Source organism: Rhinatrema bivittatum, chromosome 6 (genome assembly GCF_901001135.1).
Source record: "Rhinatrema bivittatum chromosome 6, aRhiBiv1.1, whole genome shotgun sequence".
Taxonomy (NCBI): Eukaryota; Metazoa; Chordata; class Amphibia; order Gymnophiona; family Rhinatrematidae; genus Rhinatrema; species Rhinatrema bivittatum.
This window is the reverse complement of record NC_042620.1, coordinates 220,426,633-220,482,300: the sequence shown is the minus strand read 5'-3', so window position 1 is coordinate 220,482,300 and position 55,668 is coordinate 220,426,633. Positions and strand designations below refer to the sequence as shown.

The 55,668-nt window shown below is 44.4% G+C and overlaps 1 long non-coding RNA gene across 1 annotated transcript; it reads right to left on the bottom strand.

Moving 5' to 3' along the window:
* Positions 1–34,072: 34,072 nt before the first annotated feature.
* Positions 34,073–52,363, bottom strand: LOC115093266. Its single transcript, XR_003857258.1, has 4 exons — positions 52,257–52,363; positions 51,264–51,384; positions 36,580–36,686; positions 34,073–34,190 (listed from the first exon to the last, which is right to left on the bottom strand). It is a non-coding gene; the product is annotated as an uncharacterized LOC115093266 (long non-coding RNA).
* Positions 52,364–55,668: the final 3,305 nt, after the last annotated feature.

The window sequence follows — 55,668 nt, the reverse complement described above, 5'->3', positions numbered from 1 at the left end:
AGGGGGATCAGAGACTTCTCTGGGGCTGATTGAACAATGGAATGCAGATTTGCATACAAATTTTGGGAATCTGGAATAGTAGGCTATCTGGAAACACTCTCGCAGAATCACTATATGCTGTAAGGGACAAGAACAAGAACAACTCCCTCAAATTCCCCCCTCCCCCCCTCCCCCACGGGGTTTATCTTGGAGTCGCACAGATATCACATCTTTGCAGTGGGCCCAAATCAATAAAATACAACGCAAAACCGAAGTTGGGTGACCACCAATATCCAGACTGGCCAAACCAGCATTCATGTGAGCTTGCAGTCATTCATTTAGAAGCAAACTCCAAGCTCGGTGCAGTAGAGATTGTATATTTTCATGCCAAATCTTTAAAAATACCCGACGATGCAGTGGAGATGATCTGGAGGCTAGGTTCTCCATCTCCAGCAGTCTGTGAAAAGCATTTCTCCTCATCCAATATGAAGGAGCATCTGAGGAGCGCCATTGAAGGAGGATCAACTTTTTCCCAATCTGACAGGCCTTTTGAAGGAACAGGCGATGCTCCATCCCCCTAATTACAGAAGAGGATATATAGCCGAACAAAAGAGCTGATGGAGAGACTGGAACCTGAATCCCAGCAAATCTTCCAAGTATTTTATGATGCGGGCCCAAAAGATGCGAATGCGAAGGCAGCCCCAAAAAGTATGCGAAAGAGTACAGTTAGGAGCCATACATTTCTTACACTGATCTGTGAGCTTTAACTTGGCCTTAAACAAGATATGTGGGGATAGGTATGCTCTCCACAAGAATTTGTATTGCATCTCTCATAAGTACATATTGCTGGAGACCTGTGGAATCAATTTAAAGCTACTTTGAAGCAGCCCTGGAGACACCACAAACACCACATCCCGATTCCATCTCTCCGCCAGCTGCTCACATGAATCACAGACAGTCTGGCTCTTTAGCCCCCTATATACCCCTCCCAGTGTCACTTTTGTGGATTTCTCCAACTGCAGCATTTTATTCACTGCCTCAAAGACCGTTGGCACCCTATTGTTTATCGGTAAGGAGTGCACATAGTGTTGCAACTGTAGGTAGGGGAAAGTCTGATTGGGTTGAAGCTTATAAATATCATTAAGTTGGGATAATGAAAGAAGCATCCCTTCCCCATCCAGTAATTGCCCCAATTGTGTGGTGTCCTGAGATGCCCAATTGCGGAAAGCCCTGGTATGGGAGCCCGGCAAAAATTGCGCATTCCCCTGTAAGGGAAGTAAGTATGCACATTGGGAGGGGATACCCAAGATTTTGCACAGCCTTTTCCAAGCTACCCGAATGGGCTCCAGTAAGATATGTTGCCGCAGAGTTTCTGGAAGGTGGGAGGACTGCGCCTGCAGAATAAGTCTAAAGGCGTTACCAGGGTTCGGTCAGCATGTATATGTGTGTAAGTAGAAGAGCCCAACAACCAACCCCATGCAATACGAAGGTTACTGGCCAAATTATAAAGGGCGAAGTTGGGGACTCCCATACCACCCCTTCCCCATCTCTCTCGAAGTCGCCCCAAGGTGATGCACGGTTGTTTGCCCCACCATAAAAATTTGCGGAGAAGCGTGTCCAATACCCCTATATCCTTCCGTTTGAGAAGGAGTGGCAGGTTTTGAAGCATATACAGCCATTTTGGGAACAAAATCATTTTAAACATATTGATTCGGCCTCCCAAAGAAAGCGCTAGGTCCTTCCATGCCTGAAGCCTTTCCCTTGTATGCACCAATAAGGGAGATATATTGAGGGCATATAAAACCTCCAAATTTGTAGATATCAAGATCCCCAGATATCGAATATGTTTGGTCGCCCAGCAAAGGGGAAAAGTCCCCTGCCACTGGTACTGAGCTGTAGGGGGGAAACTAACAGCCTTTGATTTAGCCCAGTTAATCTTGAGGCCGGAAAAAATCCCAAAAGTTTGGAAAAGCTGCAAGGAGGGAGGGAGCAAGTGCTCTGGGGCGGTGAGAAATAGTAAGATATCATCCGCCAAGGTGGCATACTTAAAAACCGCATCCTGAAGCCGTATACCTCTAATTTCCGGAGCAGCCTGGATACTGTGCAGCAAGGGTTCCAGAGTCAGAAGAAATAATAGGGGGGACAAAGAGAAGAACTGCATTTTAAGCTGGCCTGCAAGCTGTACCCGCACGCCCACCTTTTTTTTTCTTCTAAATTTAGCAACTCCGGGGATGATGGTTGGAGGGGCTGTGGACAAGTAGGATTGTATCTTCATATGTGGTGGGAGTATCTGAGAATACAGATCTTTTGGGCAGCAGTTGCAGGCTGCATATCAGCTATATGTTCTCAGTCCTTAGAACCAGACCCAGTACTGTTTTTACTGGGCCATTGGCCAAATCGTCTCATTATACGAGGTTACAGGAAACTAGTGGGACATCTCCTACATGTGGCTCTCTTGACAGTGGCTCATATGTGGAAGCCGACTCCTTCACTTCATTTCTGGAGAAGCAAGGTCACGGAAATCGCTTGGATGGAGAAGCTCACATACCAGCTGAAAGATAAAATGGCTATGTATAATAAGGACTGGGAACCGTATTGGGCATGGAGAGAGCGGGAGGTGGGCTCCTCTGGGTTATCTTTCGGGGCCATATAGTCTTTGTTTTGTGACGAGTGTCCTCTTTGTATTTTGTAAATGACTTTTTGTTCTGTGTGGTTTAAAAATAGTTATAAACCCCCCCCCCCCCACACACACAAGATATAAATACTGCAGTAAATAAAGCATATTTGTGTTTATTTATATCTTATTTTATAGGATGGTAGTGTAAAACTTCTGCCTGCACCAGTAAATGAGGGTAAACTACACATGTAAAGTGAAATACAATTATTATTAAACATAGGATGGAAAGTCAGAATAAACTGTTTTCCAATACAATATTCAGACAATAATTCATGATATTTAGGTCCTTCTCTATTCCTGTACTTAAGAAGATCCATGCAAAACTAATAGAGCTTACTTTCCTGAATGAGTGTCCATGCATTTATGGACATCTCCACTTAAAAAAACAAACAAACAAACAAACCCTGACAGGATCCTCATGGGTCCCCTGACATGTTCTAAAAATGTACTATCTTTAGAAACTAAACACAGATGCTAACAATGGAACTTGGAAACTGTGACTATATCAAAATAATGATTATGGTATAGATTAGTGGAAGAGGTTCTTTATTGTTATTTCAGCCTATAACGATCAATGGAAAAGATCAATTTTACAATTTAAACACTGTAAGAAAAAAGCATCAAGTCCTATCTTCTGAAATACTCCTAAATTCATCTGAATTTAACAATCTGCCTTTCATTGGTTTCTATAGTGTGTCTGCTGACATCTTTTTGTACAGTGTCTGAAACTTTTAATAGCCATATGGATGTGGCCTCTGTGAGCGTCCTATTCCATGTGGTCTGGCTGACCATTGGGAATCTTCATAGCCAGGTGGTTGGTTCATGCTTTGTCCGTAGTCTGCTCTTGGAAACAGTCCAAATTTCTGTAGAAAAGGGAAAGGCATGAAATTTAATTTGATCTACTAAAAAGTCAACTTTTCCTCACTATCTCTGATGATGAATGATGATTGCATGACCTTTTCTGTCAAGTTTAATTTTAACTATATATATCAGTCAATGCATAATTTCATAATCCTATGCATCAGATGAATACAAATGTTCCTGAAATATATGGAAAACTCCACAGACTTATCAGCTTCACATTTGTTTCCTGTTGTATTTACAGAAACAAAGGGCATGGATTTTTAAATGGGAATCTACTCTCAAACACTGAGAGGCCAAAGTACTAACGTGACATATTTAGCAAAAGGGGGGATTCATGCAAAAAATAGTATAAGATGCTCAAACACCAAAATTTAGGTGTTTTGCACTATTTTTTGCATGAAGTCCCCTTTTACAAAAAATTTTGCAAAAATGGGTTTTGCAATAGTAAATTTTCAAATGTAGACTGCTATGAATGAAAGTTTAAAACCCATGTGAATGAGCTGCCGCGACACAAACTCATGCAAAGCAGCACATTCACGTGGGATTTTGTGAAAATGGAGCATGCAAAAAAAGGATTTGCAGGCCTATTTTCATAAAAAAGAAAACTACACCTTAATAAGGTATAGTAAGCTGCCAGTTCAGCCTGTGGGGATAAAGGGGCCATGCGGCACATGTGATGCCAGCCCCTTCTACCCCCGTGTATCAAAGATTCCATGGTACTTCATGTGATGCCCCATGGCTGAGTCATAAGCCCTTCGTAGGCTGTAAATGCTTAAAAAAATTGTCTTTTAGGACACCCCCTTAAAAACCTGCCCTCTTACCTCTCAAAATAAACTCAAACTGCTATTTGGGCTGTTTTCCCACAGCCCTCATCGAAGCACAGGCCTTCTGTAGTCAGAAGCAATCCTGACTTTCTCCTGTCCCACCTGTACCAGCTTTCAGAATGGTGCCAGCTGACTCAAATGGCAATTTGAATTTATTTTGGGGGACAAGGGGGCAGAGCTTCCTACAGGGCAATTTTAAAAATATTTATGGTCTGAGAGGGGCAATTGATTTGGGAAGGGAAGGCACATGGAGTACTAGATAATTTTTTTATATTGGGGGGGGAGATGGGGAATGGCCTCATATGGGCCATTAAATGCTTCAAACTGGTACACAGATCCCCGATCAGCCTGTGTATTGCTATGGCTGGTAATGCATGATGTTCCTGGCCATGGCAACATGAAACATTTCTCACGAAAGGAAAGGCAGCTTGCAGTTCATTAGTATCTATAGTTAACTTTTACAAAATGGATGGGTAATAAATCAAAATAAATAACCCACGGAAAATACTATTCTACATAAATTGCACTAAATAGTTTTTATGAGGGATGTGCATTTGTTTGAAATGACACAAAATTTTGTGTTTTTTCTTGTTTTACTGTGCAGTGTGCACTATTCGAAAATAGTGCACATTATATGCAAATGGTACATATATTTTTCAAATAGCGCAGATTCTTTCCAAAATATAAAAAACATTAAGAAATGAGAAAACACTAATGAAAAAGAAATGTGGCCCACACACAACATGAAATTACATTTTTTGGGTATTGATAATTATTCATGTTTGTGTGAAGGAAACACTTTCTATTCATTTATTTAACTGAGTAATTGTTTTAGTTGAATTGTCTATACATTACTAAAAGTCACTATTAAAATGAAACTGTTTTGCCTGTACTGCTCTCTGACTTCCAAGACATACTTGCTTAGGCCTGGATTTTCCAATATCGCATAGTTAACACATGGCTAACGCATGCGTTAGTAAAAGGGGCGATTCCATGTAAATGAAGTACTTTCTGCATAGCTGCGAATATTTTACGATCTGTGATGTTTTCGCGAATCGTGAATACGTTTCCATGATTCGCGCTGCAATCGCACTTTGCGAAAAGAAAACACCGCGGTTCATGATGTTTTCGCAGTCAGAGAAAATTTTTTTTAAAAATACCATGTACCGCGGTAATGTGACATGTATAAAAGGTCACTTCCTGCCCCTCCTCCTTTGAGGGTTTGGAAGGAGTTTTGTAGTGGAGGTAGGTTTTTGGCTTAGGAGGTGTTGGTGGTTTAGATATATTGATTACTGAGTGCGGAGTCGTGTCTTCTGTGTTTTCATCTGTTTCCCTTAACCTGTGTCGTTTGTCATATCTGTTGGAGTGAAAGGTGGTTTGTTACTTGTTTGTCCTCTGTGTGGAGGAGGAGGAGGAGGAGGAGGAGTGTGGTGGTGGTGGTGGTAAGGAGGAGGAGAGTGGTGGTGGTGATGATGATGAGGAGGAGTGTGGTGATGAGGAGGAGGAGTATGGTGGTGGTGGTGAGGAGGAGTGTGGTGGAGGATGGAGCGTGACAGGAGTGGGAGGAGAGGACAGAAGAGGGGAGTTGAGAATAGAGGGAGGAGGAGGGAGGAAGAGGGACCTAGTAGTAGGGGTATGAGGAGTAGGAGCAGGGACAGGGCTAGTGGGAGAGATAGGCAGGAGGGGTGGGGGTGGAGGAAAGGAGGTAGGGTTAGGCAGCCAGGCCAGAGGGGAAGGGAGCCGGAAGTGCAGGATGAGGTGGGGGGAGAAAGGGAGTGGGGAATCAGGTGGGTCGGAGAGTGAGAGTAGGGAGGAGACCCCTCCGGAAGTGGCACCCCAATCAGGCAGCCAGGCAAGGGTGAGGCAGCATGCTATCCGCTTCAGCCCGGAGGACAACGATCGGCTCATTGAAGGAGTCCTCTGCCATTATGCCCATCTGTTTGGCAACCTCTCAGTGAAGACCTCTAAGGCAGCCAAGGCATAGCTATGGGCCAGCATTACAGAGGACATCAGGCGTCAGAGTGGGATCCAGCGCACCGGGGAGCAAGTGGCCCACTGTTATAGGGATATCAAGGCCCAGCTGAAGGTCAAGATAGCAGAGAGGAACGAGTACCTGTGTGAGACGGGAGGAACAGCCCCTTGCCCAATCCGCTTCACGGACATGGAGAGGCGTCTAATGCAGTGGCTGGGACCAGATGTGTTTGAGGGGTTGGATCCATGTCTTGACACATCCTACCTTGAAGATGGTAAGTTGGCCTGTACCCTCCACCAAGTACTTTGCTGTCCTGTTCAAGGTTCATACACAATGCTTAGAACTGTTTTGTGTTTAAGTTCCCCGTGTGCTCTCCTGACCAGTCTTGACCCTCCCCCTATCCTCCAGGCCACAGGCTGAGACTAACAGTGTGAGGTGTAACCCAAATGCTTAGAACTGTTTTTTGTTTAAGTTCCCCATGTCCTCTCCTGACCAGTCTTGCTCTCCCCCTCCACCCCCCAGGCCACAGGCCATTAGGTACAGAGAAACAACATAACTTTCAGGCCGATACAGTAAGGATGCGGTAGAAAGAGTGCGGCAGTGCCGGGTGCACCCGCGTTTGCCGCACGCACAGTTCGGATCACATACCGCTCGATACAGTATTTAAATGGCATGCAAATGCAAGCCGCATCCAAAGCGCAATCCCAGTGCCATCTTGCAGCTTGTGACGTCACCCCTGACCCTTGAGCGCCCAAATTGAACGTACAGGTGGTGCATGAACGCACGCTGTAGTCACGCCTGTACATTCAATTTGGGCGCTCAAGGGTCAGGGGTGACATCACAAGCTGCAAGATGCCACTGGGGAGGAAGTGAGCAGCGGAACGGAGGGAGGCAGGCAGGCAGGCGAGCCGGAGTTGCCCCGCATGCAGGAAAGGTAGGGGAGCCGCTGCCCCGCCCCCCCCCGCGCCCCCCCCCCCCCCCCCCGGCCTGGGCTCCGCCGCTCTGGCAATCTTCCAGTTGCCTGCCGGTGCAATATTTTTGGCATGATGAGCTCGCACTGCCTGTACGTCCCATTTGGTGCCTTGAGCGCCCAAATTGGAAGTACAGGCGTGCGTTCATGCATCTTCGCCGGCAGGGGCTGCTGGAAGCCACCTCGTGGAGAGCGCCCGATCCGTCCCGAGCAGCTGAAGCGGAAGAAGGAATGCTGAAAGAGAAAGTGAAGGGACATTTTTGAGTCAATGTCCCTGTCCCTGTCAGCGCGGGCCCGTATGGGAGACTGGCACCCATGGACGTGGCCAGGGCAGGTGAGCAGGGGCTGGGGGAAAGTACAGGCGTGCGTTCATGCATCTTCGCCGGCAGGGGCTGCTGGAAGCTGCCTCGTGGAGAGCGCCCGATCCGTCCCGAGCTGCTGAAGCGGGAGAAGGAATGCTGAAAGAGAAAGTGAAGGGACATTTTTGAGTCAATGTCCCTGTCCCTGTCAGCGCGGGCCCGTATGGGAGACCGGCACCCATGGACGTGGCCAGGGCAGGTGAGCAGGGGCTGGGGGAAAGTTTGCCTGTGAAATTTCACGGGCAAACTTTACCGCCTACCCTCTAACGCAGGGGTAAGGGTAGGCGGTAATTTAGCAGGTTAAAGACGCGGCTAAACTGCAGGTTAAAAAAGCGATAATCGGGGCGCACGTTACTGTATGGAAGGGAATAGCTAATCGGAGCGTTTACATATCATATACATGCCGCAGGCGGAAAGGGTTACCCGTTGATTTAAAGAAGCGGTAAGGATGGGTTAAAAGGGATAGTGAATCGCGGGTTGGACTTACGTGGCCAAATTGCAGCTACAAAGCGGGTTAGAAACGGGGTAATCGTGGCCGCGCTTTACTGTATTGGCCTGTTTGTAAGCAGCATGACATGTTGGTCAATGAAAATGTGTCCCTGTGTCATGCTACTGGAATGCAACAAAATGCTGTGGTACTGATACTGTCTATCCTTTTTCCCCTTGTTTCCACAGAGCACTCTGGTCCCAGGCAGGAGAGTCCAGGAGACAGGTGAGAAGGCCCAGGCACCAGCTGTGATCCACTTGGGTCAAGGCGGCCACTGATGTTTACCAGGCCCTTCTATATGGATGCCATGACGCAGTGGTCAGAGGAGGAAGATGAGGAAGAAGTGGGCCCCATGACAGCACCCGAAGGCAGCCCCCTCAACTTGTCAGCTGCCCTCGGCAGTCTGGAGTGGGAGGGCTTCACCATGCTCCGCAGGCAAGCAGCCCACTCAGTCTGGAAATAGGTCCTCCCATGACGCTCACCCAGCTAACCCCAGTAATGTCACCACACAGCCCTGCACTTGTGGCACCAATACCACATCCACATCCACATCCACCAGCACCAGAACCCCCACCACCAGCACCAGCACCACCAGCCCCACCCTTCCTACCGCCCCAGGACCCTATGACTGGCACACAGGCAGAGCAATTGCAGATGGAACTGCATGGCATAAGGAGATCCCTAACACAGCTAACCCGCCACCTCCAGCTCCACACGGCAGCATCCACCCAGACATCCACCAGCATGACTACAGTGATTGGCACACTTAACACCATAATGCCACAAATCCTGCAGCGGATGCCGGACCAGCAGTCAACTTCCTCAACAACATCTACACCCCAAAGCAGTCCCTCAGGGTCCCGAGGCCGCAGGGGACGTCCCCCCAAGACGATGCCACCTCCCACAGGACCTGCACGACGTGGCAAAGGGCCCTGAGGGGAATACAAGAAAGCCTAAACTGGCCAGGTCAGAATCTCATAACCACCACTGGGGTGGCCATCCCGCAGAGTTGCTGTGCCGTCGAGATGGAAGTGACAACATCATCACCTGCTCCACGCAGAGTTGCCGTGCCATTGAGATGGAAGTAACAGCATCATCACCTGCTTCACACAGAGTTGCCGTGCCATCGAGATGGAAGTAACAGCATCATTGCCTGCTCCACGCAGAGTTGGCGTTACGTCAAGATGGAAGAAGATGCATGATCCAAAGCAGATGAGGCACCACCTCCCACCCTCCTGGTCAGCTGGGCCATCTGCATCCGCTGCGCCACTCTGCTGTGTGCCATCTGCATCCGCTGCACCACTCAGCTGTGTGCTGTGGGGTGCCTTCTGTGCTCCAGGGCTCCAACTGCCACTTGGGATGTCTCATCCTGGGCCTCCTGCTGCCATGCTGCTGCTGTCTCATCCTGGGCCTCCTCCTGCTGCCATGCCGCTACTGTCTCGTCCTGGGCCTTGACCGCTGTTGCCATGCCACTGCTGTCTCATCCTGGGCCTCCTACTGCTGCCATGCTGCTGCTGTCTCGTCCTGGTCCTTCACCGCTGTTGCCATGCTGCTGCTGTCTCATCCTGGGCCTCCTCCTGCTGCCATGCTGCTGCTGTCTTGTCCTGGGCCTCCTCCTGCTGCCACACTGCTGCTGTCTCGTCCTGGTCTTTCACCGCAGTTGCCACACCCTTGATGTGTTCCCCTGCTGCCTACATGCTGAACTGTATGCTACCTTGTCTGCTGCCTGGACTTTCACTCTGCTGGCGGCCTCTCAGGTTCTCCCCTTTCAGTGCACTCTTTCAACATGGACCGCCTGGGGCCCGGACTTTCACTCTGCTGGCAGGCCTCTCAGGCTCTCCCCTTTCAGTGTACTCTTTCAACATGGACTGCCTGGGGCCCAGACATTCACTCTGCTGGCCGGCCTCTCAGGCTCTCCCCTTTCAGTGCACTCTTTCAACATGGACCGCCTAGGCCCTATGCATGTCTATACATTGTATACTGTCCAGCAGTAATCTTTGTATTGCAATATCTGAGCTATTGGGGTGCCACTTCCTGTTTCTCTGTTCCTAGCTAATCATGCTTTGCCAGTACAGATAACACCCACTACCTGCATATGTGTGTGCAGTATTCTTTTTATGTGGAAGTTACATCCAATGATATGTGATGTTGCACAGAATTAGCCTATTTGAGAGCAATTAGTTATCTAGTACTTGCAGATAATGGCTACCTATGAACGTCTAATATATGGTTAAACTGCTGATCTAATAAATCACAATACCCTGCACAATGTTGTCAGGAATAAATATCCTGTTTACGCCCATCACACCTAGCATGCTGCATCACACCCCTTAGGTAGCACGTTGGACCAATGCAGAGCTTCCTAAATGCCCCCTGTCTGAGATTCAGTACAGCAACGTCTGCACCTGCCCTTGACATACCTTACAGTTAGGTTCATGTACAAGGAGGTGCTAAGGAGGACCCTGCAGTGTAAACATAATGGGAGAACATGACATGTTCCTCACAGTAGAAAAGGTTCTGTCCCTCAATACAATCAATGCACAGTCAGGGAGCGTTCTGATGTATGCATGTTGTTAAGATCTGTGAGGAAAGGGGAAGGGGTGGGCAGCAGTCTATTCTAATTGCAGTGCTCATTTCAGCCACTGTTGGTGGTGAGGACTCTAAACAGGTATTTCTTAGCAGTGTTCAGTATTACAGCTATCTCAGCCTGGCAAACGCCACGTATGTGAGCCAAACCTATGCTAGGGTACAAACCGAGTTTGCTTCCTATATTGGTCTCTCACATGTGCTGGTAAACGGAAGATGCCTTCCACCAACACTAGGTGACTGACAGGCAGATTACCAACTTCTGTTGCCATGCAGGACATCCATTACAGTGGTGGATCATACATACGCTCAATGTCCTGGTGCTATTGGCATACAATAGTGTGTAGCCATTCTCATCTGTACAAGCTAAGCATGTACCCTGTGCATACTGACATATCACTGTACATACACCACATGCCAGCTTGTACATGGATTCCTTGTGTGGCAGGGAAGGATTCCTATAGTTACTGTCTTAACCTTAAGCTTGTGGGCCACTGAAAGGTGATGCATGGGAATGATTATGTAGCTATCTGCATGCCGTTTATTAACACAGTTGCACAGACTGTCAGCGGACAGGTTATAAGGCTGTTGCTAGTCGTAAGGTGAGGTTAATATAATAAAGCTAATGTGTCATACCCATTTACATGGTGCAACCTGTATAAGGAATGTTCAACAGGCCTTAAGAGTGTCTGTCTGGTGTCCATGTGCATACAGAAGTGGTGACTGCTGGTGTGCAGTCAGTGTTAACTACCAGTATATTAACTGGATGGCCAGACCACACATAATGTTATGTTATCAGACACACAGCCATTCCTCCAGAAAAGGCCAAATGTTGCAAGATTTGGTCACCATCTGTTGTGACATGCAACCCTCCGGTGGCGTCTCCCAGCTGTGGTGTGTGCATGCACCCTTTGTAATGTGGGCCACGTCCAACATGTGAACACTGTCTGAAGGGCAACAATGTGTAGTACACAGTCCTACATTCTCTCCAAAAATATTACATCGCCAGATATTGATATACGAGCCACTATCTACGGTTAATGACATTGTTGATAGTGCATGTTATTTGGAAATCCAGTACAGTCCACTGACAAGTATCTGTCTGTGTTGTTAAATATTAGGTATACATTAATTACTATTAACACAACATACAGTTACATGCTGCAGAACCCCAATGGACTTTCCTCCCTACAGGTCTGCTGTTCAAAAGGTTACAGGTAACGAATGTTGCTCACACATCATTATCAGCGGAATATTAGTGTTTGCACACGCTGTATGACCTGTGACACCATCAAATAATATACCCACTTCACCCCTGTTCTTCTACATACTCCATCTTGAAGCTCCTGTTCCTGCAAGACTTTCTTGAGGGACATCATGTGAATGGGATGCGTACCCTCCCAACTGAGGGATATGGATGCATCTATCTGAGTTGGAAAGAGATGTAGGGCCATATCTGGTCCATATTCCCTCTATTGTTGCACACAGCTCAGTTAGCACTGACTGGGATAACCACTGTCCTGCAGCTCCTGTGGAATACATAGTTGGGCAACAAGCTAAATGGGTCATGGCCACATATAGGCTCTCACGCATTGCCATAGTCGCAACGTCTGAAGCTATATGTATCACCGTGTGGCCCACACTTCTGTACTCCTTTATGAGTAGGTTTGTGCGGCCGTGGAGGACACAATACTTGACAGATAGTCTGCCACTGTAATTGGACATCCGGCATCTCAGAGCCTTCTACCTCTTGGCATACATGCTGTAAGGTGTCGCCTAGATGTCCAGCCCACTGTGTGGCCTGTGTATGTAGTACTTCACAGTCCAGGTGCAACACTGAATACTGCAATGCTGTTTGTCGGCCCCCTTAGGCACAGCTTGGTACCCTGACACATTCCACCTCAGGAAGGACAGGTTGCCATGTCCAAGAATACAGCATGTATCGTTCTGCCTGTTTAATGTATGCACATCCAGCTAATGGAGCTCCTGGACCACATAACTGTGTCGCTGCATGGTGTACAATTGTTAAGGACGCACATGTGCTTGGCCAAGTGGCAGGTATTATCACACTGTAGCCTAGAATGCCAGGGGCTCATGCCTAGTTTGGCCTTCCTGATATCCCCTTGTGGAGGCCATCTCCGGGTGCAGGCATATGGCCTGCTGGCAGAAGGGTGCACCCTTATATGGTACAGTACATAAAGGCTCTATGTGTAAATCGGCATGGTATCATGGTTGAGAAGCTAACCTGAGAGTGGTAGGTGCAGAGGAAGGGTGTGTTACGCAGAGGCTAGGTACCACCTGTACCCCGATATGCAATCTTGGTATTGGCTGTTGCTGAGGCCAGCAACATAGTTGTCATAATGGCTGAGACACACACCGACCTGTGGCATTTACAGAAGCTGGGTGGGATGGCCTCCGATATATTTGGGCGGACTGGGTGGAGATTGGGGTCTGGTCACAGTGCAGAGCTAACATCATCCCAACTGTTCACCTTCCAGGCCAGCCTACCATTGTACTGTACAGTATGAGGGTGACAGTGCAGTTAATCTAACATACCTTTTCACCCACAAATGGGTCCAATATTGTGATAGTGCAAGACATTAGTTTGGCACCCTGTCTGAACTCCTGTCATCCTCATCACTGCAAGTAGCAAGCATGGAAGCAGCTGTTGCTGTACAGTTATGTGTGTCAGTTAGTGGTTTATCACTGACACCCATCCACGTGCAGCTATTCCAAAGAGCTCTGGAATATGTTGTCCACATGGTGTGTGCTGAGAGGCTGGTACCCTCTATCCAGACACCTAGCACACATTCATTGTTCCCGCTCATTGATCACCTATTCATCCTATACCACCACTTGTTTCTTGCCGCACAGGAGTACTACACATTTTTAGGAACAGGGAGTGGACTGTACACCAATGTACCTCTTCACCTGCATAGCCGTATAGCTGGCCCCCTTCATCGATACATTCCACACTGTGCATCCTCCTCTTGTGTTCTGCCACCTCCATATGGAAGACACATGGGTAATACACGACCAGGCAAAGCCTTATGCTCCAGGGACACAGTCACATATGAGTATGGAAGTCCTTTATTTGGACGTCAGGACCTGTGCTGGAAGGCTGTGTGATCATCTGTCATTCTTGGTGGATTACCCGTGGACATTAGTTTGTCATCATACTCTGCAGTAAGGCAGCTATGATGATGGCGTTGGTAAAGCCAACACGGTCATAATGTACTCCATTTGGAGGAGCGTGAATGACTGTGTGTCGGCTCGCTGGAATTGTGCTGTAGGGGTCCAAATGCCTGGTCGGTGGTGCTTCCACATTACACAGCATGCTTTCTGTCCTATTGAACCAACTGCAGTGGGTTACATGCCACCAGCCACACCCAGATCTGTGGCTTGTGGCACTCTGACCCCTTGGTTGGCGGTTGCGCAGGCCATCTGCTGAGGGCCTGGGTGAACAGGCACTCTATTACAGTCCTGACAGCCTCATTGGCAATGTGCACACATCTTCATGTTTGTCTAGACTGCAGGCTGCTACTTTCTGCCCCTTATAGACATTTGAAGGGCAGCTGACACCACATTGATGGGGACTGCATCACTGTCACATCCACCTCAGAAATGGCCATCAATCACTCAATAGAGCACTGTACATATGCATGCAACCTCCCTTTGGCAGTCTGGCGGATCAGTTGTGCTGCTGATGAAAGCCTTTCTGCGAGGTGGCTGCCAACAGTCAGCCCATCACCTTTTGGCCGGAAAAAGTGACATGTGGGTGTGTACTCCCATGTGGCAACTCAGTGCAGACAGCACTGCTGATAGTTCCAAGTGACATGTTATGACAGGAGAATGTAAGGCCTCCATTAAATGGTGGCTGGGTGTCCCAACAGGGGACATCTATATCATGAACAGTCAAATGGCCTATGTGTGTGATCGTACTATGAGCATGCATGGCCAGGTGGCTATTTTCTTGCTTCACATGCGCACTGTGTTGTTCACTAACTCCATCAGATAATGTGTCCCATATCTGGCATGAATCAGGTGTCTGGTACCTTGGATGCAAGGTGTGAAGTAGACACCAAGGCTGAGCTCTGCTGCTGTTCCATCAATAGTTGTACTCTCACTAAACAGTTCGTACTGTTAGTGGGGACATGATGGCCAAGGCGTAACATACTGTACTAATATTCACATACCATATACATGTACCATATCACAATGTGCACATGAGCACCTCGGGATTGGCATTCATAAACAGGATAAATGGTGGCTGCAGCCTTTGAAGCCCCAACTGTCCTGTTTTGACAGCTATGCCAGGCTACCCATTGACCTCCATATCACTGGTTTCACATTCACAGTCACAGCCAAATACATGATGTGAGCAGCAATTATTTTCAAGTGGTAATCCATGAATATGTAGGCCTGAATACATGTACATGCATATTCAGTTAGAGGGAGGCCAGTGAAGGGTGTGTATGAAACACAACCACCGAGTCATGGGAGCAAGCACTGTACATGTGTTTATGGAGGCTGATACACAGTATTGGTGGGCCCATGACAGCACAGTGGTCTACCTACTGCCATAGCAGCGTGGGAGTGCTAACTGTACATGCATCTCCTTTCCTTCACAAAGATTCTGTTTAGCAGCATACAACCGGCACAACCATGTGCATGCAACAACATAGATGGCTCTCCTTTCAGCCAGCTGCAATGACCCAAGGGTTGTGTGGATGTGGGATGCTACAGTGATAAGGGATCTTCAGATAAGTCTGTGCAGTGCCAGATGCTTTTTTTTCTCACGCACCCATTCATAAGGCATCAGGATGTTGTAGGGATCCTATGTGTTCCCTGCTGTGTATTGAGGCTGTGCTGCCTAGGCCCTCACTGATACCACTTGCAGACTGAAGGGTCGTTAGTGTTGCTGCAAGATGCACATGACAATAATATTGAGGGGTCGCACATAAGGAATGAGTGAAGTATGTAGGGTTCATTAGTCTTCATGGCCGTAAATGAAGAACCTATATACATGTGACAGTGATGGCATTAGTGACTGACAGAGATAAGGCCCATTACAGGTACAAATGTTGTAAGTTGTTAGCAAATCTGGTGAGGCCTGTGAGTGTGTTGGGTCTCATGAGGACAAGTGTGTAGAGTACTTTCATCCTTGGTGGGACGTCAGTATGTAGCAAGTGCTTAATCCAATGCCACTGAATAAGTAACACACATAGAGCACCTCAGCAGTGCCTAGAGCCAGCCCTTAGGCACCCTGTTATGGGCTATACCCTCAGATTTAGAGCACCACCCCCAAACAGTTGTTGGGTGGATAGACTTAGCAAGTCATGCAAGTAGCAGACTCAAAAATAGGTCTGCACATTAAACTCTGTCCTAACCCGTCTGTGCCCGAACTGCCCTGCTAGGGCAAGGTTCTGTCCCATGGCTTCCTTAAAAGTGGGTCTGTATAAGGTGGTGGCGAAGCTGGCTGCCACTGACTGTGTTCTCATGAAGTCGTGCACGCACACATGGGGGATCAGGTCTGAGATCAGGATCTATAGCCATAGGTATTCCATGCTGAAGAGCCACATTATGGAAAACACAGCAACTTTGGGGGGAGCATACAGTAACACTCCCCTAGTCTTGTCCAAACATCGGAAGCGGCTCTTCAGAAGGCCGAAGGTACGTTCGATGACTGAGCATGTGGCACATAAGGTCTCATTATAGCCCATCTATTGTGCCGTGGCAGGCCGGAGGATTGGGTCATAAGCCAGGGCCTGCATCCATACCCTGAGTCTCCTGTAGCAATGACATAGGCAAGCCATTACAAATAATGATGTTTGTGTCAGATGGGTGTATGTGCTCAATACATGCAGTAGAACTGGATGGGATGAGGCAGGCCATTCTTGTTTCCTAACACCCTATTTGTGGGGCTTCATGCTTGCTTTGTCCTATAGCAGGTGTGCTGCTATTAGGAAGTATAGCATGTGAAGGGCCCCTAAACAGCGACATTTATGTCAGCAGTCTGTATGTGGTAGGTCCGTAACATCACGGTCCTTAAAGATTATATACCTGTGTTTGGATTGTATGCATCATGCACTCTAGTCATTGTGTACGGACATATCTGCTCAACCTGACCTTTTATGTAGGTATGCATTCCCAATAACATACATGGTGCAATCTGCCTGCCCCTGAATATGCACAGCTGACTAGAAGTGATCATGAGAAATATCATGAACGTCATGACCTCAGGAACACCTGTGGAAGTGAGCTGCCCTTTCATCACAGTTGTAGAATCACCTTTGACAATGCCATTAACCATGGCTATACCTAATATGTGTAGGCTGTCCATTAGTGAAGTGAAGTGAGCAAGCTATGCCACATACCGGCCATACTGAGGCTGGTGTGAACCTGGTGCTTGGCAGCCCATAGCAACTGGTTGGGTGCAAGAGCCATTCCACTACTTAAGGTTACACTATGAACCACTGAGGTCTGTTGTGATGGGGACATATCACTCCATCCGGACAGACGTATACATCACATTTGTGTGCCAATACAGAGATAAACATTGTAAATATGGTCGATGTATGCAAACTAGAGATGTGAATCGTGTCCTCGATCGTCTTAACGATCGATTTCGGCTGGGAGGGGGAGGGAATCGTATTGTCGCCATTTGAGTGTTTAGAGTATCGTGAAAATCATTAAAATCGTGAACCGGCACACTAAAACCCCCTAAAACCCACCCCGACCCTTTAAATTAAATCCCCCACCCTCCCGAACCCCCCCCCAAATGCCTTAAATTACCTGGGGGTCCAGCGGCGGTCCGTAGCTAAATCGGGGGAAGGGGGAGGGCAGGAAAACCGGCACACTAAAACACCCTAAAACCCACCCCGACCCTTTAAATTAAATCCCCCACCCTCTCGAACCCCCACCAAATGCCTTAAATTACCTGGGGGTCCAGCGGCGGTCCGGAATGGTCTCCTGCAATTGAATCGTGTTGTCTTCAGCCGGCGCCATTCTGCGCCGCCATTTTGCAAAATGGCGGCGCAAAATGGCGGCGGCCATAGACCAACACGATTCGACTGCAGGAGGTCGTTCCGGACCCCCGCTGGACTTTTGGCAAGTCTTGTGGGGGTCAGGAGGCCCCCCCCAAGCTGGCCAAAAGTCCCTGGGGGTCCAGCGGGGGTCCGGGAGCGATCTCCTGCCGCGAATCGTTTTCCGTACGGAAAATGGCGCCGGCAGGAGATCGACTGCAGGAGGTCGTTCAGCGGGGGTTCCGGACCCCGGCTGAACGACCTCCTGCAGTCGATCTCCTGCCGGCGCCATTTTCCGTACGGAAAACGATTCGCGGCAGGAGATCGCTCCCGGACCCCCGCTGGACCCCCAGGGACTTTTGGCCAGCTTGGGGAGGGCCTCCTGACCCCCACAAGACTTGCCAAAAGTCCAGCGGGGGTCCGGAACGACCTCCTGCAGTCGAATCGTGTTGGTCTATGGCCGCCGCCATTTTGCGCCGCCATTGTGCAAAATGGCGGCGCAGAATGGCGCCGGCTGAAGACAACACGATTCAATTGCAGGAGGCTGTTCCGAACCGCCGCTGGACCCCCAGGTAATTTAAGGCATTTGGGGGGGGGGGGTTCGGGAGGGTGGGGGATTTAATTTAAAGGGTCAGGGGTGGGTTTTAGGGTGTTTTAGTGTGCCGGTTTTCCTGCCCTCCCCCTTCCCCCGATTTACGATTTTTTGACGATAAATCGGGGGAATTGGTATTGTATCGTGGCCCTAACGATTTTTGACGATTTAAAATATATCGGACGATATTTTAAATCGTCAAAAAACGATTCACATCCCTAAATTGCAAACGTATTTCTTACCTACAAGCCAACCATCACCGTACAGGCCAGCTTCGAATTTGCAAAACAGAGATGATTGCCTGAGTATGAAGGAATCGTGCGCTGATCCCAGAAACCTGGACATCACTGAGAGGATCCGCATTCCAGCATCACACACCACTTGCACGTTGAAGGAGAGGAACTGCTTTCTGTTGTGGTAGGCTGCCTCCATCTGACGGGGTGGAATGATGGCCACATGAGTGCAGTCAATAGCTCCAATGACATTCGGAAAGCGGGCAATGGCATAGAAACCACCCTTGAGGTCCATCAGGTCCTGTCTGTTGCATGGAAAACCTATGTATCGAGGGATGTGGGCTACGACTGCTTCGATGACCTGGTCCAGACACCATGAAAAGGTGCTCTGTGACATCCCACCCACAACAGCTACTGTGGATTGGAAGGAGCCACTTGCTATGAAGTGCAGGGCGGCCAAGAATTTGGTCAGGCCGGGGATGGCACGGCTCTTTCGGGTTTGAGGGTAAAGAGCACCTTGTATGTCTTCATATATTTGCAGGATGGCACGAGAGCTGAGGCGATACCTGGTGATCACAACGTCCTCTGGCATACCCAGCAATGAGGTTTGTGGAAGATAGATCCACTGCTTGTACCTGCAGCGACGTCGACCCACGTCCTGGCGTCTGCGTTGGGCCTGCTCAGCCATGAAGTGAGCCTGCCCCATACACTGGGAATGTGTAGATGGTGTTGGGAACATAGACCTACTAAGAACAAGCCTTTTTATTGGGTAAGAATAGCTTTGAGGGTGTGTGGAGATTGGTTATATTCATTTTTGCTCACAGCGATAATATCGCGGTGTGCGCTACGTGCAGCGATACAGCCTATCGCAATTAAAAAAGGTGTAGTTATTGGCCACGTTAGGAGCCACACTAACAGTGCAGCCATTTCGCGGTTTGCGGTAAGTCCGCCCTACTTTACATTTGTCCCGCCCCAACTCCGCCCCTGAATACTAAATGTAAAATTTGCATTCGCAGACCGCGATAACAGCTGTTAGCGCGGTGTGCGATATTATCGCACGCGATACGGCCGTATCGCGTGCGATAACTCCTTAGAAAATAAGGCCCTTAGTTTTCAAGTTAGAAATACCTTTTGCTGCCTCTCAGTTACTGCCCTGTCTGTGAAAGCAAATTGCTCACTCCAGGCTGTACTTTCCTTTCTCATTAAAGCAGCAGCTAATAAATGAAACCCAGGCTCCATGGTCCATTTTCACTATGCAGGAATGAGGCGAGAATAAGAATGTCCACGAGAAAACACCGCAGATATGACCTGGAAGCCAGAAGCCAGAATCTGCAGTCTCTCCCATTTTCACAAGAGCAGCCATATTTTAGGACTATTTTTAACAGCATTTGCACTGAGTGTGGAATTTAAAATCCAAAAAGTATCACTGTTGGCAATGTGAACTGTACATTTGCGAATGCAATGATTTATTTTACTTGATGCTAGCAAAAAAAGTAAAAGTCCTTTGCTCTAACTGCAAATTAAATAAGCACTCGGCAGTGCTGAAAGCCAATTGTATAGAAGGCTGCTGGTCAGCTGCTAGCTATTGTGTAAAAAGTCATAAATGTTTATAGTATTAAAGTTAGCTTATTTATGAATACTTGGTTCTCAATTTAGACATAATTAACATGATCTGTTGGCAATATCTTTTTTATATGTAAGGTCCTCCATTTTCAGTTTAAACTGAATTTACCCATAAATTCCTGGATTTTTTGAAAAATGGCAATCAGTTTAAACCAATTTTCACCCTCATTTTTTTTAGATTGATTAAATAGCAGCTCCAGAACTACAGTTGCAGTGTCTCAATATGTCCAGCAACTGCTGGAAGCCAATGTGGGCCAAAGCACTTGCAGTGTTTCAAGTCCTGATCCTCCAGTGCCACTGATATGGTGTTGAAAGTCCTGTTTTCCTTCCCCCAGGCCACCTTGCAGCATTTGAAGTGACAATCCAAAAAAAAAGAGCAAATAGAATCCCCAAACAATTAAAACGAAACAGCTGTTCCGCTTGTGAAGATAGTCGAGACATGATGTCCGGGATTAAGCGATGAAGTTAGTTATGAAGTGATGCAACATCTTGGAATTGATCTTAAGTTGAGAATCAAGTGAACATATGGCTCCTGAAGAAGCAGGATATGTGAAACATGGGCCGTTGTCGAGCCATTAGTAGAAGGCTAGATGTTGTTATTCATTTGTCTGTCAAATTCAAGAAATTATTTTAAAATATTTTGAAAGTGATACCGCAAATGATTGAGTAGTCCGGAAGGCCTTGGTAGGATACAAGGCACTACGTCAGGCTTGCTGATGCGGTCTCATTTACAATAAAAACATTTTTGGGAATGAAAAAGAAAAAAAAGAAAAAAGAAATTTCTAGTGAGTGGTATTATAAAGTATTAACATTGGTGATCCCCTTTTTGCTGTTTTGTAGCATTTGAAGTGAGCCATGCCCACCAGAAGCACTTCACAGTTGGTTCCCTGGCCCCGCACAAAAGCAGAAGTACAGTGCTGCAAAGCATAGGAGCCTCAGTAAGTATGCTGCCAAAGGAGAGAGGAAAAGCCTGGAGCCACTACTAGTAAAACAATAATGCTTTTGCAATGGGGGGTGGAGGTGGAAGAGGGAGATTCTCAGTGGTATGGGGAGAGAAAGGGACATCATAGGCAGGGGATGAGAACAGAGATAGGAATTCTGCTGAATGGGAGAATCCACTTAATATTGTTGTACTGAAACAGAAACGACGGCAGAAAAAACTGTATGGCCCATCCAGCCAATTAATTTATCATTATAATTCTCATCACTTCCTTAGAGATCCCTTGTATTTATTCCATGCTTTCTTGAATTCAGATACTGTTTTGTCTTCACCATATCCACTGGGAAGCTGTTCCACACATCCACCACGCTCTCTGTATACAAATATTTTGTAAGATTACTCCTGAGTCTAGCCCTTTTCAATCTCAACTCATGACCTCTCATTCTAGAGCCTCTTTTCCATTGAAAAAGACTCACCTCTTGTACATGGAAACCTTTGATGTATTTGAATGTCTCCATCAAATCTCCCCTATCTCGACTTTCCTCTAGGGTATACATGTTTAAATCTTTAAGCCTATCCCCATATGATTTAGAACGAAGACCTCAGACCATTTTAGTAGTCACCCTCTGGCTGACTCCATCCTATTTATATCCTTTTGAAGGTGCAGTCTTCAGACCTGTACACAGTATTCCAAGTGAGGTCTTACCAGGGATCTATACAGGGGCAATATCATCTCCCTGTTTCTGCTGATCATTCCTCTCTCTATGTAGCGAAGCCTCTTTCTGGCTTTTGCCATCACTTTATCCACCTGTTTGGCCATCATAAGATACAATTACCCCTAGAACCCACTCTTCCTTTGTGCTTAGAAGAATTTCACCTCCAATACAGTACTTTTCCCTTGGGTTTTTGCAACCTAAATGCATTACTCTGCATTTTGTTAGCATTAAATATTAACTGCCACACCTTAGACCATTCCTCAAGCTTCACTAGATCCTCATGTTTTCCACTCCTTCCTGGTTGTCCACTCTGTTACAGATTTTGGTATCATTGGCAAAAAGATAAACTTTTTCTGACAGCCCTTCCATTATGTCACTCACAAAAATGTTGAAAAGAACCTGTCCAAAGACCAATCCCTGAGGCACACCACTAGTAACAATTCTCATCTCAGAGAAAACTCCATTTACCACTACCCTTTGGTACCTCCCACTCAGCAGTTTCTAATCCAGTCAGTCACTCTAGGATCCATACCAAAGGTGCACAATTTATTTATAAGTCTTCTATTCAGAACCATGTGAAATGTCTAGTGCTCTCCTTTGATCCAATTCTCTGGTCACCCAATCAAAGAAATTGATCAGATTTGCTTGGCAAGATTTACCTCTGGTAAAACCAGGCTGCCTCACATCTTGCAATCCATTGGATTCCAAGAATTGCAGAATCTTCTGTTTTAGCAGCAATTCCATTAGTTTGCTCACCATAGAGGTCACAATAAATGGCCTGTAATTCCCAGCCTCCTTCTTACTTCCACTTTTATGAATAGAAACTGCATCCGCCCTTTTCTGGTCCTCCGGAACTACTCCAGTCTCTAACTAAGCATTGAAAAGGTCATCCAGTGTAGCTGCCAGGACATCTCTTAGTACCCTCAAATGTATCCCATCCAGCCCCATCGTCTTATCTACTTTTAAGTTTAGTTAGCTCCTCATGAGCACACTATTCTGAAAATTGAGGTTTACCTCACTTCACTTTGTGTTTGTTTTATGTGGTCCTGCTCCAGACATCCACTGAATAGAAATATTTGTTAAGCAATTTTGCTTTTTCCTCATCAGCCTCTACATATTCCTTCCCTTCACCTTTGAGTCTCACAGTGCTACTTTAGAACTTCTTTCTATCACTAACATATTTAAAAAATGTCTTGTCCCCCTATTTTACCGTATTTGCTATTTTTTTTCTATTTGAATTTTTGCATTCCTGACTACTTTCCCAGCTTCTCTTAATTTTTCCAGATATTGTCACCTGTCTTACTCTTTCTGCAATCTCTTGCAGTTTATGAATGCTAACCTTTTCTCCCTTACCTTTTCAGCTACTTCTTTAGAAAACCATAATGCTCTCTTTTACTTCTTGCCTTTACTTGCATTCCTAACAAAAAAAAAAGAATTGTCCTTATGATATCTCCTTTTAGTTTTGCCCACTGCCCTTCTGCTTCCCCTAGATTTTCCCATCCAGCTAATGATGCCTTGAGGTACTCCCCCATTTTGAGAAAGTTAGTTTTCCTGAAGTCGAGGACCCTCGCCTTAGAATTTTAAAATCTCCTCAAATAAACAAAGGACTGGTCTACTGTCTCCCAGGAAACACCTTATTCACTAAGGTGTTTCCATTACCAGAATCTACATTAATTGTAGGAGACTTTAACCTCCATGTAGACAAAACACTAAGAACCTTAGCCTGTGAAATGTTTTTAGGAGCAATGGAAGCCCTGGGATGGTCACAATTTGTCTCGAAAGCCACTCATAAAGTGGGTCATACTCTAGACCTAATATTTGCTAATACCAGTAATCACCTAATCAATACTTCACACACAATATTGCCCTGGTCTGATCACCAATTACTAAAGGCAGAAATAGCCTTCACCAACCAAATATAAAATAGTATATATAATAAGCTTACTTTTATCTTCAGGAAAAAGATAGAAATGGAAGTTCTTGCTGAAGAATAGAAAATAAGCTCCAAGAACTAAATCAAACCAATTCCACATTGGTATTTAATTCCTGGGATAAGATTATCAATAACATAGCTGAAAACCTTAGCCCTGACCAGATGAAAACTATTAACAAAGAAAGAAACAACTCCAAACATAAGAAGCCCTGGTAAGACTGGTAGAACTGACGATTGCGCCAACTATTGTTCAATATTCAATTTGTCTTTTCTCACGATAGTTCTTGAGAAAGCAGTGTTATCCCAGCTTGTAAATCACCTGGAAAATCAAAATATTCTATCCCCAAATCATTTTGGATTTAGGAAACATCACTCAACTGAGACATTACTTCTCTCATTAATGGACTTGGTTTTACGAGGGCTTGATGCAAATTAATCTTGTGCTAATTGACTTAATGGCTGCCTTTGACACTGTGGACCATAACCTGTTATGCCATCAGATGAGAAATATTGGGATCGATGGCAGGGTTCTCAGATGGTTCTCTTCATTTCTATCTAACAGAACATTCCAAGTCAAACTGGGCAACCATATATCTGATACATTCCAGTGTGATACAGGTGTCCCTCAAGGCTCAGTCCTCTCAGCAACACTATTCAATATTTACATGCTCCCACTATGTAAATTCCTGATGAATCTTGGAATAACTTTCTTCTTGTATACTGATGACATGCAGTTTTACATCCCACTCTCCAGATCATTTGAAAATACAACGTTGATACAACTTAAACTAACATTAAATCCTAAAAAGACTGAAATCATTTGGCTGAGTAGAAACTCATCGATAGTTAAACCACCTGCCCTTAACCTGGCTAATTTTCAAATTAATCACTCAAATCAAGTATGAGATTTAGATATACAGCTAGATGAGTACCTTAAAATGAAAATGCACAACAGTAAATTAATCAAGGCAGGTTACGCAAAGTTGTGTATACTACATCGGTTAAAACCATTATTAACTTTTGTACTATATTGCAAACTCTAATCTTTTCAAACCTAGACTTCTGTAACTCCTTATTACTAGGTCTTCTAGCATGTCACTTAAAACCTCTACAACTATTACAAAATGCCACAGCAAATCTCTTATTAGGATCTAGGACAGGGGTCGGGAACCTTTTTGGCTGAGAGAGCCATGAACGCCACATATTTTAAAATGTAATTCCATGAGAGCCATACTAACTACAACCCCCACCCTCCTGACCCCCCCAAGACCTCCAAAATTAATTTACTACAACCCCCTACTCTCCTGACGCCCCCCAAGACCTCCAAAATTAATTTACTACAACCCCCCACCCTCCTGACCCCCCCCAAGACCTGCCAAAAGTCCCTGGTGGTCCAGCGGGGGTCCGGGAGCGATCTCCTGGACTTGGGCTGTCAGCTGCCAGTAGTCAAAATGGCACTCTCCTCCTCGTGGAGAGTGCCCACAGTAAGGCGGACGGCCACTGTTCACTGGGTGCTGAGTCCTGGGAAGTGTTCTCCTTGGATGGATGCAATGTGGAGGCTCACCTCCAGTAGCAGTAGAGAGATGTTCAGGAGTTTGATGATGTCATCCACGATGAAGCTGCCACTTGCCCCTGTGTCGACAAGGGCAGTGGTGGCGAAGGAGTGAGTCATGATGCCAAGGGAGACTGGAAGTAGAAGTTGGGGGCCGGTGACAGTAGCACCCAAACTCGGGACCCCCGCCAAGCTCAGGTGTTGCAGTTTTCCTGGTCGAACCAGGCATGACTACCGAAGATGTCCGGAGGCACCACAGTAAAGGCAGTGACCTTCCTTTTTCCGACAAAGACGTTCAGTCGAAGACAGTTGCCCATGGTTAACCTGCATAGGTTCTTCAGCAGGCAGTGATGATGCCGAGGAAGTCTTGGATGGAGGACTTCTGGCACATGTGGGGCGTGGAGTAGGAGATCTTGAGGCCTTTACATCTAGGCGCCGTTGCTGGAGTCGGTGGTCGATCTTCCCGATGAGGGAGATCAGGTCCTCTAGAGACGTGGGAGTCTCACGGATGGTGAGTTCATTTTTGAGAGCACTGGAGAGACCATCTAGGAAGATGGCTTGCAAACATTCCGCTTGCCACCCGAGCTCAGCAGAAAGGGTCCTGAATTCCATCGTGTACTCGGAGAGGGTTTTCGACCTTTGACGAAAGTGGAGAAGGTTCTGACTGGCTACTGCTTGGCGGCCCCAGGTCTCCGAAGGACTGCTTGAAGACTGTGACAAATTCAGACAACTGGGAGAGCATGGGATTGGATCGTTCCCACAAAAGAGAAGCCCATTCGAGAGCCTTTCCTTCTAGGCAGGAAAGGATGAAGGTCACTTTCATGGTCTCCTTTAGGAATAAAGAGGGTTGCAGTGCAAATTGCATGAAGCACTGATTGAGAAAGCCTCGACAGAGCTGTGGATCCTCGTTGAATCGAGGAGGTGCTAGGAGAGCCAATGTTGCTCTGGGTAGCAAGGAAGCTGACAGGCCCACGGGATTGGCCAGAGCTTTATCGCGCAGCTGGGAACGGAACTCTTCAACCAAAGAGGCTAATGATTCCAGAGCACGTCGATGCTCCTGGACGGTTGCAGCCAACCCTGGTAAAGCCCGGGAGGCAGGAGACTCCACCGAGTCCATGGCATTGGCAACCTGTTGCACTTGGAGGTGGATGCTTGTCCTGGAGCAGTGGAGAACAGCTCCCTGGTTGGACCCAAGAAGCACCTGCCACCAGGTGGTGGAGCACAGGAGGAGACAGAGGCTAGCTGGAGCTTCACCACTGGAAGCCGTGGTCCCCCCGGGTAGAGCCCTTGGGGACCCGGGCCACTTGGACTTAGGTGGGCCTTGCAGGGTCTCCCTGATAGGAAGTATAGAGGTGTGCCCACCAGGATCAAGGGTGCGCGGTCGATGTCTTGACTGGAGGCCTGAGAGATCAAGGAAGGCCAGTACAGTGTCTGCGATGACAAGGCTAGGAGCAGGGCTGGAATCAAGGAGGCGTGATCAAGGATAGCCGAGGTCGAGTTCCAAGGATCAGTCCAAGGGCGGTCAGCCAAAGCAGGGGTCAGGTTCCAGAGGTCAGACGTGGTCAAGAATCATGGCCAGAATCCGGGCAGCGATCAGCGTGGTCAAGGAGACTGGCAAAGGTCAGTACCAGACAGTCCAAGAGGTACTACCTGAGGGAACGCAGGAACAGACAGATGCTGGAACACGAGGACACTGGAACACAAGGATGCTGGAACAAGGCCGGAACAAGACTGGAACGAAACTGGAACGAGACTGGAACAGGCTATGAGACAGGGAGGCAAACTCATTACACACACAGTGTCGACCTGATTGCCAAGGCAAGGAAGTTCAGGCAGGCACTTCCTTTAGTAGAACGTTCAATCAGGGCATGCCACGGAGCTAGGACCTACCCCTGGCCCTATAAGGGACCGGGCGGTCCGCGTGTGCACGCGCCTAGGGGCGGGACCAACATCACGGAGGACACCGAGCCCCGCCGTGAGGCCTGGTGTGCTGAGGAAGGCCCGGTGACTGCCACCGCGAGATGCCAAGGCCTGGAGGAGCTAGCAGCTGTTGCCGGGGAGGCCGACCAGGGATCTGCAGTGGAGTTAGAAAGGTGAGCAGGCACGTACGCGGGCCGAGCACGGACGGGGCGCGCAACAACTATTATTTTGTTTTAATTTTCCATACTCTTTGCCTTAAGTACTAGATCAATTATTAATATATGCTAGATAATTTCACTTGACAGATATTCATGCCTGTCTATGAATACCACCTCTGTAACCATTGTTTATTTGTTGAGTTATAACTATTAATGTCACTTTGTAAAACATTGTGATCTATATGTGGAACGATGGTATATAAAATGTCTAAATAAATAAAATAATTACTTCTTGGCACCTGGTTGATGTATGGAGACATAGATATCCCTTGGCCCACCACTTTACCTTCTACTCCAATCCCTATAACATGTATTCGCAAACTGACTTCTTTTTGGTAGTAAAGCTGTTGGTAAATCAGGTAGAGAATGCTGATATTGTATCGATCACATGGTCAGACCATGCTCTTGTATGTATTGACCTGATGATATCTGACTTAGGAAGGAAATTTTGGAAGCTCTTGTACGTATTGACCTGATGATATCTGACTTAGGAAGGAAATTTTGGAAGCTCAATGACTCACTATTATGTGATGAGTCTTATTGTTCCCAGCTCTCTGAGGAGATCTCTAATTACTTAGAGGATAATAATTCTGATTATATGTCTCCTTCTTTGCTATAGGACTGTTTAAAAGCGGTGGTATGAGGAAAATTTATTTCCAGAGTTTCTTATGTGAAAAAAGAGAAAGAAAGGATGAGGTACTCTTTAATGGTTAAATTGACCGCTTTGGAGAAAGCCCATCACATAACTTTTTCTCATGGCCTTTACACTAAGATATTGAAGGTCAAGGATGAAATTAGAAAGCTGGATTTTGATAAAATTTCTTTCCAGTTAATGTTGATCAAATAAGAAAATTTTGAATGGGGTAACAAGACGGGAAGGTTGCTGATGTGTAAGCTAAAAAAATTAGCATCACAAGCACAAATCTAACAAGGGAATGATGATAACCTCTTCCTCTCAGATTCAATCCCAGTGCCTTTACTTCCACAGAGATCTTTATAGTGAAGATAAGGCTATCAGGGTACCAGATATTGAACAGTTTTTTTCAAAAAGTTGAGCTTTCTTTACTTTCAGATGAGCACAAGAGAATGTTAGATCAGGAAATTATGGGATTTGAAGTTACATAAGTGATCAAAGATCGCAAATTAATAAGGCCCCGGGTTTGGACAGGTTCACAGGGAGATTCTATAAACGCTTCTCAACGATTTTGTTGGTCCCTTTAGTTAAGCTATTCAATTCTCTTAGGAATGGGGGTTCTTTTTTCACAGGAGCTAATGTAGCGGGTATTTCTATTATTGGTAAACCTGGTAGAGACCCTGCTGTATGCAGCTCATACAGCAGGGTCTCTACCAGGTTTAATTGCGATGGAGAAGGTACAGAGAAGGGCTGTCAAACTGATAAGGGGAATGGAACAGCTCCCCTATGAGGAAAGACTAAAGAGGTTAGGACTTTTCAGCTTGGAGAAGAGATGGCTGAGGGGGGATATGATAGAGATGTTTAAAATCATGAGAGGTCTAGAGCGGGTAGATGTGAATCGGTTATTTACTCTTTCAGATAGTAGAAAGACTAGGGGGCACTCCATGAAGTTAGCATGGGGCACATTTAAAATTAATCGGAGAAAGTTCTTTTTTACTCAACGCACAATTAAACTCTGGAATTTGTTGCCAGAGGATGTGGTTAGTGCAGTTAGTGTAGCTGTGTTTAAAAAAGGATTGGATAAGTTCTTGGAGGAGAAGTCCATTACCTGCTATTAATTAAGTTGACTTAGAAAATAGCCACTGCTATTATTAGAAACGGTAACATGGAATAGACTTAGTTTTTGGGTACTTGCCAGGTTCTTATGGCCTGAATTGACCACTGTTGGAAACAGGATGCTGGGCTTGATGGACCCTTGGTCTGACCCAGTATGGCATTTTCTTATGTTCTTATACACACCTATTTCTTTATTAAATGTTGACTTGAAGATCTTGGCCAAGGTGTTGGCAGACCGTTTAAATAGGGTAATTTCAGAGTTGATTTATTCTGATCAAGTTGGCTTCTTCCTGGGCTGGCAACAGTGTGTGAGAAATCCTGGATATTGTTTGGTGGGTGAAGAAGGAGCATATTCCACATATTCCAGTGGTGTTGTTTGCTATGGAAGCAGAAAAGGCCTTTGATATGGTCCATTAGCCTTTCTTGTTCCAGACACATGAGAGAATGAATTTTGGCCCTTTTTTATTAAGTGGATACAGCAACTTTACAATAAACCTCAAGCTTGTGTTAAAGTTAACAGAGGCTACTCTGATATGTTTAGGGTTTCTATGGAAACTAGGCAGGGATGCCCAATTTCCCCATTACTATTTGCTATATTCTTGGAACCCTTGGCCATTTGGGCACATGACAATCAGACTATTCAAGAAGCACTGAATGGTGGGGTAAATTACAAACTATCTCTATTGCTGACAACGTTTTGTTTACATTGACAGATCCTCACTGTTCTTTAGTAAATGCAGTTCGTGAGTTGTCCCAATTCAGTACAGTTTTTGGGTTTAAGTTGAATCTTGACAAATCCGAAATACTAAATCTGACAGTAACAGCAGATAGGCTGAATACTTTGAAAAATGCTTTTCCCTTCAAATGGACTAAGAAGAAAATTAAATATTTAAGGATATAGGTAGGTAGCTCCCTGGAGGAATTATTATTATTATTGTTCAACAATATAGGGCCGGATTTTCAAAGATTTACGCACATAACCGGTCATACGCACGCCGGGCCTATTTTCAAAAGGCCCAGCGACGCGCGTAAAGCCCCGGGACGCGTGTAAGTCCCAGGGCTTGCAAAATGGGGCGGGGAGGGGGCGGGGCCAGAGACTCCAGGCAAAGCGGCCATGGCGCGCGCAACTTACTTCAGCCCCGGGGCTGAAGTAAGTTTTGGAATAAAAGAAAAAAAAAAAGAAAAAGGTAGGGGAGAAAGGGCGGGGGAGGTAGGGGAAGGGAAGGGAAGGTGGAGTGGGGGTGGGGGGGGTAGGGAAGTTCCCTCTGAGGCCCCTCCAGTTATGTGTATATCATTTGTTTTTGGCTTAGGATTAGAGGGGTGGGGGGGATATGATTTGATTTGTTTTGATCTCATTTGGTTTAGGTTTGAGTTGTATTTAAAGCTGGGGCTTTCTTTATCTCCTAAAAGTGCTCATTTGAATATATCTGAGTATCACCAGGAGGGACCGTTATGGTTACTAGCGCAACAGATATTAATAGCTGCTAGATGTGAGTTGGCATGCCATTGAAAGCTTTCTACTGTTGCGAAAATGAGTATATTCTCTCTCGCTTAGATGTTATCTATAGCTTATGTAAACTAGCAACAAAAAAGAAACAAATGATTTTGGAGTCTGAAAAAGTCTGGGCTCCTTTTGTGGCTTGAAAAGATGGGCTGGATGGATCAAGGAATTGATGGCTCCTGTTGTAGTTAATACCAATATTCATCTATATATTATAGCATTTTGATTTGTGCTTCTTACATCACCTTTTCCTTGCTTTCTTCGCCAAACTATCCAAAGTATTTGCTTATGTATAAATCATTTGTTTTTGGCTTAGGATTAGAGGGGGGGGGGGGGGGATATGATTTGATTTGTTTTGATTTGATGTGGTTTAGGTTTGAGTTGTATTTAACTGGATTTTTATTTACCATTGCTTTTGATTTGTTGCATTTTAGTGATATGTTACGCTGAAGCTATGTATATTTTTTCATGTTGCATTGTTGCTTGTTTTCTATGTGTCGATAAGGTAATAAAATGTTATTAAAAAAAAAAAGAAAAGAATGACCTGAAATATTTTATTGGCTACATAGACAATAAAAGTGTGCCACACTGGAAGTGGATCTACCTCAAGGTGATTGTTTCATGCAAGCAACAGGTCCACAAACTGGCTACCCCACTCTTGCAAATAAAGCTTGCCCATCTTGTCTGAACAATCAGGATATTTTCTGAACTCTGTGAAAATGATTTGGGCTTGTCCAGTTGTGAATGGGGATTGTTTGAGTACACAGTTGTTACTGTGTGCTCCAGGCCAGGCTATTTTTTTCCTTTGTTGTTGCTAGGGCTTGGCTCTCTGTTTCCTATATTTCCTCCCTATGAGTTTCTGCTTCCTCTTCCCCCTTGCTCCTTTTAGACTGGGATGTAATGGAAGTCACCAGATCATGTAGTTATGTTTACTATGCGGCAGAGCCCAGCATCACTGAGTTTCAGAGCGAGCACTGAGCTTGCTTGGGAAGAACTAGGAAGTTAAGGGTTTTATTTTCTGCTTGTACTGAGAGAAGTATAGTATCTTGGCTGGCTTTAGTACCAACTGAAATATGCACTGGATGCAGCTCCTAGCCTCCCTTCTCAAACCTAAAATATGTACTTCAGCAACTGTATGACAAAAGTGCTCTAGCATTAAAAGAAAAACTGTATCATTAATTTTACCCTTTGGAGTGTATTTGACAACTGGATTGTAACTGTCTTTTCTTCTTTATTAAGTTTGTTATAAGTAAAAAGATTGTCTTTTGGGAACCACCATCTTTGTTGTCCTGTGTGGTGATTTCAACAGCAGGAAAAGGACTATAGATTCACTGAGAGGGCCTAACAGAGACGTCTGTCCACCTAAGACAGTGTCGCAACACCAGGCACAGATTCATTTCATCATGGTACACCACCACCTTCACCAACATCACTTTCTCTTTCCTTGCCACCTCCCACCCTTTCATCATTATTACCTCATCCCGGCATCATCATGACCCTCTCTTTCCTTACCTCCCCCCCCCCCCCCCACCCCCTGGTATCATCATCACTTTCTCTTCCCTCTCCCCTGGCATCGTTACCTTCCCTTCCCTCTCCCTCCAACCCCTGACATCATCATCATCTTCCTCTATCCCTCTCTCTCCATCCTCTGGCATCATCACCTTCCTTCTCCCCCCACCTCTTGTGTAATCACTTTACCTGCCCTTCTCTCTCCCCACTCTGGCATCATCATCATCATCATCATTACCACCTTCTTTTCCCTTCCCTCTCCTCATCCCCTGGCATCATAATCATCACCTTCCCTCTCTCCATCACCTGCTGGCATTATCACCTTCCCTCTCTCCATCACTTGCTGGCATTATCACCTTACCTTCCCTCTCCCCCCCCCCCCCCCGCCCCAATTCTGTGGCACATTCATCTGTCCCTTCTCCCATCCGTGTCCTGGAAATGGCAGAAATCTGCGAGCATTCCTTACCAGGTGCTCCTTCATCCTTCTCTGTTGGCTTTCCTCTGCAATCAGAACTGCATGGGGACAGCAAGTCTCATGAGACTATGAGGAAAGCCAGCAGAGAGGGAAGCAGCAGCAGACAGCACTGCTCTCTGACAACCCCTGCTGGCGGGAGAAGATCCTGCAGGCCAGGAAGGAAAGAGAACATAATTGCAGCTGCGCCTTAGCTCTGCTTATTGGGCTCTTTTTGTGGCATACCTGCACTTCAGCCATGACACACTGGCTGGGGAATGCCTTAAAAGAAGGACTCTTGATTGATTTGACACCGTGCGTGCTGGGTGGTTATATACACATTTTACCGCAGTGCCAACAGGAAGGAAAATAAACTACTGAAAATGAATTATACTTTCCTTTTTTTTCTTGAAACATACAGTGGTATCTACTTGAGGTTTTAAAGATACCTGAAAATGCGATTCCTCCTGTGTCTAAAATATATTACTTGCCACAGTTTAAAAGGGCCCCTGAGGCTCTGCAAGGAGAAGGGATTACACCATTAGACCCAGTAGGGAATCAAGTGTTGATGTATCCACCCTGCTTGAAACATCGGACACAAAGTTGGCAGTACCAGCCACATTGATTGTGACTTTGGCACTGGAACCAGATAAAAATTGGTTATTGAGACTTTATGTTCGTCATAGAACAGAAAAGTTCTTACAGTTTAAAATTAAGGTTTTCCAGGATGTCTCCAGACAGACTCAAGAAAAGTGGAGACAATTTTTGTTGTGACTGCAGGTTCAGCAAGTTGGGGGTATTTTTTTCCTAAATTTTCCATGCAAACGCGTGATCAAGTTTCAAAATGTCTTATATTTTTTATGATTCCCCCCCCCCAACTAATTCAGTTTTTGATTGGAAAAACACAATCTGCTGCTCCTGACGATAATCTCCAGTCGTAACCTTAAACGATGTTCCCCATTATATTGTATGGTTGCTGCATTTGACTATTGCTCTTCTTATTTTTTTATGTTGCCTTGGGTTGAGGTTTGGGTCTACCCTCTTTGAGGACTGGTGTTTAAAGGAATTGAGAGTGTTTGGATTGCCTTTTGATGTAACAGTTTATGGTTCTCATATAATTATCAATATCACTTACCCTTTTTTTTTTTCCTGTCAAGATGTTATGTCTTGTATATTTGAAAAAAATGCATAAATAAAAAATTAAAAACAAAACAAATCAAAGCATACAGTGGATGAAGACCCTCTTCCCCCATAATGATTCTGGCCTGGAACTGTGCCAGCCCACATAAAGCTTTCTTTGGACCTGCTCAAATCTATAGTCCAGAAGCAAACACATAAGACGACAGAAAGGAACACGTGAGGTTAATATTACGTACAGGAATGGAGTTCTCTTCCTCATAATCTTCATCGGGCAAAACTGGGCCTCTGCTGTGCTGCACATAGGGGCTGAAGGCAACGTTGGGTTTTCTTGGAGAAACAGGAGCTGTTTTTGCCTGAGGTGCCAGATAGCTATTAAAATAAAACAAAGCACTGATTACTTTCTTTAGGCTTACAGAGTATAGCAAAGAGAAACAACAACGGCTGCATCGAGGTCCATTTCCATGGTCTCTTGGTCCATTCATTATCTTTAAGCAGTGGCAGACAGTAGTGACCAGAAGTGGTGCCTGATTCTCAGCACTGGAGGCGTCAGCCTTGGGTGCCACATCTTAATCTGTAAGAATGAAGCACTGACAGCACCGTTTTGTCCGATAAGTGATCCAAATTTGGTTCACTGCGAAATGTAATTAAAAATAGTAAACAGATTTAGCAGGCAAAATTAGTTTTATGTGGTAACATTATAAGTCGCTTACAGTTCTGCTGAAGTTGGGCATCTCATAAATTGAAATAATTGTATAAATATAAATTTAGCTCTTCATTATGTGTCTCTGCAATTAAAATGGCAAAAGCCACTGGAGTCTTTGCCGCAAAAGTCCCATCGGATTTTTAATTCTCTGGTTATAAGAAAGAAATTCAGGCGGGCTACAGCTGAGGGCAGTGCAAATCTCTAAAAAAAGATTCATAACTGGATTTGATGAAGCCATGAAAAATCCACAGCCTTGATCTATCAGGTCGACAAACCTTTTTTTTTTTTTTTCACTTGGAAGTTCCCTCTTCCTCCTTTAGGCTTCCAGTTCAATTGGAACAGAACTTCTTTTTCTGGGCTATAACACCATGAACCTGCATTTGAAATGACCTGGGCCTCAATATTAAAAAATATCTGTCTATGTAAAGTCAGGCTAACTTTCATGGGATATTCAGCAGCACGGCTATGCTGCTGAATATCTGTGTACAAATCGCTACTTACCGGATAAGTCTGAATATCGGCACTGTCCCATTTTGCCTATTGCTCACCCCTGAGTTATCCAGCTGTCTACTTAGTCAGATAAGTGACTTATCCGGCTAAGTGGAAACCCCTGAATGTAGCCAGCTATTCAGCGACTGCCACTTATATGGATAAGTCCCTACTTATTCGACTAAGTAGCTTTTGAATTTCCCCCAGTTTTATATTCCCTCCCAAGTCACTTAGCCCAGCCATTGCGGGGACCTTCCTCAGAGAGGGGCCAGAGGCCACTGACCATGGCTCCTTTTGGGAACACAGTAATGTTGATCTTGAGTCTGGCTGCTAGTGTCAACATTAAGGGATAGTTGGACCATCTCGTCCTCTGAAGGGGCTGTCTTGCTGCCTTCACGGCATCCCCAGCTCTGGTTGGCTCTGGAAACAGTCTTGGCTTGGGAATCTAAACCAAATCCTCTGAATGCCAGTGTATAGCACTGCTACTGAGCCACCAGACTATTGATAAATCTCTTTTAAAAGGATTTTAAAAAACCCCACATTTGTTATAAAATCTACAATGGATTTTTGGAAAATCTGAAGAGGATCAGAGGAAATTTGCCTCAGGTTTCCTCAGATTGATAGATGTGCAGTAGATTGTTACAAAATCTGAATTTACTATTAAATTTGAACCAGGCTGAAATCTGGTTCAAGTTCAACTATGAATTATTATTATTATTATTCACACATTGTGCCCCACAAAGAATTATTTCTATGTATAATTTTTTGCACCTTGCAGAACAGAGGGCACAATGAATAAATAGAAGCCTGAAAATGATCAAAAGAGGATATATACTCTCAGGCTGAAATCCAAATTTAGATTTTGGGCAAAAGCAGGGCAAAAAGCACGCATGGTTTGGAAATGCCATACCTTGCACCTGAGGATTTAATTTCAAGCAACTTCAAGAAGGAAAAATATTTTCCAGAGAAAAACTTACGCAAGTAAAAACTTGTGCAAAAAGCATTGTGCCACATGTGCCAAAATGTGCTACATTTTACTGGGCAAGAGTTTAATAGCACTCTGTGCACCAGTCTGCTTGCATGATTTTCTTTGTAATCATTTTTTCCCCTCCTCGTGTAGATCACTCAAACATCTATCCAGGATTATTTAGAGAGCATGGACCCTGCCTTGAGGTAAAGGGACAGACAAAATTAGGTCTTAAAGTCCTTTCCAGCCCTATTATTCTATGATATATAGACATATAGATTTTTTTTTTCTAAATTGTGGCCCTTTCCTCTATCCCCACCTCATTTTCTAAAGCTTTCCCAGAGGTCACTTTTCAGTTATTTATGATGCCTCACTCATACTTTGACTTTATCACAAGTTTCCGATGATGATCAGCATAAGCGCACCCTGATTTATTTAGCCCTCTAGACCAGAGACTGAGGTGGACAGGTAAAGTCGAACACTTATTTCACCCTAGAAAGAGAATAGAATGACTGTACGGCTTCTGAATTAAATAATGATAGGACTGTGGCTTCCAAGACCTCAAAGCTTCAGGGGCCTTTGAGGAAAACACAACTTACCTGAAACCATTTAGAAGACCTGCGGTTTGTGGTGACTGATAAGGTTCAATCTCTGTATTTTGTGATATAATTCTCTGTAGTGGGAGATTTGACTGAGTCCAATCAACCTGTGAAGATAAGGAAAGAGAATATGTTTTTCTATGCATGTAGAAAGGGGAACCTTGTAGGTTTCACTAGACAGAGAGACTACCTAAGGGTACCTTTAATTTTTAAACAATGTTTGGGTATAGTCCCTTGATATAAATATATATCCCAAATATACTTATCCACATCAAATTACTGCAATGATTACAAAAGCCCCTTTCATAAAATTCTTGCAAAATTCTATTTTTTTCACTTGGGATATACTCTTGGGAAACTTCCATAGCAAACAAGAGGTCATCTGCATCCACAATAGTAAAAGCATCATAGAGTTAGCAGAGTCATGTAATCTTCTGTGGAACATCAAGGTGGCAAGGCAAGGCACGCTGGTTGAGGCAAGGCAGGCTGGACAAGGCAGGGCTGAGTACTGATTACCTGCTGGGGCTGGATACAGAGTACAGATAGGGGCTTAGACACAGAGCACAGGCAAAGCCAGGACTAGAAAGAGACTGGAAAAGGACAGGACTAGACAAGGATTGGACAAGGATAAGGCTAAACAGGGACTACACGAGAACAAGACTAAATAAGGACCGGACAAGGACAGGACAAGACAGGCAACAGGAAACAAGAAAGTCCAAAGGGCACAAGGCTGGCAAGATAATCCTAGTAGGCCTGGAGGCTGCAAGGTAAAACAGGAAAGCCCAAGAGGGCACAGAGCATGGCAGGGAGGCGTGAGAGACCACAGAGCAAGGCCAGAAGTTCTGAAGGGGCCCAAAGCAAAGGAGAAGGCCAAGAGAGGCTGCAGAGCAAGATAAGAGGCCAAGATTGTCCATAAAGCAAGGCAGGAGGTCTGGGTAGGCCATAAGGCAAGGCAGAATAGCCGGGTCAGAGAGCCAAGGTGACTCAATGAAAAGGCACTGAGGCACTGGTCAGGCTGGGTTAAGTAGGATTGAAACTTAGGTGTAATGTAATCAGTGAGGGTTAACTGGCAAGTTAGCAAGGCATGCTGAGGAATCCTAGTGAAGGGAAGACTGCAGCACAGCAGCTGAACCTTGGCACAGGAAGACTGCACAACAGGTGAAACATTGACATGTACTCTATCATCTTGGGCAGATTAGCATACACGTCATGATGCCCCACTTAGTTAATACTCATCACCCCTTCCAACCCATGTCTAACCACAAAGCTTCTGTAATCTAAATAGTCACCAGTACTAGCATGGGCTACCAATACTTTTAACGATATAATGCTTGTGTATACCATTATTGGAGTTTTGTACTGTTAGGCACACTTGGTGGGGCACCATATAAAATATCTGAATTAAAATATCCAAATATTCAGTTGTCTGTGAGCTTTTAAGAGCACATAGATCTGTTCTTTGTGACCTCCTATGAAGTCTCAAAAGCTTGCATATGATGCTATCTTTGGATAATTCTTAGCATAATAATGATTGAAGCCTGGACACAATCCTGCTTCCTACAAGAGCAATAAGGCTACCAGTATGTGTTGTGTCCCGCGGCCGCAGATGGCCGCAGCCGCGATCCCCTACCTCACCCGCAGCGGCGGGGACACCGCGGCAGCGTCAAGGAAGCCGGGGAATCAGGCCCATCTCGCCCTTACACTGGCGTGGGCCTCCGTGGTGGCTGCCGGCAGGGGAAGCGCCCTGCTTTCCCCTCGCGGCGTCGGGCTGCCCTTCCTCTGCGGCCAGGATCCAAGATGGCCACCATAGGCGTGAGGCCGTGCCTCCTCATTGAATTTAAAGGGGCCTCGTCCTTTAAATTGACTTCACCTGTGCCTGACGGGTCAGGCACAGGGAAGTATATAAGGAGGCTCTCCACAGTCATTCCTTGACTTGGCAACATTCTACATAGTCAGGTCTGCTTGCTTCGGTGAGTTCTTGCTCTTTGGATCCTTGCTCCTTGGTTCCTGTCTCGTCTCAGTGAATCCTAGTTCCTGACTTCGGATTGGCAAGCGGTGATTCCTGGTGTGTGACTTCGGACTGGCAAGCGGTGATTCCTGGTGTGTGACTTCGGACTGGCAAGCGGCGATCCCTTGGTGTGTGACCTCGGACTGGTAAGCGACGACCCTCTGGCACTTGACCTCAGACTTCTTCTGGACCTTCATCTCCAAGGGCCCACCTAAGTCCCAGCGGCCCGGGTCCCTACGGGTTCCTCCCGGGGGGACCGCGGGCTTCCAGGGGTGAAGCTCCAGTTAGCCCTTGCATCGATCTCCCAACACCTTGAACTCTCAAAGGTCCACCTAAGTCCCAGCGGCCCGGATCCTACGGGCTCCTCCTGGGGGGACCGTGGGCTTCCAGTGGCGAAGACACAGTTCTTCTCCTTGACGTCACGACTCTTCGTCTGCCTCCACAGTCGCCTCAGTCTCCAGTGCCAAGGGTCAGCTGGCCGCATCTTCTGTTCAGCCTCGCCACCCGACGGGAGAACCTACGGATCCACCTCCTGAGCTATACCATCCTCCCGTTGGTCCAAGGGTTCACCACAGCCTGATTTACAAATATGCTTCTATTCCAAAATGTCAGTACTTATCTTTATCACTGTCCACTACTTCTCATTTCATGGAACACCAATGCTTGCAAAAATATACATGACAGTGGCAGAAAAAACTGGATGGAAAGGGGTGATTATGAAGCAGAATTAGCTGCTGTTAAGAGTTATGTCATATCTTTACCATGTAGTAAAAAGCTGTAGTTAATTAGGACTTTAGCCTATTCACAATCTGGTGGTTGAATGAGTGAATTAATCTTGTAATGATTATTGCTTGTCTGAAACAAACTTTATAGCAAAAGATGACATGTTATATTAGCTCTTGATTAAAAATCAGTGAGAATAGAAATAACTCAAATATATGTAATTAGCTGGTTTTCCTTTTTCCTTTTTCCTTCTCATTCCAAGTTCAATTTTCCTTGTTACATGTAACTGCTATTTCCGCACTATTGTTCAAGTTTAAGTTTATTTTGCACTCCTGTTTCATGTGAACCAGCATGATGGGACTATTGTCTTGAATGTTGGTATATAAAAAAACTTAAATAAATAAAATAAATACTGGATTCTAATCAAGTCTATAATTATTTCTCAGGCCCTATGGTGTACCTGGTCTACATAAGCTATTTGATACCAGGAAGCATTTTCAGCACTCTTGGTAATTGTTAACTTGGGGTCATTCCATGTCAAGTGGACCAGTGGTCCCCACTCGACCATCTCTGATTTTGCTGAAAATTTATAAGGATGTACATGTATGTTTGAAACGAGGTTCTGTAAAGTTTTAGGGCCAGATATCAAATACTTGGGGCACTGTTGCCCTTTCACTGGAGGTCCCACCAAGCCCGCGGCTTCAGCTACGAGGATTTTGCAAACTTTGGCACATAGCCATTATAGAAATATAGTGGCTATGATGCTGAAATTGGACATACTAGCTCAACTTTTGCTGGTGAACACGAAAAAATTAGTACCAGCAATCACAAAACAACATGTCGGTCTTAATTTAGTGTCAAAGTGGCATAAAAATCACGCGACATGACATTTAAGCCATACTTTGACCAAGTATAACTCAAAACCAAAAACCACTAGTAACTGGTGCTTTACCCTGTATACCAAACAGCTACATGACTTTGCATTGCTGCAATATCACGGTCAAAGCATATGTATTTGTGGAGATATTCACACCCACATATGATGAAAAACGTTTAATGATCAAATCTGACCTATTTTTAAGATCAATTATCCCAAAAAGGGTACCCCTCAAATCTATTTATTTTGATATCAGTGGAAAGAGCAAATTTTTCTCTACAAGGATCATCATTTTCTTTTTTGGAGTCTCTCAGTTTAAGAAAAGAAAAATGCCACTGAACATGGCGTTTTTTAATCATATGCAATGAATGGTAACTGCACTATTTAAACCCTTGCGTTGGTCCATGGTGGTTATACCACTACCAATTCCCTAAGAATTGGTATTATAATCCTATTAAGAATTGTAATAATGCCAAGTCTTTTGAGAATTGGCAGCCCCATCGCCTAGGGGCCACGCCCGATAGCCGTGCAAGGCCAGCCACGGGCGGTCTCTTTATCGCAGGTTCCGAAGCCTGAGGGTGGGTGTCTTAGCCTAGGATCCCAAGCCTAATATTGGGTATCTTTTGTTGGTTTACTAGCAAGATTGCTTCAATAGGAGGGCTTGAGCCAAAAGACATTGAGCAACCACAAACAGCACAGTGCAACATGTGTCTGGATTACAATCACCTTTTGGCAGATTTGAAGCAAAAGCTGCAGGTGTCCAGTCGGGCAGAAAAGGTCCAAATCTTGACATTGGCACCTGAAAGTTGGTCCATTAAGGCTACATCAGATGAATTCGGTGTCTCTGAACGAATGGTCAAACAAGCTCGAAAGCTTAAATGTGAACATGGAATCTTAGCCTTACCTGGAATCAAGTGTGGCAAGAAACTTTCTGAGGAAGTGAAGAAAAAAGTGCAGGCATTTTTTGAGGATGATGAATTCAGTCGAATGTGCCCTGGTAAAAAAGACTATGTATCAGTGCGAATAGCAGGAGAAAAAAAGCAAATGCAAAAGCGACTATTACTGAGCAATATGAGGGAAATGTTTGTGGGATCGGAATGGGCCTGAAATTGGATTTTCCAAGTTTTGTGAGCTTCGGCCAAAGTGGTGCGTAACCGTTGGATCTGCTGGAACACATTCTGTTTGTGTGTGTACCATTCACCAAAATGTCAAACTAATGCTTGCAGCAAGCCCAATCAATGATGACTACAAAGAGCTCATATGCAAAATGGTTTGTGGAATTGAATCCAAGGACTGCATGCTTGGCCGTTGTGAAAAATGTCCAGGTCCTGAAGGATTAAAAGAATTTCTAGTCAAACTGTTTGTCAACAGTGACTCTGATGATATTATTGAGTTCAAACAATGGATTCACACTGATCGAGACACGCTTGATACAAAACAATTGACTGTAGAAGATTTCATTGAAGAATTGGTTTTGAAAATTTCTAACCTTTGCAGCCATCACTACATCGCCAAGCATCAAAGTTGCTATCTGAAATCGTTGAAGGAAAATCTGAGAACTGGAGAGCTTGTGATCCTTATGGACTTTGCTGAAAATTACTCATTTATTGTTCAAGATGCCATTCAAGGTTTCCACTGGGAAAATAGTCAAGCTACAGTACACCCATTTGTCATTTACTTCAAGGAGTTAAATGGTGAAGCTGCACAGAACATCAGCTTGTGCATAATCAGTGATTGCTCACGACATGACACAGTTGCAGTCCACACTTTCTTAACAGTGATTGTGGAGTATCTCAAGACTCTCATCTATGGAATTCGTCATATCCACTACTTCAGCGATGGATCTGCAGCCCAGTACAAAAATTTCAAAAATTTTCTCAACTTGTGCCACCACAATGTTGATTTCAATATCAGCGCTGAATGGAATTTTTTTGGTACCAGTCATGGAAAGTCGCCCTGTGATGGGATTGGAGGGACAGCAAAGAGGTTGGCAGCTCGTGCCAGTCTTCAACGCCCAACTGAAAACCAAATACTGAACCCAGTGGATTTATTTAACTTTTGCAACGAGCAACTGCATGGAATCAAGTTTTTCTTTGTTCCAAAAGAAAAAATTGACGAAATATGGGTAGTTCAAGAGGAAAGGTTCAAAGATGGACATACAATTGCTGGAACACGAGAAAATCACCAGTTTGTGCCAATTGATGACAAAAAGATTCGCATTTCAAGGGTGTCAAATGACACATCATCTTTCATTGCCCATGTAGATCGATCTGTCAGATCAGAAGTGCCTTTTGTGCCAATTGCAAACCTCCAGCCAGGGCAATACATTGTCTGCATTTACGATAACTGGTGGATTGGAAATATTTCTGAAATTTCAGTCGATGACCATGATGCATTAATAAATTTTAAGCATCCTCATGGACCAGCTAGTTTCTTTCACAGGCCTGTGAGAAATGATACCTGCTGGATTCCCGAGCAGTCAATCATTGCAATACTTCCAGCACCAGCTGCAACAGCAATGGGACGACAATACAGCTTCTCTGAACCAATTATGTTGCAAATTCAGCAACAATTCCAGACCACTTAGACTGAACTTTATGGCTTGTGAACCAACAAAAGATACCCAATATTAGGCTTGGGATCCTAGGCTAAGACACCCACCCTCAGGCTTCGGAACCTGCGATAAAGAGACCGCCCATGGCTGGCCTTGCACGGCTATTGGGCGTGGCCCCTAGGCGATGGGGCTGCCAATTCTCAAAAGACTTGGCATTATTACAATTCTTAATAGGATTATAATACCAATTCTTAGGGAATTGGTAGTGGTATAACCACCATGGACCAACGCAAGGGTTTAAATAGTGCAGTTACCATTCATTGCATATGATTAAAAAACGCCATGTTCAGTGGCATTTTTCTTTTCTTAAACTGAGAGACTCCAAAAAAGAAAATGATGATCCTTGTAGAGAAAAATTTGCTCTTTCCACTGATATCAAAATAAATAGATTTGAGGGGTACCCTTTTTGGGATAATTGATCTTAAAATAGGTCAGATTTGATCATTAAACATTTTTCATCATATGTGGGTGTGAATATCTCCACAAATACATATGCTTTGACCGTGATATTGCAGCAATGCAAAGTCATGTAGCTGTTTGGTATACAGGGTAAAGCACCAGTTACTAGTGGTTTTTGGTTTTGAGTTATACTTGGTCAAAGTCTGGCTTAAATGTCATGTCGCGTGATTTTTAAGCCACTTTGACACTAAATTAAGACCGACATGTTGTTTTGTGATTGCTGGTACTAATTTTTTCGTGTTCACCAGCAAAAGTTGAGCTAGTATGTCCACTTTCAGCATCATAGCCACTATATTTCTATAATGGCTATGTGCCAAAGTTTGCAAAATCCTCGTAGCTGAAGCCGCGGGCTTGGTGGGACCTCCAGTGAAAGGGCAACAGTGCCACAGGTATTTAAGATCTGGAGCTAAAACTTTACAGAACCTCGTTTCAAACATACATGTACATCCTTATAAATTTTCAGCAAAATCGGAGATGGTCGAGTGGGGACGATTTTAAAAACTGGTCCACTTGATGTGGAATGTCCCCTTGTTGACAATAAACACTTACTTCTCCTATCTAACATAGGCGTGTGCTTGAGGGCTTTTTTGTTTATTATACAGTGTCAGGACTCATAAGAAGCTATAGTACTTTAACCTTATTTTCAGTTCCATATTTCAATACATTCATTTTATGGTTTTTTTTCTGCATGAGATATCAAGTTGGAACAGGCATGACATTAACAGGCTAGTGCCCTGAAAACCTAGAGCTAGGCTTGAAAGGAAGGGTAGATCAGAGCACAAAGCTTCTATTATGGGAGAGCTGCACCTGCACACTTTTAACAAAGCGATTGACCTCCAGGTGTTTGTTTTAAGAGACTCAATAGAAGATGCTTAACACAGAGATGATGGGTATAAATATAGGTGCTGAACTGTTGTGAATGACAGGTTTATTTTACCAGCAGCAGTGTTCTAAATAGCCTAAGCAAATGTGGTAACGAATATTTGAGATGTGCTACTGATAAAAAAAAAAAAAATATATATATATATATATATCAGCTTGAGGGGGCCAAGATGACTAATGGGAGCCAGCACTGGAGCTTCCTGCCAGAAGCAACATGTCGGCTGTAAATCGGGATGCCTGCTATCATGAGTAAGTGAAAAGAGGGTTAGACAGGGCCTTCAGTAGGTGTGTGTGAGGCGGGTGATCGTCCAGAGCTCCAGGCCCAGGGTGGCAGTGCCAACATGCCTTGCCAGCACTCCATGCTATAGTAGCAGAAGTTCTCCAGAGCTTCTACATGGCTGCTGGATGGCAGTCACATTATTAAAGCAGGAACTGGGCGGGTCAGATGCATCGTTTGGGGGGGGGCCCCTCCTTCCCTGACTGCTCAGGTGGCTGTTTTATCCCGTGACAGAGCTTATCCTGCCTCTCTTCCCAGTTAACCCAGGGAACACTGGATAGGTTTGTAATTCCATGCCCCAGAGGATTTTGTTGGAAGGAGGGCTAGACAACGAAGCAGTCACCCCATCTGATGTTGAGGCATTGCTCAGCTCTGACATCCACATGCTTCCTCTGCAACCTTGTGGTGAAGATCCCAGCAGCTAAAACATGGATGGATCCCATAGATGCTGCAGTTGTGGTTGGAAAGAGCATGCCACTTAATCGTGGTCCTTGCCTGTAGCATCAGATTTTGTGCCCCGAACCTCTGGAAACTTGACTTTGGAAGCAATTGGGAAGAATGATAATCTAACACTAGGTGCAAGCAAAGCTCTAGTTGTTTGCCACATTCTTAAGATATTGGATTGCCTCATGACGAAGGACTCTTTCCGAAACACGGACCGTGTCAGGCACTAGAAGCAGATGGACGCCATCATCGACTTCTTTTACAAAAGGATTATTCTTGTAAAAGACCAACACAATGTTCAGCGTTCTGCCATCTGTTTCGCTATCTAGCGTTTTCATAATGTGTTTCAATATCTAAGTGTTACTACTATAAAAGCTAAGCAAAGTGCAATTCAAGAATACTAATATCTGTGGAGATTTCTAAAAGTATAATTTATTGGGAATACAGTTTCACAAAATCTTTTTCAGCACTACGGTTGAACAATTATTTTTGCATATAAAAAAAAGCACAATGACCCCTGATTATATAATACGGCAGAGTTAAAATATTGTGTCTTATACACAGCACATTTACGATGATGCCACATATGAAGGTCATTACATATAAAAATAATTCTTTTTGAGAGATATTTGCAGGATTTATCTGAGACAATCAGGAGAGATAGTTACTTTTTTTTTAATGATTAAATATCTACCGTCAGCAAATAAAGGCACAATCTCTATGAACAGATACCTAATCCCAGAGAGTGGATACCCAATCTCAGTGAATGACACATAATTATGATTAATATATATATATCTACAAATTCAGTGAACAGATAAACCCAGTGAATAGTGGGAGTGGCTAAGTAGAGTTTTCCCAATCGTTAAACATCAACATCTCTGCACTGAAATAAAAATCAAAACAAAAGGGATATCTTAATGATTTAACTGCTCTTTGAATTATGTAAAAGATATTGTTAGAACTGGGACTATAAGTAATTAATGATTGTATTGCATTGTTACCAACATTTTTAAATAAACTCTAGGACTTATTTTCCAATTTAATGTTAAAGTAGCAGTTCCAATGAACATTTTAGATAGTTCAATGCGTAATTAAAACACCGATATCCATAAAGCAAGAACTTAAGACGAACACTGAAAAGTGGATTTTCAGCAAGAAATTTTTATAGAGGCATGGCCATAATTCACACAATTTTGTTAAAAAAAATATCTTAAACATATAGGGGCGGATTTTAAACCCCCTGCTCGCGTAAATCCGGCCGGATTTACGCGAGCAGGGCCCTCCCGCGCCGGCGCGCCTATTTTGCATAGGCCACCGACGTGCGCAGAGCCCAGGGACTCGTGTAAGTCCTGGGGTTTCTGAAAAGGGGCGTGTCGGGGGTGTCGCCGAGTGACGCTGCGTTTGGGGGGCGTGGCGCGGTGTTTGGGGGGCGGGCCCGAGGCGTGGTGCCGGCCCGGGGGCGTGGCCGTGCTCTCCGGAACAGCCCCCGGGTCGGGTCTCGGCGCGCCTCCGGCAGGCGTAAATCCATGGATAAAGGTAGGGGGGGGGTGGGTTAGTTGGGGAAGGGAGGGGAAGGTGAGGGGAGGGCGAAAGTAAGTTCCCTCCGAGGCCGCTCCGATTTCGGAGCGGCCTCGGAGGGAACGGAGGCAGGCTGTGCGGCTCGGCGCGCGCAGGCTGCCCAAAATCGGCAGCCTTGCGCGCGCCGATCCTGGATTTTATAAGATACGCGCGGCTACACGCGTATCTTATAAAATCCAGCGTACTTTTGTTTGCGCCTGGTGCGCAAACAAAAGTACGCGAACGAGCAATTTTTTAAAATCTACCCGATATTGAAACCTAGCCCAAACAAAATGAGATAGCCAATTCTCCGGTTGGCTAGGCTGAAATGTTATTTAAATTGAAAAACAGGATGACATGCTTAATGTCTTTATATTAATATTAATATAATAAATAGCTATAGAAAGTAAGTAATTTTCCTTCTATCACAGAATTTACTTCCTCACTAAGGAAGGACTTAGGTTCAGGCCCGGCACAACCGGGTGTGCATACCGTGCATTTGCACAGGGTGGCACACCCAGGGGAGCAGCGAGCAGGCGCCAGAAGGAGAGGCCGCGGGGCCACTGGTGGAGTTCAACCCATCGTGGTAAAGAAGGAGAGAGGACGCTGGTGGGATGAGTTCTGCCAATGGCCTCTCTCTCTCTTCAGCCACCGGTGGCCTGCAGCCTCTCTCCTTCCTTGCTGCCGGCGGGTATCCCTGAATGGCCAAATCTCTGCCATTGTTAGTTTTTATTTCTAATGGAATCTGGGGCCAGTGAAAGCAATAGGCAGCTGCCTAAAGGTGCGGCCATGGCATGGCCACTAATTTTTTTCGCCCGTGCAGCCGGAAGTGCTGGGTCCACGTGGGCGGGAAAAAGCAGCAGAAAGAGCGACGCGTGCACTGCTGGGCCATCGCAGGCAACAACAGCATCAGCTCTTCCCGCATGGCATTTGAGTATAGGAGGAAGAGCAGCGGCAACAGTGGTCCCCTCTGGCACAGGAAGCAGAGCAGCAGCAGCTTCCGAGGCCTCAATAAAGAGGAAGATTCCCAAATGCCTAGGGGGCTGAAAGAGGAGGCTGCCACTGTGCTTCTGATGGGGAGGGGGTAGGAAGTGAGAGAGAGCGTGTGCGCGTGTGTGTGTGTATGTGTGTCTCAGAGCATGCCTGTGTGTTTATGTCTAGGTGACTGAGCATGTCTGTAAGAACATCTCTGTGTGTCTGTGAGAGATTGTATGTGTGTGTCAGTGTGAGATAGAGCATGTGTGTGTGTCAATGTGAGGGAGCATGTCTATGTGTGTCAATATGAGGGCATATCTGTGTGTGTGTGTGTATCAGTGTGAGAGAGAGCATGTCTTTGTGTGTGTGTGTGTGTGTAGCGCCCGTGGCGAGGAAGGAGAGAGGCTGCAGGCCTCTGGCAGCTGAAGGAGAGAGGCCGTCGGTGGAGCTCAACCTGCCGGTGGCTGAAGAAAGAGCTGCCGGCAGCTGAAGGAGAGGCCTGTGTTTTTATGTGCATGTGCCTGCGCACAAATTCCGCTCCCCCCCTCCATGCAGGAAGGCCACTGGGCCGTGGTGGAGCTCATCCCACCACAGCCCGATGACAATATGTTCGAGCTTGTATGTGTGTGAGTGAGAGCCTGTGTGTGTGTGTGTTTCTGATAGCCTGTGTGTGTGTGTCTGCATGAGATCCTATGTGTTTGTGTCTATGTAAGAGCCTATGTATGGGTTTGTGGTATCTGTGTGAGCCTATGTGTGTATGAGAACCTATGTGTGTGTGTGTGTCTGTGTGACAGCCTATGTGTCTGTATAAGCACATATATGTGTATGTGTCTGTGTGAAAGCTATGTGTCTATGTGAGCATATATGTGTGTGTGTTAGGGCCTTTGTGTGTGTTTCTGTGTGTTTGTATGAGAGCCTGTGTGCCTGTAAATGTGTCTGTGAGAGCCTGTGTGCTTGTGTGTGTGTTTGTGAATGTTTGTGTGCCTTTTAGAGCCTATGTGTCACATATAGGCACTCACAGGCGCACACATACATAATGTATCTGTGATGGAGAAGGAGCCTGTGCATGTGAGAGAGAGAATGTGTGAGAGAATGAATATGTTATTGTGTGTGTATGTGAGAGGGAAGATAAAATTTTTACAGCCCTACCTCCCCCAATCCACGACAATCTCAGGATGACTGGAAATCAAAAGATACCAGGTATGGAGAGCAGGAGATTTTTAAATCCTTATTAGTTTTAATTATTGGATGTAATTTGCTGTTTCTGCTCTTTTGAAATATTTAATTTTTTGGGGGGGAAATAGAACATTTTTTAATTATTGGATTTTTTTATTCATCAGATATTTTGAAATATTTTATTGGTGTTTGGGAAATTTTGGATACTCTTATTCATTAGTTTGAAATATTTGTTCTTTTTATGAATATGATTTTACTATTATGATTGATGTTTTATATTTCTTGATTTTATTATTTAATGTTTTATGAAGTATGGTAATGTTTCTATTTTGCCATTGTTGCTCTGCATGTAGGGGCTGGCTTTTTATTGTTTCCAGTTCAGTTCTTCTCAGCACGTTTCTGTTTATACTTTCTGATCTCTTCATTCTGTATTTGTTGAGGTTCTATCTGTGTTCTGCATATGTGACAGAGGTGAGGGGGTGGGGGAGTGTCAGTTTTTAAAAATATAGATTGCAGGAGGGAGCTGGGCTTTATTTGATGAGCCGGGACAGAGACTGAATGAATCGGGATGAGGGGTGGGGGGGATGGGGGCAGCACAGTAATCGTTCGCACAGGGCAGCAAAAAACCAAGCACCGGCCCTGCTTAGATTGAAAAACATTTCCACAGACAAGGAATTTGCATGCTTTATCCTCTTTATGGTTTCTGATGCTATGCTTCAGTTTGGGGTTTGCTGCATCTTGTGTGACCCACTCTTCCTTGCATATTTTCTATTATTTGAATTTACACTGACTGCTCTATTTTTCTAAAGGAAACTCAAGTAAAAAAAAAAAATCAAACAGCGATTCTAGGGGACTTTGGGGTGCAAAAACATTTGAGCTGGAGTCCCTGGGTGCTCTACTATGTGGCAGAAATTTGAAAGAAATTGAATGAATGCTTAAAAAATAATCATGGATAGGGAGGAGGATGCTTGTAAGCAGTGATTCTGTGTAAAGGGAGCATCGGACAAATGAAAAGTGTAAGACAGGGTTATTGAGTACTCCGCTATCTGTGACAGAAATCTATATAACTGATTCAGAGGTTATTAGGAGAGGACAGACAGACAGAAATGAGTGGTTCACTGACAGACAACAGAGGGTGGTGGCAAATGGAATTTACTTTGAGGAAAGAAGAGTGATACGTGGAGTGCCTCATAGACCTCTACTGGACTGCCCCAAGGCGATCATGTCTGATGAACTCAAGGTAGTGAAACGGTGTGATAAGGTGGCAGCTAGAGTCACAGTGATGTGAGGTTGCATAGGGAGAGGCATAACCAGTAGAAAAAAAAGAGGTGATAATGCATCTATACAGGCCATTGGTGAGACCTCTCCTAGAATACTGTGTTGTACCTAAGAAAGGATATAGACAGGGTGGAGGTGGTTCGGAAAAAGATTACCAAAATGGTGCATGGTCAACCTCAAAAGCCATATGAGACGAGACTTTATGATCTAAATATGCATATCCTGGAGATTGGAGATACAGGGTGATATAATACTCAAATGCATAAATAATGCAAAAGAGGCAACCTTTTGCAGTGGAAAGAATGCTCTGGTGCAAGAGGTCATAGTCTGAGGCTCCAAGGGGGCACATGCAGGAGCGATACTGGAAATTTCTTCTTTAAAGAAAAGGTGATAGCTCTATGGAACAGCCTCCCAGGAGAGGTGGTGGAGACCAAAACAGTAACAGAATTCAAGAAAGTACGAGATAAGCACAGAGAATCCCTACCCTAGATGGATAGACTTCTACCCCATTGAGCGGTATATAAAACTTTTAAATAAATAAAATAAATAAACTGGAGTATACTTGCCAGACCCGATGGGCCTCATGTCATCATATTTTAAATTTCTGTTTTATAAAACAGACTAAAATGGAGAAGGTTAGATTCTACAGCACTCAACTAAATAACAAACAAAATCAATAGGTCTACCTATATAATCTCATATCATACAACATATGTAATAGTTTGACAAATTCAGTAATGGAAAATCTGGTCCTCATGAAGTGCTATATTAGTATTTCTGCCATCTTCTCCCAATCACATTTACAAATGATCAAGATTCTTACTGCATGATGTGAATCAATGTAATTTTTTATATTTGAACTTTTTATTGAAATAAAATATAACAGACACTATTTGTTTCCTATGCTCACCAAGCAACAAAGTACAAACAATTTACATATTTTCAAAATTTCTCCCCACATAACCAAGATCTTACTACAAGAGCTCTGATCATCTCCCTCTCTCTCTGTTAACAACTTTTTATGCATTTTTTATTGGACTAGATAAATTTAGTTGTGGTTGGCTTTTGAGAATTAAACTGCCTTCAACAGATTAGTGCAAAATGAGCACAGTTAAAATGAGTCCAATAAAAACGCATCACCTACATCTTGTTTCCTGACATTTATTTCTACACATCCGTGCGGATTAACACAATGAAATTAACATGGCTTGGGAAGTTGCATTTTTAATAGAATGGGGATGCAAAATATACATAAATGATTTGATCCTGAGTGACAAGCCCCTGACATAACCAATAACTAACACAATATGCTGCCTTTTCATTTGAAACAAAAAGTAATGATCTTTGATCTTCTGCAAAAAAAAACCTGCAAGATGATTTGTTCACAAGATGGAATACATGTCTTTATTACCTGTCTCTGCTGAGGTTGAAGGCCATGCTCCGGAGCATGTCTCTGCTCTGGTATATATGCCGGGTTATTATGATGTGAAGAAGCTGGTGCAGAGTTGTAGTCATTTGTGGTTTTTTGTCTCCTGGATTAAAAATAATATGTAGGTTATATAACTTCAAGCACTTACAAAATAATTTTTGTTTCATTTAAGAATTTAGCCACAGAGAGGGCAACTTTCAAAGGTATTTCCACGGGTAGGACAGTGCTTTACCTGCAGAAATGTCCTTTCACAAAATTGCCCACCCCGATGTGTGATATCATGTTCATACCTGTTTGCATGGACTGAGTAGAGGTGTGCTTGGGGGAGGAGCTGGGAAGGGGGTTTGGACTTCCACGCATACTTTTGCATTTTCAAAAGTTGTGTCTGTAAGTTTTCTTGAAACTTTTACACACGCACCTAACAGCAGGGGTAACTGTGCGGGATAATTTTCAAAGCAGGCTTGTACGCTCAAGCCTTGCTTTAAAAATTGGTGTCATAAAATTACTTCCAGAGAGGGAAACTTTAAAAGCCCCTTCTGCGGGTAAAACAGTGAATTTTCAAAAGTATGCACAAGATTTTTCTCAGGAAAACTGCCCACACGAATTAGCAAGCATAAATGTGTGCAGGCAGTTTTCCTGGGTTAATTCTAAAAATGAAAAGTATGCGTGTACTGTTACTTTGAAAACTGGTGCAAAATCCGTGGATAAAAAGTACATGCCTGCAGAAAATGACCCCCTCCATGGAAAAACATGAGGACATGGTTCTCATCTGAAGATGAGGCCTATGTGGTCTCAGAAAGCTCATGTGCCAAAGCATCTTTGGATAATCCTTTCGTCGGTGACCCCGTTAGGTATCATATCCTGAAAGTAATGACTTTCATGCAGGAAGCAAGCAGGTGTCAGCTGTTAATTTTCATTTTATACATTTTGTTGGAAACCTAAGCCCATTCTTTAAAACATTCATTAATGACTCACCTGTCACTTTTCTCATGCTTAGCTTTTTGGTTTGGTTTCTTGCTCTTGCAGTAGTGGATGGCCTGAGCTGTCACAGCGACTACAAAAGCAAATGCCACACCAGGAAACACAGCAATTACAATAAGGTCCATTGTATTCCATAGCTGATCACACTTGGGACCTATGAACCAATAGCTTCCCCACTGGCCCTTGTAGTATGGACACCTGGATAGAAGAGAAAATTCAATCCTTTTGTAAAAATACAATGTTCTAGAACAAAATCTTTGCTGTAAGTGTCTAGCAAAAGTTTGACAAAAAGCCTTCAAGTCCACTTGTTTGCACAGTATTTATCTATTTATTTATTTTCTTATTTATTTATTTTGGCCCTACAGCTTCCTTCTGTTCCTTTCAGATTCCGGCTCAAGAATAAGCAGTCAGCATCCTAATGTTGAAACCTCTGCTTAGCTTCATATGGTGTGCTGTGTACTCCAAATCGCTCTAAAAGAGTTCGAGAAAAGCTTTGCTGTGTCTGCTGATGTAGTCACGTTTCGGCATTAGGTACCAGGCGCCTGCTTTGGGGGAAGTTTAAATGTCCATCCAGTGAATCCTTAGTGCCTCTGGGGAAGTTTCTTTATGTGCTCCCACAGCTATTCTCAAACAGAGTTGTTTGGAATATATAAGACAGCATAGGAAGCTAAGTAGAGGTTTCCAAACTATGAGGCTGACCACTTATTATTTTTGAGGGTTTTACCACGTTTTGCATATTTGTGTTCTCAGGAGAACATTCATTTTGATGTAAATGTATGCGCTTATATGAAGTGTATGCTACACATGAAAGAAGTTTTATATGCATTATGAAATAATTTGAAATTAAAAAAGCTCAATGATATTGCAAGATTGTGGTGCTATTATTATAATGGCGTACCATTATGTAATACGTTGGTTGTGATTCATGCCACCCATATGAGTGCTTCTATGATATAAATGGCAGTAGTCTACAATCTGCAACCATTCAGCTGTTTATGTGACTATGGAATTTGAAGAATGAAGGTCAATGAATGTGGCTAAGATGCAGAATTTTATTTATTTATTTTTTTTAAAGATCATCAGTTACAGCAGGATGCAGCTTTCCACAGCACCTCAAGCAGGTCTAGAATGATTGGGGACACTGCAGACCAAGAAACAATCTTCCTTTTGCTAAAGATTGCAACACCTGCATGATGTTTTGCTACAGCTAATGCATAGAAAGTTGTTGCAAAACAGCCTTCTTAAATATTCCATATCCATTTCTTGAACCTATTGATTCATATGTTGTCTTAATCTTAGGTATCGGTTTTTTCAATTGTTTTTTGCATCTTTTTAGGGGAAAAAAAAAGGTTTTTCCCTGTTAAGTTTCATTTCTAAAATCTTCTCTTTAGCTATGTGTTTTATGTTCATGCTTGCTTTACATACTCTCAATGCCTAGACCTAGAGTAATGGTGAAAGTGGCTAAGTAAAAGGAACTTTTAAATGTTGACATTTTCTTCAGGAAAGAAATAAACATCAGAATGAAAACTGAGAGCTTAATACTTTTTGTTTGCTTTAACTGCATTATCAGAAATCAACATTTCCCATGCCCTGTTCTTTTATGATATGATAAGGAGAGTTTAGTGTGGAAGAGGCAATTCCTGCGCAAATGCTCCTTTAGCAGGGCTGATAGGAAAACCAGAGGCAAACATGAAGTACACTTTACATCTTTTCACTGCAACATGGCACAGGCACAAAGGTTGAGAGACAGCAATAGTAATTGTGTTTATGCCACACCTTCTCAGGTAAATGCTGAAGGTATGGTAAAACACCATAAATAATGGAATCACTATTCAGTAAATAACATTTAAAAAAATGCAGTTTTCAAAAAATAAAAACCAAAGGCAAAACAAATCAAAAGTATAATAAAAAAGAAGATGAAAAAGAAAAATCTAAAGCATGCAAGCGTCTGATTAGTTTTGTAATATCTAGAAACAGTATAACATGCAGGGTCTTAATACTATTACAACAGGGATCCTCTCTCTTGATTTTACCTGCTTGCAAACATGTGGGATGTGCTAGAATACAGCTATTATGAAGCTGCCACCTCAAAAAGCAGATTCTATTATCATGTCACATTGCAGCATTCATCCAATAGCATCAACGAGGGTTATATTACAGTACAGATTCTGAGCAAGGCTGTAAATACCAAGACTTACTTGCAAAATGGTTTTCCATCTTTACAACCACATTCTATGCCCTTTGGACAGAAATCAGCCATATTACCCACACAATTTGCCAAAGCAGCATCACTTGCACAACTGGCTGTAAATAAAAGAAAAAAAGTACATACACACACACATGCACATTTAGAACACAATGTCTCACAAAGAATGTCAAACATGAGCATTGACATTTTCATTGCTAGGCATACATGCTGCATGACATCTGAAGCAGCTCAAAGCATTTGCAGACACTAAACTAAAACTCAGTAATAAAACATTTTTAAAAACTTGTTTTTCCAGGTCATCTATCCAGACCAATGATTAAAAACTGAATAAAATTTAGTTTGATTCCATGCTATATGATTTGTTGGCACAGAGACTCTTACTTCCTTAGAAATATTTTTTTCTGAAATGAAATAGCTTAGACTTTTAAGAGGTACTATTCCAGATTCCAATGTATTAAAAAAAATAAATAAATAAAACAATAGCTCATTCTTCTAAAAAATCCCTCTGGGAAAGTCATTTATTGAGTGCTAAATCCTGATGCTAGATGTACTAAGCATTATTCCCATAGACACCGAATGAGAGAAAGTCATGTCACCTTCTCCAGCTTGGATATCAATAATCCCATAAACATTTACATTTACATTACTGCCCATTTACATTACGGTTTAACCTTCTGACAAAGCGAACATACTTGTGAAATGCATGGTTCTGCTAGCCAGTGTCTAATTTGGATATCTTTCCAAAACAATTTCTCACAAACCTACAGCTCCAAATAAAGATAGGTTTTTGTTTGTTTTTACTTGCCAGTTCCCTTATGATCCTTCAGACATCTGGCACAGCTGTAATCAGCCTCTGTCGGGCTATGGCAATATGATCCTTCATTCGCAACTGCCTGGGGCTTTACTTTCCTACTGCTATATCCTCCTCACGCCCCAGCCATCACAGCAACAGTTCTCATCCAAGCACCACAAATAGCAGCTCCCTCAAGAACCCAGCTAAAGTAGATCACAAGTCCGGCCACAAGCTGGCACTCTTAAACAATAGCTGGTGCTCCTTCCCACCTCAAGGGCAGTGAATGCAACATCTGATTTTGATGCTGACTGGCATATTAACCTGCTGCCTGTTCATTCTGCTGCCCTTATTCCCATTGGATCCTCATCAACATATAGGCCTTATTTTGCATATGCAAAACTACT